General features: G+C 38.0%; 2 protein-coding genes and 1 long non-coding RNA gene across 9 annotated transcripts; all 3 read left to right on the top strand.

Annotated features, from left to right (window-relative positions):
- Positions 1-19043: 19043 nt before the first annotated feature.
- On the top strand, positions 19044-22749 carry LOC126782699 (uncharacterized). Of its 6 annotated transcripts, none has more exons than XR_007670796.1 (6): positions 19044-19257; positions 19434-19496; positions 19621-19683; positions 20175-20219; positions 20633-20671; positions 22080-22749. It is a non-coding gene; the product is annotated as an uncharacterized LOC126782699 (long non-coding RNA). The 6 variants fall into 6 exon arrangements; XR_007670797.1 differs by having other exon boundaries at positions 20627-20671; XR_007670789.1 differs by having other exon boundaries at positions 19579-19683.
- A 186-nt stretch (positions 22750-22935) lies between these two features.
- On the top strand, positions 22936-23310 carry LOC126803451 (probable fructokinase-4). The gene has a single exon (XM_050531261.1). The coding sequence runs from the start codon at positions 22936-22938 to the stop codon at positions 23308-23310; it is 375 nt and encodes a 124-aa protein (XP_050387218.1).
- A 9239-nt stretch (positions 23311-32549) lies between these two features.
- On the top strand, positions 32550-37943 carry LOC126784545 (sucrose synthase 7-like). 2 transcript variants are annotated; one of them, XM_050510042.1, is made up of 14 exons: positions 32550-32871; positions 32975-33129; positions 33215-33407; positions 33515-33633; positions 33719-33935; positions 34035-34130; positions 34204-34377; positions 34492-34608; positions 34690-34856; positions 34946-35170; positions 35272-35838; positions 35941-36079; positions 36206-36285; positions 37894-37943. In XM_050510042.1, the coding sequence occupies exons 1-14, from the start codon at positions 32635-32637 to the stop codon at positions 37925-37927; spliced, it is 2520 nt and encodes an 839-aa protein (XP_050365999.1). In that variant the 5' UTR covers positions 32550-32634; the 3' UTR covers positions 37928-37943. The 2 variants fall into 2 exon arrangements, with proteins under 2 accessions (XP_050365999.1, XP_050366072.1); XM_050510115.1 differs by lacking the exon at positions 37894-37943 and adding an exon at positions 36411-36504.
- The last annotated feature ends 31437 nt before the right edge of the window (positions 37944-69380 follow it).

Genomic DNA, 69380 nt, shown 5'->3' with positions numbered 1-69380 from the left:
GAGGTCCAACTCTATCTTTTCGACTAAGTGAACCTTCTGGAACAATAACAAAGCCATCCTCATCAATCTCCTATTCTGGTTTCTTGAAATAATTCACATAAAGCTGATCCTCATCTTTTAACATCCTAGCAAAGGCTTTCTTGAACTTGATGACTGCCTCCAACATAAGATAAGTAGAATTCCATCTTGTTGGGACATCTAAACAAACTAGACCAGTATTCCCAAGCTTTTCAGCTACCACAGCTTTGCGAAAACTTTCAAGTCGATTAGGGGAAGACCTAACATACTTGACAGCATTCCTAATGGCTAAAACACTTTTCTGCAGCTTCTTCAAGCCATGTCCTACAACCAAATTGCATATATGTGCTGTGCATCTCACATGCATGTACTTACATCCTAAAACAGACTTGTAAGCATTAGAATCATTCATCTTTGCTTTCAACCACTCTATAGCTGACTTATTGGCAGCAACATTGTCCATAGTAATTGCTAAAACTTTCTCAATCTCCCACTGCAGTAAACACGACTCTATAAGCCGGCCGATGGTTGCCCCTTGGTGATTTTGGATAACACAGAAGTTTAAAATCCTCTTGTGCATTTTCCAATCTTGATCAATAAAGTGAGCAGTAAGTACCATATAGTTGATATTTTGCACACTAGTCCAAGTTTCAGTAGTGAGCCTGACCGTATAACCCTTCAAAGTTTTCTTCAACTCTTTTTTACCAACAGCATACAACTTGTGGAAACGTGTAACCAACTTCTTACGCGAGGGTAAAGGACTATACAGAGGACACACTGTAGCACAAAACCTCCTAAACCCTATCTTCTCAACAAAGCTAAAAGGCAACTCATCTATGACAATCATTTCAATTGTAGCAACAACATAGTCATCATCATTATAACCTACTGCACTTATGTTGTTTGAACTAGACTTATCACCACTTAGAACTTTCTGATTCTTATTAAGTCTTGTTGGGAAATACTTACAGAACTGGTTAATATGCCTAATCATCCCCGAAGTCCCACTATTATTCTCCACATTAAAATCTCCAATTTTCCCTCTAGGACAATGGATACAATGGGCTCGACGTTGCTCGATGCTTATTGGGTTCCCCTCCGCATCCTTACTCTTTATAATTTTCCTGTATTCTTTGAAGTGTTCCCAAACAAAGCTACTACGTTTAATCAAAATATTGACTACATTAGAATCACCTAGAGATTGCTGGGTCGAAGGAGTTTGTTGGGTTGAAGAAGTTTGCTGGCTCGAAGGAGTTTGCTGGATTGAATGAGCTTCTTGCACTTCCTCGTTTGCTGGTTCAATTTGAAGGGGCTCAGAGGGCTGACGAGATGATGTCACTGAGAATGTGATGTCGTTGAATCTCCAAGGCCTGAAACTTCTTCATTCCGCCGAGGAACAACATTTTTCCCTCTAGCCATCGATTGGAAGAGGATGGAGAGAGAGAGATTAGAGAGAGGGATCAGATGCAGGGAAAGAAATATTAGACTCATTAGAGAGAATGAGAGATCAGCTTGAGGGGAAAGGGAAATATGAGAGATTGAGAAAGTGTTTTTGTGTTTGAGAGAGAAATTGGGAACAAGGTCTTGTGGCCACTTCATTCTAGTACACTAAGGTATGAGAGACTGAGAGAGTGTTTTTTAACAGCTGAGATAAAGTTATCAACAATTCAACGGCTGAGATGAAGTCAAATTGTATATATAATATAATAATTTTAATTTTATATTTAATACGGGACGGGACGGGACGTAACGAGCCTTATTTGTCTGATCCCGATCCCATCCCGTTATTTTAAAACGGGATCGGGACGGGACGGGATATGCATTTTTCAAACATGAATCATGTCTCGTCCCGGTAAATTTAGGAACGGGATCGGGACGGGATCGGAATTTCGGGACCAAATGTCCAGTCCTAGATTTTTTTCCTTTTCTATCTAAAGTTGTATTAGGAAGGGATTTGGGCTTAATACCTATTTGTGCTAGGGTTTAGAGGATCATAGCCGGCTGGTATATATAGGATGTATACATGCAGTAGGTTTTCAAAACTCTAGGAAACACAGACAAGAAACAAAGAGGAGAAAAAAGGTGAAACCAAAGAGAAGAAAGAAGGTGAAACCAAAGAGAAGAAAATTCACAAAAATGGAGCTTAGTGCTAGGAGATCTGTGTGACTCCATTGAAGACCTTAGTGGCAACATCAACGTTCTTAGTGCGGTTGATCATTCGTGTGACTACAACGATCTTAGTGAGGTTGTATCGACACTTGAAGCAACGATCTCAGTGAGGTTGTTTCATACTTGATTGTGACTATCAAGTAAGAAGTATTTTTTTTTTACTTTTGAGAATAACATTATTATTGATTAAGGTGTAATCATTGTAATATCGTTTATTCAAAAGAAAAGTAAAATTCTTCTATATATTCTGTTGCTATTACTCGTTATTGTTATATCTTGTATTTTCAATATGGTATCAGAGTGGGTCCCTCTCCAGTCGTGCCTCCAATCTGTTGTGGGCTCGAGTTGGGTGTCACTTTGTCATGGGCCCAAGATGGGTACCATTATCATGCCATCGGGGAGTTTCTGATTGGATGGTCACCAAGTGTCGTTGGTTACTGGACCTTGGTTTATTTTGTCCCAGTATGTGGGATGTTAATCTGTCACGTGCAGACCTAAAAATTAGGTTGCACGTGAGGGGGCGTATTGGAGAGCAGAGATCCCACATCTAAGAAGTGACAAAGAAAATAAAGCTTATAAGTGGGTGGATAATACCCAATTGTACCGAGGCCTTTTGTAATTAAAACCCAACACTTGTGAGGTGGTTAACTTGGGACAATATCGGTACAGTTGGTCCATGGGCCACGCTTGTCGCTGTTTAATTTGGTACCAGAGCAGGTCACTAGATGTACTTAGTGAGATCTATGGGATTAAAGATGGAACGTCGAGGATTGAATCAACCACCCATGCTCTACAGTATGGATTTCGCTCAATGGAAGCTTCAAATGAGATTATATATGGTATTGATTTTCATGCATGGAGAAGCATTGAACATGGATGGAAACCTCCAATGAAAGATGTTGATTCAAAAGCTACTGAGGGGACATCCACTGGTGAATCAAAAGACGAATATGAGTGGACTGAAAAAGAGATTACGGCTAGTGAAGGAAATCACAAGGCTCTTAATGCTCTATATGCATCAATGAGCAGAAAAGAAAAGAGTTCAGAATTGCGTTACAGCCAAACATGTTTGGGATAAATTATGTGTTTTAAATGAAGGTAATGATACTGTAAAAGAACAAAGGTTACAACAATATTACTCTAAGATTGATGCTTTAAATTGAGAGATGATGAAACTATTAATGATTTTTATAGTCATTTTACTGATCTCTCTAGTTTGTGTGAAAGCCTTGGAAGACCTTTACAAGAATCTAATATTGTAAGAAAAATATTACGGTCTCTTCCAAAGTTATACTGGATGAAAAAAACAACGATTCAGGAGCAATATAATCTCAACACTTTTTTCGGTGGACTTGTTGATTGGAAATCTGAAGGCTTAAGAGATGGAGCTTGAAGAGGATGAAAGACCGAAAGGTAAGAATTCTAAAAATATTGTTGTAAGTGTTAAAAACAATCCTAAATCAAGCTCTGAGGAAGCTGAAAATAATGAACTGTTGATTTTAGAATTTGAGAAATTTTTGAATCAGAGAAAGTCAAATTCAAATGAACAAAATAATCAAAATTCTAGGAGGAATTTTAATGGAAATAATAGGCGTTTTGAGAAACGTAATGATAATTACTCACAAAGGAAGTATGAGTATGGAAGTAGTAGTAATAGTAATAAGAAGTGTTATACTTGTTGTGGCATTGGCCACGTTGCTACTAACTGTGGCAATAAAAATTTTGATTGAGGTAATAAGGCTTACAAGTCCTCTTGGAGTGATGATGATGATAGTTCCCCAAAAAGGGACAAAACGTTTGCTCTTGTGTCTTCTTTCTCTTTAGATTATGCAGGTACAAAAACTGAGGATGAAGAGGATCAAGAAGAAGATGGAGAAAACAGCTATGAGGATAATGAAATGTTTGAATTTCAAGCAAAAATTATCAAGGCTGCTGAGAAAATTTCAAATAAGAATGTTCTATTAAAGCAACAAGTGGAGAAGCTGGAAGGTGAAAAATTAGAATAGGAAGTGGAGAAATTGAACTTGAGAAAGAAAAGTGACAATGGTGATCATGTGCTTGAAAGAAAACGACTTCTAGCAAAGATTCAAATGCTCCAGGATGAGGTAATAAAAAAACACAATCAAATTGATTTATTAAACTCTAAACTTGGCAAGTTGCAGTTTTGGTTGATGGAACAGATAACAAGGTTGGAAAATTTCAAAATAGTTTGAAATCGTTATCTGACATTTTAAGTTCAGGGAAGAGCTACAATGATAGAACCAGACTTGGATATACTAGTAAGTCTAGCTCAAATAGAAATTCTAATTTCTCTACTAACTTTGTTCGTGAACAAACAGGTTCAAAGACAAGTGAAATATATGTTGGAGAACATGAAAAAACTGAGAATATTCAGACTCATTTCAATTCAAAAGTGATCAACTCGAATGACAAATATAAGTAAGATATTAAAAATATTCGAAGTAAGTTGGAACAACATGGTCAGTTTTTACTTGATATTTCTCACTTTATCGGTTTATCTAAATCTTATAAAGAAACTAAGCAGGATTTGAAAAAGACTCAGAGATATCAATGTAAGAAAGTTTGGAGGAAAATGGAAGACCAGAGTCACATAGAAGCTTATTGTAATCTGTGTTGTATTGATATAGATTATGAATATGATGATAAAGAAACTAGAACTGCAATTGACTCTATAAATGTAATTGTTGATCATTATGTGGATTCGTCTGAATTATCTGATGATGGGTTACCAAGAATTAATAATACAAATGTGCAGCCATAGGGAGAATCAAGAGAAGTTGATAAAAGTTTACAACCTGCAACAAAATTTCGTACAGTTTTTAAACAGGTTCAAAAAGATCATTCAACTAGAGATGTCATTGGAGAAGGCATTCGGACCAGAGGAAGGACAATGGAAATTGCGTTACACAAAGGAGAAAACGCAGAAAGCTCCGACACTGAAAATGTGAAAATTAACAAAGCTCTAGTAAGTTTTACTAAAGAGAAAGTTAAAGGAACTAACGCTGAAATTGCAGGTTATTCTGATGCAGATTGGATAGGTAATCTGCAAGATCAGAACAGTACTAGTGGTGGTTGTTTCTTCGTTGGTAAGAATTTAGTTGCATGGCATAGTTAGAAACAAATTTACACTCATTGTCTACAGCAGAAGCTGAATATGTTGCTGCATGTAGTTGTTGTACACAAATGTTTTGGATGAAAAATATGCTTAAGGATTACGGTATTCCGCAAGGAAAGCTTGTTATATTATGTGATAATACAAGTACTATTAGTATTTCCAAGAATCTTGTTCAACATACTAGAACTAACCATATTGATATATGTTATCATTTCATTAGTGAACTTGTTAATAAGAATATTCTATCATTAGAATTTGTTTCTACAAATTATCAATGGGCAGACTTGTTTACCAAACCACTGGATACAGAACGCTTTCTGGCCTTACGTAATGCCATTGGCATATGCTCTCAATATTGACAAATAATAGCTTTGGTGGGTGCATATGTCAAGTTAACCTTCCTTTGTCCTCGATCTTATCTTACTATGGATGAGTTAGTGTACTTTACATGTTTGTTCTTTAGTGTTTTTGACATTGTTCCTTTGGATCACACCTCATGTGTTCTCTAACGTCATTCATGGTTATTAGCCTTTATGTGTAGTTCTCACATACACATACTTCATAGTGGTGGACAAATCTGAGTTGAGTCACCTAATCAGAAGCCGGTGTAGTTGAATACATGTTATAGATATTGACTGCATGCAAGAAAAAAGAAGAAGAGGAATTTGTGCATGCAGTCATATACCAGGCTAGTTCTACATCTCCATGAGTTTACTAACTACTCGACTCCTAGAGGAATGGACTAGTTTGGTCTCCCTGGAGGATATGATACTCTTAGGCCAGGCTAGCTCTCTTCTCCAAGGATTGACTAACTACTCGATACCTGTTGGAATAGGCTGGCTTGGTCTCCATGGTGGTAGAAAAAATTGTCTTAGCAATGTACTGAGCATATATTATCATTATAAGAAAAACAAATATATAATACAAATTATGGTGTTACAAGGTGTTTTTCTGGAGAGATAGGGGGAGTGTCGTTTAATGTGGCTTGTGCATTTAATCACTCCTCTATTTCATTCCCATTATGAAGTATATTCAAATGCACATCACATCTTACTATTGGCTAATGATCATGCATATTACTTGAGGATGCTTATTTGTGTGGTTGATAAAGTGTATTGTCTTGCTCAACAAGAATGTTCAGGTCATTGTATTAACTCTTGCTATGATTGTATGATATGCTTGGACTTGTTTGTGTTACTGTGTCATTGTGGTCTCTGTCCTGTCCCTACAAGTAGTGTTGAGAGCTAAGTGCATGTAAGGTCCTAAAATGGTTTCTATCCTTAGAGTGGTCTGCTTGTTTCTTATTTATAGATTATAAATTCCCTCATGCCTTGAATAATATCTATGTTTGGTGGTTCAAACTAACGTACTCTAATTCTATTTTTAATTACATGCAATCTTCTTTAAAATTAAACCGTATGTGTGTGACTAGTATTGCAAGTTTTCTCAAGGTTCTTATTTATTAGTAGTCGTGTACTAATATATATATGTGATTTGCATGCAGTGGCTATTTGTAAAAATGCTCTAGAGTTTGGTTTCCATGATAATTGATTATATGGAAGTATATAGAGTATTTTACTTCTTACCTGTGTGGTTTTCTTGCCGTGTGCTTGATTTTTATGATGTGCATTCTTTTATGGAATGATATCTCTTATATGTCATAGTTATTGTGAGATAGTAATATGTATGCATCTGACTTCTTGCACATGTTTGTAAGTTTGGACCAAAAGCTATTCCCGAAGCGGCTGTCATTTTGAATGCCAGAGTTTTATTCGAATCATGAATTCTTTCTTCATCATGCATATTGAGGCTTTACACTTTGATCTCTATGATACTAATGTCTTGCAAGATTAGATTTTCATATTTCTCGTTTTTTATTGGTTCTCTTCACTTTGGCAGAAAAATTTATATGGATGATTATAACATCTGTTTTCTTTCTTGCTCTCTTTTGTTCTCCTCATAGTGTATTAAGTGTACAGTCTTTTATCATGAGTGGAGCAAGGAGCACTCATCATGAGATAGAAGATGATGATGTTCAGATTACTTTCTCCTCCTTTGGCTTCATCAACTTAGGGGGAGAATCAAGTCCCTACGACATTAGTGTTTATGTTTGAAGTTTGTTTATCGAAAAAAATGTGTGCTTACATTGTTCATGGTGGTCTTGTAGGTACTTGATGGTGAAAGTTGCATGGAAGGCCAAAGGGGGAGATTGAAGATACATATATTGGCCTCCATATAGTTGATGAAGATCAAAGGTGTGGATGACAAGTCATGAAGATTTGATATGCAAAAGGAGAATTGAAGTTATTTCCTAATTGGACTAGGAAAATATTATGGTTTGTTTTTCCTACCAAAGAAGTCTCCACCGATTTGATTATGGATAGATTGATATATATTTGGGTATATAAAATTTTTTATAGAAAAGGGATTTATTTTAAAAGGTGTATTCCATATTTATATGGATTTTTTTCCTTTTCTATCTAAAGTTGTATTAGGAAGAGATTTGGGCTTAATACCTATTAGTTTCACCTTCTTTCTCCTCTTTGTTTCTTGTCCGTGTCTCCTAGGAGATCTGTGTGACACCATTGAAGACCTTAGTGGAAACATCAACGTTCTTAGTGAGGTTGATCATTCGTGTGACTACAACGATCTTAGTGAGGTTGTATCGACACTTGAAACAATGATCTTAGTGAGGTTGTTTCATACTTGATTGTGACTATCAAAGAAGTATTTTTTTTTCACTTTTGAGAATAACATTATTATTGATTAAGATGTAATCATTGTAATATTGTTTATTCAAAAGAAAAGTAAAATTCTTTTACATATTCCGCTGCTATTACTCATTATTGTTCTATCTTGTATTTTCAGCTTATTCAAAAAACAGATTTTGATGTTGGTTGATTCTCAGCTGTGGACTTTTTAAGTTGGTTAAATTTGGGCTTTGGATTTAAGTGTATATATAAGTAAAAGAAGAACACTACACCAACCTCCGTGTCGAGCTATTCTGCAATGATGAAGGCGCAACTCGTCCTCTATCCTCCGGCCATGCTTTGGCGGCAGATTGGTGGCGTTAAGTTAATCTCGCCATCCCCATTCTCTCTCTGATATTATTTCTTGACAAAAAGCCTTGTAGATAGAAAATTGAAGGAAAAGCTCTGGGGTTCAGCAAAGGTTCAATGTCTTCTGGTGAGCTCCTTGCGGCTTTGACCATCAACGACGTCGAATATGTTATTGGAATTGATCTTCTTTTCAAGTTCCACATTTGTCTATAATCAAATTCCAGTTGGTTAGATTTGAAGAGTTGGAATTTAAAGGTTATGTTCTTACGGGTTAGCAGTATTACTTGATGCTCAAGGGTGGAACTACACGGAGAGCAAGTAGGGCTATAGCCAGGGGCAGATCCAGTGTGTGGCTTGCATGGGCTGGAGCCCTTGCAAGTTTTTCATAAATAGGTAGTTACCCGAGCAAGTAAACACAATGTAGTGATTGGTTGAGTAAGATTTAGTGCACCTACTTTTTTCACCACTTCCCCAGTTCGAATCCCAGTGAAGGGATTTGTCTATCTATTTAGTTTTATGTTTTTTCAAGTCTTTTTCTCCTTATTTTTCATTTTTAGTTATTCTGTTACCTACTTATTCTTCTTTTTTCTCCATTTTTTTCTCATTCTTTTATATTTTCTAACGTTATTCATTAGTTTTTCTCAAAAATTTCAAAGGGTTTTGCTCTCTCTCATTTTGTTATTCCATTATTTCTTTTAGTATACTATTTAGAATTACATTCTAAATCTTAGGGAACAAAATTACCCGCAAAAAAAAAATTCGAGCAAACCCTACCACATTTTACATCCTAGATCTGACTATAACCCAAAAGAAAAACACCCACAAATATTACCTAGTATATGTGTTCAATTTTTTGATGTTGGAGTTGGTTGAGATGGCTAACTACCACCTTTAATTTTAGCATCACCAAGTGATTTGGTTTCGATTCCCACCCTGCGCGCATTCTGCTTTTTCCCCTATTTTTTTCATTGCAGTTTTTTTCTTCTTTCTCTTCCTTCCAAGTTTTTTCCCTTTCAAAAAATAAAAATAGAGAACTTTACAACTTTGTCTACTATTTTCATCTCTAAACTCTATATTTATTTCTATTTTCTCCCCTTTTTTCTCATTATCTTTCATTAGTTACAACATATTATTTTCTTTAGATATTTAGTTTTCTATATAAAAAAAAGTTAACTAAACCAGCCCTATCCATTTTTCAATTCTAGTTCTGCCACTGTTGATGATTGGGGGCTTTGATTAGCTATTTTGCTATAGATAGAAGCTACATGTGATACTCTATTCTTAATTATGCCTTAATTTCAGAATCAGAAGACGTGGGTGTTTGGTCAATTAGTTTGGCTTCGTAGAACAAATTGGAGGCAGAATTTTCGGTTTTTCTGTATATCTGATATCAAGAAAGGGGAAGTTGGATAATTGAAGGTTGGGTTCGGGGATTATAAAAGCAGCATAATGAGTCCAAAGTCATTCATGTATAATTTTATATATTGTTGCTTTTAATGGTTAAGTGGGAGGAATTGTGAGATTGTGGATTAAACTAATATCTAGAGGTGCCCATGTTGCAAGTTTGGGTGTTAAGAGGTGGCGTTGGATGATAGAATGATCATGCAGTTTGGAGGAACCTTAATATGCTAGCTTCTTAAGGAGGAATAAATTAATGTATTGAGCTATGATGAAGATTAATTAAAATATGGACAATGGAATGAGTACATATGACAACGTGATTTGGAAATTATCAGAGAAAGCATGAAGAATTAGAATGAGGAGACTTGGGTGCCCTTAGCAATTACGAGGACTCGGTTGAATTGATCTGAGGTAGTTCGTGGACTTCTCAAACAAGTACACGATGCATGAATCAAGTGACTATCTACAATTTTTCAGAAGTAGAAGAATAAAGACGTCAGAATGCATGTAGCCGAGTTACTATTCTATCTAATGTTGGAGCTAATTGCCCGGCTTCCAGGCTCTCTCGGAAAACCTCTAGCATTTAAATTTTATAATACCTAAGATTTATAATTTCGATTACTAACACTTTTTAATCTCGATTACCAACATATTAGAACTAATTAATCAACTTTTATCTTAAATATTTCAATACATTGATATTGAACTACACGTCGCCACGAGCTCGGAAATGTTATTACCACTTTAACATAGAACACGTTAGGTGGTCTTCTCATAATGTTTCTCACCACGTGTCGCTAATGGTTAGAATTCGAAGACTCACAAATGCGCATGTAGTTGAGGTCATCCTCATACTCGATTGCTGCTGGAATATGTGAAAGTAATCTCACATTGTTCGGTTAGGATAATGACATCTCACACTGTTCTTTTTATTATTGCAACATCTCTATATGCCAAATATCTCATTGCTTCCCATGGGGATGCACTTTGTTCTTCTTTGCTAAGATATAACATCACGAGTTCACTATTCTCGAACCCATTATGACATCTACTGCAAGCTTGTGATTTCTTCTCGTGCTCAACTTTTAGCATGTGCAGCTTTCCAGATGATGGTAATCAGATGATGCTCAAACCTCGTAGAATTTCGTGCTAATGCCCGGAAATTAGCATGTTTGCATAAATTGTTTTCCCAAAGTCATACCTTAAATGGGTGAAGATCTTTGTCAATATTAAAATTGACTTTGATGCAGGATGAAATAATTGTGTATTATTGAATGATATAGGGGCCTGTATATAGGCATTTACAAAACCACAATCCCGTAGGATTCGGAATCCTAATATATTACGGAGATGCTAATCTATCTCTTAATAGGAAACCTATTAGGCTAAGACACACACAAGGGAATAATAGTAATTCTCCCGGAACACTCCCCCTTGTGTCGCATGCCTAGGTTGCATGGCGCACAACGTTGCCTCGGTAAAAACCTTGTCAAGCAAAATAAAAACCTCTTGGGTAAAACAAAAGCTTGATCGAAGGGAAAAAGAGCACAACGCACCAACTACTTAAATATCTTAACATGTGATGTAGACTCCCCCTGAAATCTACCAAACTCTAGAGTTCCGATAAACGATGCATGCCAATGTTGTTCACATGTTTCACAAAAGTAGATTTAGGCAAAGACTTGGTGAACAAATCCGCAACATTGGATTCTGAACTCACTTGATTGATCTGAACATTCAAGAACTTCTGTTGTTGAACGTTGTAGAAGAACTTAGGCGAAATATGCTTGGTGTTGTCTCCCTTGATGAAACCTAACTTTGTCTGCTCTATGCAAGCAGCATTATCTTCATAAATGCACGTAGGTTGATCTGTTGTAGAGACTAATCCACAAGAATCACGAATATGGCGAACAAGTGATCGTAGCCAAACACATTCTTTAACTGCTTCATGGAGAGCGATGATCTCCGCGTGATTCGAAGAAGTAGCAACAAGAGTTTGCTTCGTGGATCTCCAAGATATCGCCGTATTCCCAATGGTAAACACATAACCGGTTTCAGAACGAGCCTTGTGAGGGTCAGAGAGGTATCCTGCGTCGGGATAACCAACTAACAAGTTGTTTGGAGTCTTTGCATCGGGGGAAGGAGCTGCACGGGACCGGTTGCTGCTCTCGGCACCGTGCACGGTCTCCACGCCATGGCGGCCGACGACGTTGCTGCGGCGTACGGCAGTGGTGTGGGGAGATACCGTGGCGGTGTTCTCTCTGCAATAGGGGTAGAACAATCCCATGTCAAGGGAACCTTTCAAGTACCGAAACAAATGCTTGATTCCATTCCAATGACGTAGCGTAGGCGCGGAGCTAAATCTAGCTAATAAGTTCACTGCGAAAGATATGTCCGGTCTAGTACATTGAGCAAGATACAATAGTGCCCCAATTGCACTAAGGTATGGAACTTCAGGACCAAGAACTTCTTCATCATCCGCTTTACGACGGAATGGATCCTTCTTGATATCTAGACTTCGGACTACCATGGGAGTCGACAATGGACTGCATAGATCCATATTGAAACGTCGAAGCATCTTCTGCGTGTAATTTGACTGATGCACTAAGATGTCGTCGGCCCTATGCACAAGCTCAAGGCCGAGACATAATTTCGTCCTCCCTAGGTCTTTCATCTCAAATTTCGACTTCAAATAAGACACGGTCTCTTCAATCTCATCAAGAGTACCGATTATGTTCATGTAATCAACGTAGACCGCAACAATGACGAATCCGGAATTTGTCTTTCGTATGAACACGCATGGGCATACTTCATCATTCTTATATCCCCTTCTCACCAAGTATTGATGCAACCGATTGTACCACATTCTTTCGGATTGCTTTAACCTGTACAATGAACGATGTAATCTGACTACATGAGCACTCCATGGTCTGGAGGCACTTGATGGAGGTAAAGGTAGTCCCTCTGAAGATTTCATGTATATCTCTGTGTCAAGATCCCCATAGAGATAAGCTGTGACCACATCCATAAGCTGCATGTTTAGTCTTTCGGACACTACCAGACTAATAAGGTAGCGGAAGGTAATGATGTCCATAACAGGAGAATAAGTCTCTTCATAGTCAATGCTAGGTCGTTGTGAGAATCATTGCGCCACGAGTCTTGCCTTATAATGCACGATCTCGTTCATCTCATTACGCTTATGAACGAAGACCCATTTATGTCCAACTGGTTTGACATCTCTTGGAGTCAATTCAACCTTTCCGAAGACTTTTCTCTTCGCTAATGAGTCAAGTTCTGCCTGGATTTCTTCCTTCCACTTCGGCCAATCTGCTCTGCGTTCGCATTCAGCTACAGAGCGAGGTTCAACGCCGTCTTCAGATATGATCTCATGTGCGACAGAATAAGCGAAAACGTCATCAATGCATGTAGTGGCTCGGTTTTTGACCGACTGCTTACTTGTGTAGTTCACTGAGATTTCGTTGTTCTCTGGCATCAAACAAGGTTCCATAGCGTCCCACGGTAACACTTGAGTTGATTCATGGACATAGCTGTAATCAGAGACAACTTCATATGATGGTGATTTATCGTTGATGACGCGTTGTGCCTTAGTCGTTCGCTTCTTTCTAGGTTTTAAATCCCTAGAGTTTATCGGTCTCCCCCTTTTCCTTTGAGGAGCCGAGGTCGAAGCTGCTCCATGCCGGGCCATCTCGGCATCGTCGCCACAAGGGGCGCCGGCAACACCACGGCGTACGTTGGGTCGCCGCCGGCCTCCGTCCCATTGTCAGGGGCGCTGCCAACGTTGCTAGGTCCAGGAGCTTGTCTTCCACGCCCGTATTTCGGGACATCCAACCGTGCCGGTACATTTACATTGGGTATGTTCGATCTCGTCACTTTAGCAATATCTACAAAGCCGTCAGGCATCGAATCCGCGACTTTCTGGAGATCGATAATGCGTTGCACTTCTAACTCGCTTTGAGCAGTGCGGAGATCATAATGAGACATAGTGGGGACATACCACGTTAATTCCTGACGTTCATTTGGAATGATTACATTCCCATCTTCCCCTAACGACGAGAATCATGTCTCATCAAAGTGACAATCTGCAAATCTTGTAGTAAAGAGATCTCCGGTGGTTGGTTCTAAGTAGCAGACAATCGTTGGGGAATTATAGCCAACATAGATACCTAATCGTCTCTCAGGACCCATCTTAGTACCCATAACCATTGCCCGAGCAACAAGCTGAATACGCTTGATGGTAGCCTCTGCTAGACCGTTCTATGAATGAATATGAGGAATAAGATGTTCAACTTCGATCTCAATAGACATGCAGTAATCATCAAAAGTTTTGGAGGTGAATTCTCCAGCATTATCCAAACGAATGGATTTGATAGGATAGTCGGTGTGCTGAGCCCGAAGTTTGATGATCTCAGCTAATAACTTAGCAAATACAGCATTCCTTGTGGATAGCAAAGCGACATGTGACCAACGCATCGATGCATCAACCAATACCATAAAATATCGAAAAGGTCTGCATTCTGGTTAAATAGGTCCGCAAATGTCACCTTGGATACGTTGTAAGAATGAAATGTTCTCGGTCGAAGCCTTAGCAAAAGAAGGACTTCCTTGAAATTTAGCAAGAGAACAAGCTTTGCAAAATGAGTGATGGGCATCAGAAATTGCCATGGAGGTATTTGAAAGCACAGGAGGCATCACAAGCTCCTGTGAAGGAGGGGATGTCGCCACCGACGGCATGAAAGCCGTGGAGCCTCCGAGAGAGGCAGGCTCGGCCACACCGTGAGGTGATCCTCCAATCGCTTCCGGGACTTGAAAAATGGATGACCATGTGAATTCTTAAGGATTCTAATCATCATATCACGTCCAGGGTGCCCGAGACGGGCATGCCAAAGCATATAAGAGTCTGAATCACAAAAGTTGCGTTCAACCGCATATGATTCAAAGATTCGAATGGAAGTAAGATACAAGCCATTCCCGAGACTCTTCATCTTCTCTAAGATGCGGCGGTGGCCTGCTTTCTCAGAGGTAACACAAAGATATTCCTCTCCATTCTCAACATAAGTATCGAGGTGAAAACCATTGGTACGTATGTCCTTGAAACTTAGCAAGATGCGGGGAGACTTCGGCGCATAAAGAGCGTCTACGACATTGAGAGTTATACCATTAGGCAACATGAAAGAAGTAGTGCCTCTTCCTTGAATGATGGATTTGGAGCCAATCATTATAGTCATCGAAGAAGTCGAAAATATTAGATCCGTGAACAACTGCCTGTGCCGTAGGACAGTGTGGGTGGTTCCGCAATCAGCTAGACATTCGATTTCGCCGCGGGACATCTACAAAATGACAATTAAGAGAGTCAGCGACACGGGAACAATTCTATACAATACGCCGTAGGATATTGTAAGAAAGGAAATCAGAACAAAGTGCGATCCCGTCGAATGTATCACATGGCAATAATACTACATTCTTCAACTAAAGAGTTGGAAATCATGGTATTGACACAGTGAAATACCAAACAGTAAACTAGGGTGGTAGAAATCATCCAAAAATGCTGTGGAAACACACACAAAGAGTGTCGGTGAGTGCATATAACAGACTTTGAGAAAACCAGAAAAACGAACTAGAAAACCATGTCAAAAGAACTCAAAACCGGGTGAAATTTGGACGAGGAAAACGTGGCAACAGGGACTGTTGAAATATGCCAGAAAATGACGAGAAACGACAAAAAAGCGTTGGAAAAACTCGCCGGAAAACCGGCGGCACCGATTGCCCGAAAACTGGTCGGCAGTGGCCGAAACTGGCCGGTATGGAGGCCGAAACTTCAGGTTCGACAGGGGACGCCAGCAGGAACCGGGTGGCGGTGCTGGAAATGCCAGAAAATGGCTGGAAGGCGGCGTATATGCCGGAAAAACGTTACGGAAACGCCGGAACAGTAACCACGTACGGCCAAGGGCAAAACGACGTTGTTTTTGACGCTCTGAGGTCCGTGTTCTAAATTTTAAGATCCAAATTCACAATGTAGTGCTATTGGGGTCCCATGGAATCCAAAAACGTCCAATTTAAAAATCACGTGAGTTGTACACGTTGATCATCATGCTAAGTGAAAGGTAAATAAAATTCTCAAAGAGATCGTCTTGTAAACAAAAAAATGAGAAATTTTATTGAATGCCAATCTTTAATACATCATACATGAACTTCTAATTCCAAAATCAAAAGACTATTACAAAGTCAATGAAAATAACAATGGCGGTCGGCCATAACAATACTTGAAATCATAAAGCTAAAGAATCTAAAACGATTAATCAAAGTCGGGAGTATCCATGGTAGCGACCGGAGGCCTAGCCTTAGAAGCAAGGGGCTCAGGTTTCATGGAGATATGGTGAGTCTCGATCTCATGGTCCTTATCCACATGATTCGATTCGGGTTGTAGAAACTTCTTGTAGGCGGAGTAAGCCTTGATCATCTCTTTTCTAGCGCGACAATTGCGATTAAAGTGCTTAAAGGAGCCACATTTGAAGCATGAAGACTTTCCATTATCGGAAGTGGAGGCATGAGGAGGCGCACGGCCTCCTTGAAGTTTGGGACGGGGACGCCCTTCCCTGGAGGGTGCGGCGCCGCCACTATCACGGGTCCAAGTATTGGACCGAGGCCGAGACCGGCCTTGTTGCCTCCCACCACGAGAGTTGTTGTTTTGGTGCTGGTATGGAGCGTTCCTTGATTGATTCTTTTGCTTATGAGCTTTCCTATAGTTAGACTGTGGCATAGAAATCTTTTTAGTACCAACATGTCTATTGTTGTTGTTGTTGAGGAGGATCTCAGAATATCTCTCCTTTTTAGCCAAGAGCGTCATTAAGTCGGTGAAAGACCTGATCTTCCCTTCCTCTACATGAGTGTGGTACGTATGAGCTTGAACCTCATAGTTGATTGGAAACGTGTCCAATGTCTTATTGAGAAGATCTAGGTCGGTCTTGATGACACCAACGGTGCCAAGATCGAATTGCAAGCATAGCATATCTTGATTGAAATCATCCACTCTCTTATAGTCCAATAGACGGATGTTATCCCATCTAACGGTCAATTCAGGAAGAAGCTTATCATGAACGTTGTTGTACCGCAAGCGTAGTTTGTCCCATAATTCTTTAAGATCTTTTACGTTCAAGTATTGCCTCTTGAGCGTTGCATGGATGTGACGTCTCATGAAGATGAGAGTTTGAGTCTTAGCCATGGGTGGGAAATTAGCAGGAGGGTCGACAAACATGCCTTCGATTCCTCGGTTCTCGAAAGCGAGCTCCATGTCGGAAACCCAGCGGTGGTATTCCTTTCCTTCTAGATCAAGAAGACCAAATTCCGGTCGAGATGGCGATTACATCTACAAAAACGAATACGAAATCGATTAGATTCAAGTATAATAGGAATTAGAAGGGGTGACGTATATGGTCACAAGAAAAATCGATGCAAACGGCGATACTCATGATCGCACCCAAAACAGCGGTGCACTCAGGCGACCACAAGAAAATCGATTAACTTCCCTTTCAAAACAATCGTGACTCTCCCAGGACCGTCACACAGAAAACATCGACCAAGAGGGAAAACTCATCCCTCTATAGTCTCATCGGCGTTATAAGAAAGGCCGAGATTAAGACAAGAAGAAGGCTAATAACGCCCGATATAATATATCTATACGTTCAAAAGCAGGAGCGTTTATGAAAAATTTACCTTTGAAGGTTTGTAGTATACGGGAGTAGCTTCTCTTGAGCGAAGTCCTTGCTTGTGAATTTCGCATTTCTTGTGTGAATATGCGGGAGGAGCAATTTTAAATGCTTTGATGCGGGGACTTGCGGGGCAAAAAGATGTTTTTGCGGAGCGAATGCGGAGGAGACCCTGCGGGGCTGGCTGCAGGTGCTACGTGCAGGGGTGCAAGGAGGGCTGGGTGGGGGGCTGGGCCGCGTGCAGGGTTGCGGGCAGAGCTGCGTGCGTGCAGGGGCTGTGATGCGGGGGTTGCAGGGGTCGCGTGTAGGGCTTGCAGGGCTGCGGGGGTAGCAGCGGGGGGGGGGGGGGGGGGGGGAGGCTGCAGCGGTGGCGAACAGGGGGTGCGCCGGCGGAGGAGAAGAAGAAAAAAAATTCTAGGGCTTTAAAAGTTCAGGGTTTTAGGGCATAGTGCGTGATAATGTGATGCATGATGAAATAATTGTGTATTATTGAATGATATAGGGGCCTATATATAGATATTTACAAAACCACAATCCCGTTGGATTCAGAGTCCTAATCTATTACGGAGATGCTAATCTATCTCCTAACAGGAAACCTATTAGGCTAAGACACACACAAGAGTAGAATAGTAATTCTCCCGGAACAGACTTATAATTATTTTAACGTTCAAAGATTTTTAGATCACATATGCTCACATCTATATAAGTCTTTTCTATGGTATGAAAAATTAAAAGAGTACACCATGATAGAAAAAGATAACACGTGATGGCATTAGTGGAACTTTGATAAATTCTCGACAAAGCATTCGACACTCAAGCCCTTGATCAAAATTAATTCAAATGAATGAGCTTGGTGAGCTGAACATATAATTAATCTCAACAAAGTTCCACAATTTCAAGTAATCAAGTCCTTAATGAAGAGGAAAGAATAAAAAGGACTTGGTATCAAAGTATAAACACTAGCTCTCAATGATTTCAAATTAGAATAAGGTCACAACCATGAATTAAAGGTTGTTTCAATAGCGACAATCAAATGCTAAAATAAGAAGGAGGTCGCTTAATTTTATTTTTCAAGAATGCAATCCTACGAATGTTCATGTAGCAATTAGTCGTTGAGATATTAGAAATGTGGATTGACATTTTCTAAATAATCTGTCACTTAAATATATGCAAGATTCTTTCAATGTCTAAGTCTAAGTAATTAAAGAAATTGAATTATTTATACCTTAAGGAAACAAACCATTAGACAGTCAAGTCTCCACTCTCCACTAGTTGTTTGTTGATGCAATAAGGAAAATGTCTTCAGAATATTTTTCTAAAGATTATAAATTTCAAGAGTTTTTACTTGTTTTAAAAATGATTTCTGAAAATAGATTTTTTGTTATAAGTATTTGTTTTTAGGGCTTAAAGGATCAGCCCAACCTTTTCCTCTTTAAAACCCATGACTCGGGCCCATGACCCTTTATCTTCTTGACGACGTGGTAGGTACACCGAGGCCCTGAAGTGAGTTTGGAATGCAGCGGACGATATACTCGCAGACCTTCGTGAAATCATCTCTGAGTTGAACTACCGCCCCCTAATTCGGGTCAAGTGGGCCCACAAGAAGAAGAGATCTGCGCTCTCTGTACGACCCAAGTCGTCGAAGTCGACTGTGGTTCGGTCTGGTTTGCCACCGTTTTCCGGGAATCCCGGGTCGGCGAATAAGGTTGTCAGGCTTGAGAGGTCCAAAGTGGTGACCGGTTGTAAGAGGGTAGGTCTTACTCGTCTTGTTTTCTCTTTCAAACCCTCTACTTCTGTTTCGGTTGTGTAGCAGCGTCTCTCTGCTATTTTTTTTTCTTTTTTTTGGGTTTTGATTTTGGTAATTGGGTTATGTGTATATGTTTTATGCCGTGTGCTATAAATTCCATTCATTCTTTGACAATGTAGAGAGGAGAAGAATGGCTGAAGGTCATTGATGGGTTAGTGAAGGGCGGAAAATTGCTACAAATAGTGAGTCTTTTTTGTCATTTTAGAGAAATTTTTATATATTTGTGCCAATTTTGCTTTACCGATTATCCTTTTATTTTTATAGTGAAGATGACACGACAATTTCTCTCTGAACCAACTAAAACAGGAGATACAGAACACGAAGGATTGTATTGGTTTTAATGTGGTATTGCAATCAAGGAAGCTTGAGGTAATATACTGTTATGAACTTGCTATTTTGTCCAGATTATTTAGCATTTCGTTGGAATGGTTGAAGTTGAACTCTGTTTCAATTTTTGGTTCCCTTCTGTTGACATTTAACTAATTTGGTTTCCTATGCCAATCAATATTCTTCTTATACAATTTCTGCCAAGTGAGTTCATTTCATACTCTTGTCATCATCAATTAAACTTGACTTCTTCCATATATCTTCTGAAAAAAGGAAAAATAATAATAATTGAACTCCTGCTGATGAACTAGCTAGCCAAACTTAGGCATACCGTTATAAAATACATGGTAATTCAAGGAAGCAAGAGGTAATTCACGGCTATGAACTACATGGCAACAGTCCTAGAAGAACAAAACTAGATAAAAGCAGAGCAGTTTTTGATTAGATAATTACCAGCTCTATTCATTTGTGTTATATCATTTTAAAACAGTATTTCAGAAGTCATATAAGTTTTTAATTTCCTATACATGTAGGTGCAACTCCATTCCTTACAGCAGTTGAACTTCATATACAATGCGGTAAGTCAAAATTCCTGTCCAGTTTGTAGACAAATAACAATATTGAGTCCCTAGTATAATGTCAAGCCACCAGAATTTTATGGTTTTATTGCCTGCATATATGCATACCAATCTTTATCTGTCATAAAAGAAAGTGCTGAATAATAAATCTAAATTAGTTAAGAGTTTGGGAAAAGATTTTTTTCACTTTATCTTGCGTTATTTGTCTTCTTCTAATTGCTTAGCCACAATGTAGACGAAAACAAAGAGATGTGACATGATCAGAAAACATGACAAAATTCATGATGCAGAAAGCAGCATTTGTTGTTCAATCTTCAACATTAGGAGCTTTATAAAAGAATAGGTGTATTTCATTTTCAATTAGTCTTTCTGAAGTCATATAGGTTTAAAATTTCCTATACATGTAGCTGCAGCTTTATTTCTTACAGCAGGAGAACTTCATATACAATGCGGTAAGTCGAGATTCCTGTACACAAATGACAATATGAATTTCTTAGTATAATGCCAAGACACCATACATATATGCTTTTATAGTTTTATTACCTGCATGTATGCTTACCAGTCTTATTTCTTTTATCAAAACAATTTGCTTAACCATAACTCCAATTTTAGTTAGAGTTCGGAAGAGAATTGTTTTATTTTGTCTAATGCTCTTCAAGTCATCATCCAATGTTTTATTATATATGGGAGTTTTATGGTGAGGATATAAAAAATAACTATTAATTTACATGTGATATAAGAAAATTTTCTTACTATAATCATTCAACATTCATTGCACACTATCTGACCAGTTTGTGCATAAACATAAGTGAAGCCGCAGTGAACCTTTGTTCCTGCAATTTCTATGTTCAGGTGTTCTGTTTCCTAATGAGGTTCCATTCTAGAGGTCTGTGGTTCTCTATAACTTTTGGACATATGTTAGAGGGAACATCTCCAGCTACATATTTACTAGATTTTTGTGTTGGTGGTTTTTTTATGAACAATAAGTGTTTCCTAAAACTATCTAAGGCTATCAATTTCCAAGGAAAGTGTGCTATTGTGCTAATATAAATCTGAGAAGCATTCTGTTCAGTATAATAACATATCCTTATTCTTACAATTTTTTTATTGAAAAAGCAAATTATATTAATAATATAATAAAATTATCTTCTATTTTTATTTTAAGGGCTAACATCTGTATAGTCCCTATACTATGGCGTTCTCATCTGTTTAGTCCCTGCCATTTCAAATTAATCTCAAAGATCCTTAAAGTTACAATTGTTAATCCGAAAGGTCTATTCCGTTAATATCTCCGTTAGTATGATGATGTGGCAGTTATGAGCTCTCCAACTGACCAAAAAACCCTTGTTCAATATAAGCTCAGTCTAGCAGTAGTATAAACTATGATGATAATCAATCAAATACTGCAAGCCCTTCACCGATAACACTGCAATCGCCACTGCAATCGCCACCTCCAGTAACGAACATGGGTGTTTTAGTCAGTTGGAGAGTTTATAGCTACCACATCATCACACTAACAGAGATGTTGATGGAATTGACTCTTTGGATTAACAATTGTAACTTTAAGGATCTTTCAGATTAATTTGAAATGGCAGGGACTAAACAGATGACAACGCCATAATATAGAGACTAAACAGATGTTATTAACTACATACTTCTAGTCAAAAAGTCATCTTTTTAAAAATTGTAGCATATCCTCTCATCTTCCAAATTAGAAATGTAATATTTCAACAGAAAAACTATTATTTGCTGGTAAGATATGAGACCATTTGGTGATGCTCAATACTAGCGGAGTTTCCTAATACGTTCAGTTTTTGATGCACACGTTATGCTACTTCTGAATTTCTGCCTAAATTGAAGTACTCGTGGGTGCTCTCCTTTAAAGCTACAAAGTCACCGAGCTGCCAGATTCCGTGGGAAATTAGAGACATCTTTGATACCTTGATCATTCTCACACACTAATACTGAGCTTGCCTGAGTCAAGATGCATGATTTACAACTTACCGACGTTAATGTTAGGTTATTGTTCAAATTTGAAGACGATTCCTTCAAACATGAGCAGTTTATCTAATTTACATCATCTCCAGAATGTAAGCATGCCTTCGATGGAAAAACGCCTCCCCAAGTAGATCAGTTGACTCATCTGCAAACTATGCTCAACTTTGTGGTGGGAAAAATGTAGTGCAGCGGCGATTGGATAGATAGGTTCATTTCATCTCTGTGGAACCATGAGACTCAGAAGATTGGAAATTGAAATAGATGTTGAGGATGCAAAGAAGGCCCAATAATTATTAAGGAAGGGTTGGATACCTTGGAATTGGAATGGAGTGGCACAAGTGAGAAGGAGTTAGAGGTGCTCTGCAGCCTAGAACCTCGTAAATAACTTACAGAGCTCTGTTATATGAGCTACAATTGTTTAGAATTCTGAAAATGTATTGGACGTCCTTCATTCTCTGACATGACGTTTGGCGAATTGTGAAAATTGTTGATTCTTAATTTTCTTGGCTAATTATCTTGTTTGAAACAGGTTTATTATAAGAGACTTGTCTAGTGTTGAAAGAGTGGGTGCTGAATGTTGTAGGGAGGGTAGATTGCCCTTTCCTGTATTAGAAATCCTTGTGCTCCAGGATATGACGGTATGGAAGAAGTGGCTTCTTTGCTTAGGAAATGAAGAAATGTATGTTTTCCCTTTCCTGCAGACGCTCAAGATCCAGAGATGCCGGAAATTGAAGGGTTGGCTAGCGAAGAACATTCATCTTTTCTCACAGGAAATCCAAACATTGATGATGAATCTGCCATGAGTCTGTGGCACTTGAACTTAAAGCTCCTCCTAGTTACTCTTGGCGAAAAGGGCAGCAGATACTACATGAAGAATTTCCGGGGATCTGTGGAAGCTTTTCATGTAACTGCTGTAGATACTACTGGGCCTGGTGATTCATTTGTGGGTGCTTTGCTTGCAAAGATTGTTGATGACCAATCTGTTCTTGATGATGAGCCAAGGTTGAGGGAAGTACTCAAATTCGCAAATGCATGCGGAGCAATAACAACTACTAAGAAGGGAGCTATTCCTGCACTCCCTAATGAGTCTTAAGTCCTCGCCCTAATCAACGGAGCATAGATTCACATTAGTTCATCCATTGATCGATCTTTCTAGTTTTTTTTTTATTTTTATATTTAGGATTTTGTTCATCCATCTTTCTAGGATTTCTAGTGTATGCCTGTTTGCATTTCGGTTGGATAGTGTTTTCCAACCTCGATCGAGCATTACTGGATAAAATGTCTGCATGAGTTGGTCATCGATTTTGTTGTCACGGGATGGTGCACAGAAGTGGGTTAAGTTTGAGTTGCTCGAGCATATGGATGGCATTCCAGTGGTCAGACTGGAACTAGATGGGTTAGTCAGAGGATTAACATTGTCGATTACTGGTTGTGAAGAGGTGTCATGTTTTTCTCAGTCTCCTCTTACTCTGTTCGGCATCTTTGATCACTTCAGCAGCTTCATAATTGGATGCTTTAATCTAATTTGTTTTCCAGAGTTTGGTCTGCCGCCTTCTCCTATATACTTGAACATTCAGTCATGTATCTGACATCCTCATCAAGCAAAGAAGGTCGACTACCCAGAACGCTCGGAAAATTTTGGCCAACTGACTGAACAATTGGAGTTAATAATCAAATCTCATTCACATGTTAATGATTGATAAATGTGGAAGTATCGTTACCTTCGCAAGAGGAGGGTTCCTGTCCAACCTGACATACCTCCGTATCTTGGAAGCCCTCCTTTGGCATGGACAACTTTAAAGTTTCCTGACCTTTCCTCCATAGCACAGGATGCATTATAGACAGCAACTCAATTGATCAATTCAAGATTGCACTCGATTTTGTGCCCGCAATACGCATGTCCAAAATGACATCAGCTCCAATCAGAGTACTATAAAGAAACAATTATGCAATCACATTGGCAACTGAACTTCATCAAATGAAGACAACTGTAGAATCACTGAAAGCTCAATTCTGAAACTAAATGTCTGGAACCAGAATAACTTCGACAATTGAATTGATACTACTCAGTTAGGGATGGCAATGAGCATGACAGAGTAAGGGGATCGAAATACCATATTCATACCCAATTTCAATTACGTCCTCATACCCGTCCCAATTCCCGTTAGAAAGTAATGGGTATTCCTCGTTTCCATACCCGCTGGGGATCCGTTTCTCATACCCGTCCCAATACCCGTTAATAATATTTTGTTATATTATATAAAAATTCATATGAAGTATAGAAAAACGTAAAAATCTAAAATGAAAATTAAATATTATGATGAAATTGATTAATTTTTACATTAATCCAACTTAAACCAATACAAGTTCAAAATAAAATAATAACTATAAATTTTTTTTATTTACATAAATATTAATTAATTAATTAATATTGAAATATATATAATATACATTTTATTCTTATTGGGTGGGGATGAGGATCAAAATACCATCTCCGTCCATTACCCGATTCCATATTTTGAATATAGGGGATCTCTATACCCATTCCCCTTTTTACCCATTACACAGCCCCATTAGGGTCGAATACCCGTAAATACCTTACCTGATGGGTAATATTGCCATCCCTTTACTTAGTAGGCAACTACAACTCGGGCAATTGAATCAACCCTTTCTGTATGGCAACAATTAACTCAAGCAACTGAGTGAATGATTTTGTTTGGCAACAATTAACTCCAGCAACTGAATCAATGGATTCATTTGGCAACAATTAACTCCAACAACTGAGTCAATGATTTTATTTGGCAATGATTAAATCAGGCAATTGAGTCAATGATTTCACTTGGCAACAATTAACTCCAGCAACTGAGTCAATGATTTCGTTTGACAACAATAAGCTCCGGCAACTGAGACAATGATTTTATTTGGCAATGATTAAATCCGGCAATTGAGTTAATGATTTCACTTGGCAACAATTAATTCCGGCACCTGAGGTAGAAAAGTGAGCAGCCAAGTGAGCACCATAATTAGACAGGGATGTTCATGCATAAAACTGGGTCTCCCAATTCATCACACCTAGAAAATTTAAGAGTAACAAAATCAAAGGGTCTAATCATCACAAATAAATTATAAAGGGCAAATCTGAAACCCACAGTCTAATCAAGCAATTACCTACCCGCACAAACATCAGTAGGTTCAAGGATAGGATGCAACTGGCAAAAATCTATAAGTGATGCAGGGATGTAATCTGGTATAACAGTATTCGACCAAGCAAATCACAGATTCCAATGCACAAACTATAGATCCGTAATTGTATTTTTATTTGTTGCCAATTAGAATTTCCATATACGAATACAACAACAATAAAGGCAACTAAAACCACCATTTTTGTAACTGGAAACACTGCAATTAGCTCCCAAGCTGAATCAACACAAACATTACATTCAACACTGCAACACTAGTTGCAGACTATTGAACCTAGGAATTGGATAGGGACCACCCTGCTGAAGACATAATTGTTATTCAATACAGCTTCCTGATTTTTTAACTCGGGTGCTTCAAACCAAGCCTTTTCATAATGCTCGGGCCTCGGTGCTCCAATTTACAGTAATTGAACATCATCATTGAAGACAATTGTAAAATCACATAATCCTCAACTCTGAAACTAATTGACTGGCAACAATAATAACTTGAAAAACTGAGTCGATACTACTTAGCAGGCAACAATAACTCAGGCAACTGATCAATGATTTCGTTTTGGCAATAGTTAACTCGGGCAACTGAGTCAACCATTTCATTTTAGCAACAATTAGCTCCGGCAACTGCTTTTGTTTGGCAACAATTAACTCTGGCATATGATTCCGTTTTGCAACAATTAACTCCAGCAACTGATTTTATTTGGCAACAATTAACACCAGCAACTGATTTCGTTTGGCAACAGTTAACTCCAGTAACTGATTTCGTTTGGCAATGATTAACTGTAGCAACTGAATTCGTTTAGCAACAATTAACTCCAGCAACTGACTTTGTTTGGCAACAATGGCAACAATTAATTCCGGCAACTGAGGTAGGAAAGTGAGCAACCAAGTTCACTAACAGATATAACTGTATATAAACTACCTTGCACTAATTTCAATGAAATGTCGTTGAGATATTCATCTGTTCCCACATCACTTGTGCCAAAGGATCAGCATATCAGCTAATAAGCTCCTTGTTGACACCTCAAGCTGGGAAACATCACTTTGAGTGACCAAAATTATGCTAACGCAATCCGACAAGGCAACAATCTCATGAAAATAATCCGACAAGACAATAAATTGAACTTTGTTGACACCTCAAGCTAGGCAAAAATCACTTGAGTGACAATAATTATGATTAACACAATCCGACCAGGCAACAACATCATTAACACAATCCGACAAGGCAACAATCTTTAGTAACACGAACCGATAAGGCAACCATTTGAACAGTCAATGACTTGTTCGGATGAACCCTCAAGTTGTGCAATTATCATTTGAGAATTGAGAACAACATGTAAATCTTTCCGACAGGGACCAATTGAGACTAGTCTTTCCAAAGCTCAACGAATTCAATTCCGGGGGGGGGGGGGGGGACGACATGAAACACAATCAAAAATGGTTCCTCAACCCCAACAAATGAGGGAGAGCACCAATAATTGAAATTTTGATTTTCATGCATAAAATAAAACTGGGTCTCTTTTTTTTGCATCATACCTAGTAAAATTAATCATCACAAAAATGATAATATTAAAGGGCAAATCTAAAACCCCACACAAGGAATCCATATGAAATTGAATTAACCGAAAACAGAATTAAAACCCTAGATCGAAATGAACCGAGTAAATTGAAACCAATGTTTTTAAAAACTCGCCTCAAGGCTCGCCTGAGGCTTAAAAAGCTTAAAACAACATACATAACGCCTCTGTTTTTCGGTCTGGACACCGAAGCTCGCCTTTTACGCCTTATGTTACGTTTTTTTACACATTTTACGCATTTGACTAGGCCTTAGAAAATAATCTTTTTAAGTATCTTTTTATATTTATTTATATAATGTGTTTAATTTGATGAAAAGTGTCTAAAACATTTGGATTATGATTTTTTATATCTAAATGCAATAAATTAGTAAATTCTTATGTATATTTGTTCTTTTTGTATGTGTATAATTATATATTTACACATTTAATTACTAATTTTTCAAAACATAAGGCTTACGCCTTATGCGCCTCAAGTTCTAAGACTCAAGGCTAAACGTCTTGGGATACGCCTTCTCTTTTTAAAACATTGATTGAAACAGAATCAAAAGTAATAGAGAAATAGAAAGAAACAAAAGAACGACTAACCTCGCGGTGGAAAAGCGACTCTCTCTCTCAAATTCAAAATTCAAATTTGAGAGAGAGGAACCCAAGCACGATCTAAACCCAGACGTCTTATTTATATTAGAAAATCTTATGCAAGGACATCTTTCACCACTCTCTCTCATTCAAGAACACACCAATATTTTTACTCAAATAAGGCCAATTTTATATCAACATATTTGTGTGGTGTACCTAAACTACCCTTGCTAGCATTTTCATCATAAATCTGTCTCTCTCTCTCACACACACTCTCTCTCTCTCTCTCTATTCGGAAAATACTTCTTCTTCTTCTTCTCTCTCTCTCATTGATTGATGACCAGCCTGAGGACAACGACACAGCAAGGTCACAATCTAGTGTCACTATCTTTATCATTCCAAGCCTGACGCTGCAAATCTTTAGGTTCTACAAATCAATTCCATCTGCAGTACTTGCTCATCTGAATCGTCAAGGCGCGTGGCCTCGTCCTCAAGCTTGACGTCATATACTGATACGACCCCAATCTTTTATTTTCATTAAATAGTATTATCGTCCAAATTTAGGTACGTTCGTAACCGAAATCCGATTTTAGTATTTTGGGGTTCGGATATTCTCGTAAAAGTGTGTTGTCGTAGAAACGCCCCTTTAGGAAAGTTACTATTCACGGTGGAGATTTTTTATATAGGGGGGTAAGTTTCTATTTTTGGGAAGGAAGAAGAAAAAAAAAAAAAAAGGAGAGCAGCGTTTCCCCGAGCCGAGCCCGACTCGTCGCCTTCAAGCCGTCCGACCACTCCAGGCCGCCGCACGGGTACCGTTCGAAAGCTTGGAGGAAACCCTTTCGTTCTGGGTTGGTGACCGGCCCTGTCTCATCGCCGTGAGGGAGCGGTGCCGCCTAGAAGGTCTGCCTGCCGATTGCATCTGCTCGACGGAACTCCCTCCTCCGGCCACCATAGGCCGGGATACTTGGTGCGTATAGAAGGTCTCGTTCCATGCTACAATCTCACCGAAAGAATTAAACCAATTCGAAGGGTAAGTGATCGAATCGACGATTTCAAATTCTAGGGTTTGGAAATTGGGATTTTTCGAAAATGGTGAAATTGGACATTTTAGAGTTGAAATTGGTTGATGTTGTGAACTAGAAAGTTGTTAGGAATGTTATTTGGATTGTGCCGGTAAAATTTGGTGGCCATTGGTGGTGGTCGGAATATGTCCGGCCGGCCGCCACTTCGGGGTCATAGTAGACAATATGTCTTGCCAAATAGGTCTACTCGGGGTCAGCTAACAAAAAAATATTAACATACCCTTCAGGCTAAAGTAAAGTATCTTGTGGCAAATTTTATATCTACCAAAAGATTGTCTAAGTCATATGAGTCATTTGTGAATCAAATATCTACTGTATCAGTACCTAACAAAGTGCACGATGCATTGGGAGATCCAAAATGGAGGAAAGCAATGGAGGAAGAGATGGAAGCATTACAAAAGAGCGATACTTGGGAACTTGTATCTCCACCACATGGCAAGAAGGTTGTGGGATGTCGTTGGGTGTTTACAGTGAAGCATAATCCAGATGGGTCAGTGAGCCGGTATAAAGCACGCCTAGTAGCAAAGGGGTTTATCCAGACATTCCAGACATATGACATAGACTATGATGAGACATTTACACTTGTTGCCAAGATAAACACTATTCGGGTATTGCTCTCTTTTGCTGCTAACTTAAATTGGCCACTTAGACAGTTTGATGTTAAAAATGCATTCCTTCATGGAGAACTAACAAAGGAAGTGTACATGGATCTTCCGCCTAGATATGTGGCTGCTTCTCCAAGTAACTTTGTATGCAGATTGAGAAAGTCTTTGTGTGGTCTTAAACAATCACCTTGTGCTTGGTTTGGAAGATTCTCATAGTTCAAAGAGAAAAATTGGCTACAGACAGAGTAATTCAAACCACACGTTATTTCTCAAACATCAACAAGGGAATGTAACAGCCTTAATTATATATGTTGATGATATGATAGTTACTGAGAATGATACTGTTGAGGTGGATAGATTACAGAAACAGCTAGCCACCGAGTTTGAGATGAAGGATCTAGGTACACTCAAGTACTTCTTGGGCATTGAGGTAGCCCGTGGAAGTGATGGTATCTATCTGTGTCAGAGGAAGTACATCCTTGATCTACTAATAGAGACAGGTATGTTGGATTGCACTCCTATTGATACTCCTATTGAGCAGAACCATCGATTAACGGAGTATCCAGATCAAGTGCCTACTGAAAAACCTCGTTATCAGAGGTTAGTCGGACGCCTAATTTATTTATCACATACTAGACCAGATGTTGCATATGCAGCAAGTGTAGTGAGTCAGTTCATGCATAATCGCAGTGTAGACCACATGGATGTTGTTGTAAGGATTTTGAAGTACTTGAAGTCAGCTCCAAGGGGAGGAGTAATGTTCTCTAATCACAATAATATCCTTGAGGTTTATGGCTTCACAGATGCAGACTGGGCTGGAAATATTACAGATCGGAGATCCACATCAGGGTACTTTACCTTTGTTGGGGGTAATCTTGTTACATGGAAAAGTAAGAAATAAAAAGTGGTAGCTCAATCCAGTGCTGAAGCATAATACAGAGGTATGGCTCAGGGAATGTGCGAATTGTTATGGCTTAGAAATTTGCTACAAGACTTAGGTATTAAGCCTAAATGTGCTATGAAGCTGTACTGTGACAACAAGGCAGCTATTGATATATCACAAAATCCTGTGGAACATGATCGTACAAAACATGTGGAGGTTGATCGTCACTTTATAAAGGAGAAGCTAGACACAAAGATCATTAGTTTTCATTTTGTTCATACAGAAGAGCAACTGACCGATATGCTCACAAAAAGAGTGTATAAGAAAGCATTTTATGACTCACTTAGCAAGTTGGGCATGGTTGATGTGTATGCGCCAACTTGAGGGGGAGTGTCAGTGTGATTTACGGAAGAAATCACGGACGTGATTTGTGGGAATGATTTAGGTTATATATATAGAATTGATATGTGTAATTAGAATGCAATTAATATAAGTATATACCATTTGATTTTTTGAAGTTGTTGTGATGATTTGCTGTTTAAATGGTTGTGTAAATGTTACCATCTGTGCTGATATATGAGCATTGGTTGTTACAGTTGTGGAGGTACAGCACGTTGTAGAAGAGACATGCCATGATAATGTATGGGCATGGAATTTGATATAACTTGAGATTCATTGCTAGAAAACAAATGCTGGCAGTTTCTGCTAAATTTTTAGATTGTTCAATGTCTGTTTTGTTTTGCTGTTTTCGGCCATAACCAATGGCTGTCAAATTATGCATATTTACTTGATTTATTGTTTCTGAATATGTTTTGAGATTTATTGTTAGTTAATTATTTGTTGGATTAAAATTTCCACACGAGTTTTCCAAATGCATATAATTTCGTCATTTTCGTGGCTTATGTGTTTGTGCTGCCATCAAAGTTTATGTTTCTTAGTTTTTCTTCTAGCTAGCAATGAACTTTGGCTGTTTCGTTGGATTCACTAAGAATTATTTGTGTATTGTGTGTGTATGTGAAATTTGAGTTCTCTGGGTTTTGAAGTTCAGTTTTTATTTTTTATATTTTTATATTGGGTTCAGTTTTTCTCTACGAAGAAGTTTAGAAAGTGAAATATCAGATAGAGTGGTATAAGTGGTCAAGGAATTGCAGTTCATTTGCATTTTGCATAGTTATAAATCATCTAATTAGAGAGGTTATAGTATTCATCTTGAAAACACCATCTCTGCTCAGAATCTTTTGTAGTCTTGATCATTTTGCTCACAACAGATCACCTTGAAAATTGTACAACCATCTGTCTCACCAGCAGCTAGGCGCGGGCAGGAGTTCTAGTCCAATCTATTTACCACTTATAGTGAGCATTATGGAAAACTGAGTGTCTTTGGCAGTGCATTAATTCTGGCATTTCTGCTTAAAATGAAACATGGTTGAAGGTGTCTTCTAGATTAGCTACCTCCCCTCTGTTGTGTGTAATGGTTTTACCAAAAGGCAGGTGGATCTGAAGGCTTTCATGGTACGAATCTCTTTACTGAAATTTTGCATACCGGCTCCAAGTCCGGCCCGGCAGCATGAGTTTGATCACTTCGTCTTTGATATAAATCACAAGCTTTAGACTTCACGTACAGTAATGTAACTATTAGAGGCATAGTCCCATTATTGAGGTCCCAATGACCATGTTTGAGATTTGACAGATTCTAAACCTTTTTCGTTTGCAAGTTTGAGCATACTTAGGTACTGATAAAACTCATAAAAGGTGCTCCTTATGTATTGACAAAACGAAAAAGAATGAGATCTTATGTTATATACCTAGCTGATATTTCGACGTAATATGAAGAATTTGAGGAGAATTTGGCTGTAAGTATCAAGTTTGGTGACCCAGAGCATATACATTCATTTGGAAAAAGGTCACACTCTAAGAATATAGCCAACGTGGGAAAGTACCAATGAGGTAGTCGGTTGTTTCATAAGATCTATCAAATAAAGATTCATTAATTGTTAAAAAAATTAGATAAAAAAGATGGAGAAAAGGAGGAAATAAGAATCAAGGACATGATTAGCTTCCTTGAAAATACAATCTTTCTATATTCTTTGAGTTGCCAACCAATGCAAGAAAGAAGCAAGGAAAGAATGATACCCAGTAGTTACGTGAGCTAGAGAGAAACACATGAGCTTCTTCTAGAGCCAGAAGAGATAGATTCTTTTCTTTTCGTTTTTCTCTTTATATTGTTTTTGGATCCCTTTTCAACTCTGTCAATTCTTTCTTTCTCACCTTGATGAATATAGCTTCTTTCCAAACATCATCTCAGCTGCCCAAAAAGTTATATTGTCTTCATAAGCTTGACGAAACCAAAAGCAAAGCTTCAACAATTAACAGCTCGGCCAAGTAGTCTATAAATGCATTAGCATCTCCACATGATCAGCAAACCAAAAACAAGCTGCTTCATCTTCTAACAAGACTTTTTGGGCAAAAAAAAAAAAACTAGACTTTGAAGCTCATCAAAATGGCTTCTACAGAAGCAGCCGTTAAGCGATCCGACTCCGTAGCTGAAAGCATGCCGGACGCACTAAGGCAGAGCCGGTACCATATGAAGAGGTGTTTTGCTAAATTCATTGCAAAGGGAAAAAGGATGATGAAACTTCAGCATTTGATGAATGAAATAGAGTTGGTCATAGATGACAAGATTGAAAGGAGCCAAGTTATGGCAGGAGTACTTGGTTATATATTGTATTCAACTCAGGTGTTTTATCTGATCTAGCTTCTTTCATCTCTTCGGTACGCATGCCCTTACAAATTGTAGGTTTTTTAAACATTGTGATGGTTTGTTTTCCTAACGTCAACAGGAAGCTGTTGTTAGTCCTCCACATGTTTTGTTTTCAATAAGACCGAACCCTGGATATTGGGAATATGTTAAAGTCAGCTCTGAGGATCTCTCAGTTGAGGCCATCACTGTGAGGGACTTCTTGAAATGCAAAGAAACACTATATGATGAGAAATGGTAAGCACATATATATAACTGTTTCCGCTACCCACCTCACCTTGAAAATTATCTATCAATGTACTAAATAACACTTATTTTTCAGGGCCAATGATGAAAATGCATTGGAGGTGGATTTTAGAGCAATTGACTTCTCTACTCCCCACTTAACTCTGTCGTCCTCGATTGGAAATGGACTCGACTATGTTTCCAAGTTCATGACATCGGCGCTGGCTGGGAGAGTGGAGAATTCACAGCCCCTTGTGGACTACTTACTATCACTGAATCATCAAGGAGAAGTATGGGACTGGCACAAACACAGTACTTTCTGTTAATTTAATACGAGATAAGAAGTTTTATATGCTACTAATGTCTGAAATGTAATTCTGTGGATTTGAATCAATAGCAACTTATGATAAATGACACCCTCAACACTGCTGCAAAGCTTCAGATGGCGTTGATTGTCTCAGAAGTATACCTCTCAGCGCTTCCGAAGGACACTCCCTTTCAGAATTTTGATAATAGGTGACTGACTCTACTTCACATTTATCTGTTTTACCATTAATCCTGCAACTTGATATATATATTGAACCAAAAATCTCATTTACAGGTTTAGGGAGTGGGGCTTTGAGAAGGGTTGGGGAGACACAGCAGAGAGAACCAAGGAAACAATGCGAACACTGTCTGAAGTACTACAAGCTCCAGACCCGGTTAACATGGAGAGCCTTTTGAGCAGGCTTCCTACCATATTCAATGTTGTAATTTTCTCTCCTCATGGATACTTTGGCCAAGCTGATGTTCTAGGTTTACCAGACACCGGTGGACAGGTAAAAAAACCAAGACACTTTATCTGATAAGTTCATTGCATTAACATTCATAATATTATGCTGAAAGTCGCTCTTCCATTCTACAATTGAAAACTGCAGGTTGTTTATATTCTTGATCAAGTTAAAGCTCTGGAAGAAGAATTGCTCCTTAGAATTAAGCAACAAGGGCTTGTTGTGAAGCCTCAAATTCTTGTGGTGAGTTTCACCCATCATGAAGGTGGTTCAATTTAGTGAGTACACTATCTAACTACATTCTTGACTTGGATAGGTAACAAGACTCATTCCTGAAGCCAGGGGAACCAAGTGCAATCAGGAGTTGGAACCAATTAATGGCACCAAGTACTCAAACATACTTAGGGTGCCATTTAGGACAGAAAACGGGATCTTACGTCGTTGGGTTTCTCGTTTTGACATCTACCCCTATCTTGAGCTGTTTGTGCAGGCATGCTTCCGTTTCAATATTTCATCCCATTCTATTGAAGTGCTCACTAATTGGTTTTTAATTTTCTGATGTGCTTTTAGTTTCTAATTGTTTCATTTTCTTTCAAATTTCCAGGATGCTACAGCCAAAGTCCTCGACCTCATGGATGGGAAGCCAGATCTTATTATTGGAAATTACACTGATGGGAATTTGGTGGCCTCTCTCATGGCTAACAAACTTGGAATAACTCAGGTCACAATTCATCAGATTATACATACAATACTTTTCTCCCACTTCACGTTTACTAATATCAAATTAATCCATTAAATACAGGCAACAATTGCACATGCTTTGGAGAAAACCAAGTATGAAGACTCTGACATCAAGTGGAAGGAATTAGACCCCAAGTATCACTTCTCATGCCAATTTCTTGCAGACACAATTTCGATGAATGCAACAGATTTTGTCATTGCAAGCACGTTTCAAGAAATTGCAGGAAGGTTAGCAACCGTTACCAATGTACTATCATACAAAAAATTCAGTTGTGAATGAAATAGATTATAATGTACTTCAACTTTAATGTTTGCAGCAAAGACAGACCGGGACAATATGAAAGCCATACCGCATTTACTCTTCCAGGGCTTTGTAGAGTTGTTTCAGGCATCAATGTATTCGATCCCAAATTTAACATCGCCGCACCTGGGGCAGACCAGTCTGTCTATTTCCCTTACACTGAGAAACAAAAAAGGGTCTCATCTTTTCATCCTACCATTGAAGAACTATTGTATAGCAAGGAGGATAACAATGAACATATGTAAGTGCTAGTTTCAAAATAGTGAATATTTCTTCTGAACTTGTAATTATGTTATCAACTTATTATAGCATTTAACATATTCTGAACTCTTTCTGAAACAGGGGATTCCTAGCAGACAAGAAGAAACCTATCATCTTCTCAATGGCAAGGCTTGACACTGTTAAGAACATTACTGGCTTAGTTGAATGGTATGGTAAAAACAAGAGGCTCAGAAGTCTGGTTAACCTTGTGGTAGTTGGAGGCTTTTTTGATCCTTCAAAATCAAAAGATAGAGAGGAAATAGCAGAAATTACAAAAATGCATTCACTCATAGAGAAGTACCAGCTCCGAGGTCAGATCAGATGGATAGCAGCACAGACTGATAGGAACCGGAACGGAGAACTCTACCGTTGTATTGCAGATACCAAGGGAGCCTTTGTCCAACCTGCTCTATATGAAGCTTTTGGTCTTACTGTCATTGAGGCAATGAACTGTGGATTACCTACTTTCGCAACCAACCAAGGAGGGCCAGCTGAAATCATTGTTGATGGGGTATCTGGTTTCCATATTGATCCCAACAATGGTGATGATACAAGTATCAAAATTGCAGATTTCTTTGAGAAATGCAAAACTGATGCTACATACTGGGAACAGTATTCCAAAGCCGGTTTGCAGCGCATTAATGAATGGTAAACTTTGTTTGGTTCAGTTCATTCCTGTTGTCTGTTTAATATCAAGCAACACATAACTTCTCCTAAGAAATTTAAATTTTTATTGATCTAATTTTGTAGCTACACATGGAAGATATATGCAAACAAGGTGTTGAACATGGGGTGCACTTATACTTTCTGGAGGCAGATGAACAAAGAGCAGAAACAGGCAAAGCAAAGATACATCCAGATGTTCTTTAATCTCCAATATAGAAATTTGGTATGGTGTTTATGCTTAACTGATCATACAATCTCACGTGTGTGTGTGTGTGTCTATATATTTATCCTTTTAATATATGTTGGCAAGATATATAAGAGCATTCTGTTTTCATTGGCATTACTGCAGGTGAAGAATGTGCCTATCCCCAGTGATGAGGCTGAACAACCAGCACCAAAGCCAGTCCCCAAATCACAGATGACTCTAAGGCATGTTATGCTAAATGACATGAAGTGAACTCTTATAGAAAGACATATATATATACCAACACACACACACACACACACACACAATGTGTATGAATTACTGAGAATTGATGCCATTGATTATACAGGAAAGTATGACCATTTTGCATCTGCTAATTTAGAAACAATTAGAGAAAACCCCAATGTAGGAGACCTATTTTAAGATAAACCCACACCTTTGATTTACACCAAATTCGTATTTTAAACATTTCATATATACTATATGTTTGTAATTAATATTTTTACTAAGTCTAATTTGCCCTTTAACATTTTTTTAGCATCTTTTTATTTGAATTTGAAATTTTTAACTAAACATAAATATTATTAACTCTATTTCAATCAATTTCATCCATTAATTTATCTTAATTTGGTGACTTGAGCATATATATAGTCATTACAAAACTATTTTATTGAAAACAAAAGTTTGTAGTTCTCGATCTCATTAGTAGGTATATTTCTTCCAATAGTGTTAAATTGAGAGAATTTGATATGAAGATTGAGAGATATGCTTTGAAGAAATGATGAGACTGACTATGTATAATGTATTTTCCGCCATTTCTCCGAGTGATAGTTGAGGAAATGTTTTGAATAATACAAGACATGTCATGAATTCCACAAACATGTTTACACTTTGTGTTTCTTATCATAAGGTACATATCTTGTTATTAGATTACTTTGTCTAATAGTTAGGTATACATCATCATCTTTAAACAAATTTCTAAGATAATATACTAATAAATCACACAAATCTCTAAACTAATATACATTTTGACAAGATATTGAGAAAACCCCAAAGGATTAAAGTTACCTTTTGAATAGATAACTTACATATACTGTAGAAATATATAACTTACCTATATAGTAAAAATAGATAACTTACCAATTTAATATAGTAAAATATCACATACTTATAACAACTTATTTTCAAAAAAAAGTTACATAATAGTACGACTAATTAAATAACTTACTGATATGGCAGTACTGATTAAATAATATACCTATATGGCATAATCATATATAGTAGGTTTAATTAAATAATATACATATATGATAGAATTAAATAACTTATCTATATAGTAGGTTTAATTACTATACTTATATGATAGAATAACTTACCTATATACTAGGTTTAATTAAATAATATACCTATATGATATAAATATTTTTAAACACAAAAGAAATGTATAAAAGAAACAACTCATTTAATTTTGGTTTCCAAATCTAGATTGTATGACTTTGGCCCAATTGATTGTTATATTAAGGCTACAAATTATAAATTTATGATTAAAATAAATATTAATGTAATAAGCTTAGATTATGGAATATAGTAAATTAATTATTAGTAAATTAGGTAGGTTACAAATTTGATTTTAGTGGCAATTTTTGTAATATTGAGAGAATACATATTTTAATATTAATCATACATAGCAACTTTTGGGTGTAAATTGAAATGAAAAAAATGATGAGTTTAATCGAAAATCTCAACTTGAAATTGGGTCTGTAATGAATTGCCCCGCTAATTTAACTTCGCTGTACTAACATGTAAACTAACTGGAAATAATTGATGTGCAGCACGAGACGCTCACAGTCCGGAGTGCAAAGGTAAAGAGTGTGTACGAAGTACGAACCCCACAATTACCTAGCTCAAACTTTTTTTAACTAAGCTGCATTAAAACTCCTAACAAATTTACCACATTTTCAGGTTGTTTGGAGCCTAAATGAAGGTCACACAAGGGAACTACCTTGGTTGGGATTTGCTATTTGAGCCGCCCAAATTGCATTTATAAAGAAGAATTACTGTTTGTAATCATTGATTGATGGTGTAATAAAGAAGTTCCGAACTTAAATCAAGCCTCAGGTTTTCAACTTAATATAGATCCTAGTCTTGTAGGAATATATCTTGTGGTCAATGATTGATATTTACGATATTTACCCTCATGCTACATGTCTGAGAAAAGTCACTTCGGCTCACTCAAGTCCGATATATCCTCCAATCATTTTTTTTAAATTACTGATATATCTTAAAAGATAAATATATTATTGTCTACCGTATTTATGATATTTCTCCAATAATGTAAAATATTTTTGATATTTTTGATATTATTGATATATCTTTGATTTTTTATAGAAATATTTGTAAAAATCCTCCCTTAAAAAATTTATGTTGGGGATATCTAAGAGATAAGTAATTAAATAAGTAATCACCTCGAGTAATACTGAAAAGAAAAATAGTCTCCTAATCGGCTTATGTTTCTTAAAAGACATTCAGATGAGGAGTGAGAGTCTTAAGAGTCAAGCCGTATTAGTAACAAATATTCTCTTTGAGGGATTTCAAAATAAGGAGTAGTTCCATGATTTCCTCAAATGATATCTAGATGAAGAGTGAGGTTTCGAGTAATATCGATGACTAGCTATTGTTCTTCTGGAGGGATATCGAAAGAGGAATAGACCCCTAGTCTCCTCAAAGGATATCTACATAAGGAGTGAAGGTCTCGAGAAATATTAGTGACGAGTATTCTCCTCAAACACTATTGGGGAAAGTAAGTAGACATAAATCACACAATAGTTATTAGTTAATACATGATAGAAGAACTGTTAATGTTATAGCTATACTCAGTGACGAGTCACAAGTGTTCTTTTTAATCAATAAGCAACTTGTTCTAAAATACTTTACTAGGTGATGTAAGTGGACAAGGTGATAGCATTGTTATTGGCTATGAAGCACGAACACGTCATTTGGGTCGGGTTTCAATTTCGGATCGTCGGTTTCCTCTGCATCACATTCCACTTCCCCTTTCGGATCTTCTGCCCCTGCTTTCTCCTTCGCCTCCTCCCCTTCATTCGGAGCTTCATCATCATCAACAACAACCGCCGCCGCCGCCCCTTCCTTTGGGTTCAACCCCTCCCCCACCGCTTCCGCCTCATCCTCTTCTTTGTTAGGCTTGTCGTTGTTCGGTGCATTCTCGTTGTCGCAGGCTTCGGGTTCTACCGCAAACTTATTCGGGTCATCCTTATTCTTGGCAACCGCGTCCGCCTCCACTAGCTCTCCTCTCTTCGCCTCTGCTCCTGCTTTTTCGCCGTCACCGTTGTTTGAGACTACTCCTCAGTTCCGCTCAACCTCTTCATCGGATGCGTCACCGTTGTTTGGGACCACTACTCTGTTCGGCTCAACCTCATCATCGGCGGCGGAGCCCTATACCACCACTTAGAACTTGTTTGGAAGCTCTGGTCCGTCATCTGCGCTAGCCCCAACTACTCCCTCATTTCTGAGCTTTTCAACCTCTGCTTCGTCTTCAGCCCCAACCACTCCCGCCTTCCTTAGCTTCTTGTGCTCTTCCTCCGCCGCCGTATCAACCGCTCCCACTCCGGCATTCCCATCGTTTTCGAGCTCTTCTTCGTCAGCAGCCTCAACCACTTCGCTTTTTGCTATTTAGCCATGTTCAACCTCAAATGTAAATGGAAGCACTACAGTATCTACGACAACATCAAAATTACCTTCAAAGATCACCGGGAAGACGGTTGAAGAGGTACTTCATGTTTCTTTTTATTTTTCATAGCATTATTTTAATTGCTGCTTTATGATTGAATAAGTCAATATCTCCAAATTTAGCTCAAACATGAATGAGTATTTTTAGACAATTTATCATTGAGGTTTTTTATGTGAAATTACTGAGTGTAATGTTAGAAAAATAAGAGAACCTACTATATTAAAATAAACATGTAATCCCCCAGCGTGGTGATATGCATATGAATTTATAGTACCATCTAAAACTCTGAGAATCAATTGCTTCGTTCATGTAATAGTACGTGCCCTCTTTTTGGTATTCATAAGGTTGGCGTACCCAATTTGGTAAAAATAAATAACGAAAAGTTATTTAGTTCATGAGACAAAAGGATTGGAAGGAGATCGATGATGTTTGACAAAAAAATTGTCTCGGTCGAAATTAGGGCCGAGGGACTTAGAAAAAATCGTCCTTCTGGTTTGTAGGTGTGCCAACTTGCGGCCAAACGGCTAAGCGAGGTTTTGATATGAGTTGCGTTAGATATGACTTCTTCCAAGTGATTGTTAGCCGAGGAAGGAACATTCTCGGCCATTGGGTTCTGATGCTTGTTTTGCTAGGACTTCGGCCAAATTAATCTTTGTAGACGTTTACTTGCTGATTGAACTTGAATGTACGGGTGATATGCGAATGATCGATCGGGTGAAGGTACACAAACCATTACTAATATGAAGTTGAAGCGGATTCGGTTGTCAAACCGTTGTGATCTGATATGGGTGTGAATGACAAACCACATTAATCCAATCCGGACCAGTCGAAAGAGATCAATGGATTGATGGTTTGAACTAAATTAACAAAATACTCCTAAGTGCAAAAACGAAAGTGCATGAAAGTAAATAGCAAGAATGAAACGACTAATAGTACTAAAACGAAAGTGAAATTACCTATGAAGTAAAGAGAGATAAGTTGTTTGTAAGTTGTATATTGATTTATTGCGTGGTGCTCGACCCTTTACAATGATTTAAAAAGTGTTATTTATACATATCAAACCATAGCTACACAAGTCCAAGAATGTCAAACCAACTTCCTTTTAGGTTCATTCGAACATGAATACCCTGACTCGGCTGATTTTCGAAACGGTTGGAACCTTTAATCAAATTGATAGCCTTCCTTACGAGGACTTCTTTCCATTGATCGCATATCACCTGTGTAGATTTTAAATATATTCCCAAGTACATCGGCCATAGTTGCATTCGTTTCTATCCAAATTTAGCTGAAGCAAGATAAATGTACCTATGGCTGAGTGAAGAGTGTAGACTCGGCCAAATCCTGAATTCCAACTGCGGCCATGATAGACAACATACACGTAACAAGAACGTTTGTTAACTCGGCCAGGATCCAAATTTGTTTTTGGAGTGTGGCCAATTCTAGCCTGGTCTCAATCAAAATCGAACTTAAGTAGGGACGGGCATCAAGAGCTGAAATCACGATCTCGTCCCGAAATTTATAGGGACTAGATGAGATCAAAGTTTAAAAACGTCCGTCCCGACTCGTTTCATTACAGTGAGATGAGATGTGGGACAAAAAAATTCTTTCCCACTTAGTCTCGTCCCGCAATTAAATAACTTCTAATCTTAACCGTTGAATATCTCATCATCATCGTTGATTTCCTAACAATTGGGAAAGGTTGCAACTCGTAATCAGGGTAATGTAATCGATGTTTAAGGTTGAATGAGAAGTTTAAGTGATGTTTAGAGTTGAAAACTGTCATTGTTTATTTATTTTTTGAATGAAAATTGTTTATATTTTTGTGTAGTCGATGTTAGATTTTGATAATTAGTGACTGTGTGTGTGTAATGATTAGGCTCAATCCAAAACTTTAGAACAATCATATGTTTGATGTTTATTAACTTTGTTTTGTGACTACTTAAGTTTCAATGGACTATTTTAGGAGTTTGTTATGGATTGTAGTCAATGTTGTTAATTCATAATTGAATACTTGAATGATAATTGTCTGTGAGAATTATAAAATTAGGTATTTTAAAGTTATTGGGACGGTGGGATTAATCTCGTCCTGTCTCGATCCCAATCGAGATTGTTCCTGAGTGGGATGCATCCTAAAAGACCCTGTCACATCCCAATCCCGTCTCGATTTAAAAGAGTGGGATGAGACGCAAGACGAGTCTCGTCCCGTCCCATCCCTTCCCGTGCCCACCCCTAATACTTAAGTAACACATTCTTGGCCAAGGCCAAAGGCACACACACACTGAAGCGACAATTTCGGCTATAGCCAAATCTTTTAGCAATATTGAGTTTTAGCTAATTTTTTTTATTGAGTGTGGCTAAATGATAGAAACCGGTTGCAGCCATGACATTCACCCAAAAACCATCATCATGTGCATGCTTGACATCTATATATGACCATACAAATATATATGTGTGCAATATCTATACTCTTATAACTCAAACCCACTTTGTCAACTAAATAGCTTGTAAAGTTACACATATATCCTTTCACCATATGTTAATTTAAAATTCTGCTTAATAATTAAGGGATAGAAAGGTAAGTCGTAAAATTAGAACATTAAAAAACTAGAAAAATTATCTCATATTCTATAGAAAAGTTACAAGCCACTACGTGAGAGGTTATTTACACCCGTAGGGTGTGTTCATGACTAGCCACTATTCAGAAATAACTTTTGGGTTGCTCACTTGGAAATGACAATTTGTTGGCCATACCATGGTCTGGAAGCTTTCCTCTTCCAATGTTGTATATGACTGTTCAAGTTGCTTCTAAATATTGCACATTATCACCTATTTCAAATTTTGAAGTGTGAATGCTCGATCTTGGTTTCTGTGCCAAATGAATTATATCAAAATTCTAATTCAATTCACCTATGATGTCGTTTTGTAAGTTTTCTGAGTTTTATTTGGTGCTCATTAGTTTTTAAGCTCAAATGGCTAATGATGCTTTAAAACTAGAGATTGAGGTAGGAGACATTAGGGCATTAGAGCTAAGTATGAGTGTTTTTAATCCATTTGACCGTGGCTACCAAAGCAGCATAATTTGTCATTTGTGAGAGGACAACGTACGGAACGTGTGCGTTGGGGCCGTAGCATGCCCCCGGCAATTCAAGATGCAATAAAAGAGTTCCCTTGTCGATACCTCTTGTGCAACAGGTGACGCAAATTGAGTGGCCTAGGGGGCCACGTACCGGCTTCTAAAAGATGGATGAAGCCAAGTAATGAGTGGACAAAGTGGTTTGCCAATAATGGAACACTTTTTTGGCGATGTTTGGAAATAAAAAGGGATTCATGATAGTATCAAGATGACTCAGCATAAGATTTACATGGATTGGCCTCTCCTCGCTAATGGCCTCTATTTGTGGTCTTCAGCTACAAATACTCTCAACATGCCATTTGGGTCCATGACTCCTACACTCTTAGATAAGGCTGTGATCTTTGGGTTTCGGCCAAATGGTATGCCGGTTTGTGCTACGTCAAACCTACCAACTTCCACAATGTGTTAAAGCCTCCAGCCAAAGGTTCTAAGCAAGCCAGATGCGAAGCGGAGGTCAAAGCAAAGAAAATTCGTAACTATGGCACCTTTTACTCTAAATTTGTGGTGGATGAGGATGTGGACGTTGTGAACATGCAAAGTCCCAAAACCAATGAGCATGTTGCCTTCCTTCCTTCTATATTGGCTTTGTAAGTTTGTGTTTTGCACCCAAGTCCGGAAAGTGTACTTTGGAGTTCGCCAATATAACAAAGTCATTAGCCCATGGTGATGCCTTAGCTCTTGGTGAATTTTTCATCTGATGTTTCTACCGTGTTTTGCGTAATATTGTGGTTAATGACATGAACTTGGACCATGGACGGCCGATATGGATTTTTCAAGTGTGGCTCCAAACGTATTTTTAGAGACTCCGGCCGACGTGTCCTTCGTTTGATCCTTGTATGACACTTGGCCGTCAGATTATTTGTTCTGGTATTCTTACACACTCAGCCGCAGATTGTCTTTCATTCTTCCTTTCGAAAAAAGACATGTATGTTGAGGAGTTTAGCATATGCCATACCCGAGTTTATCCTCCGCTCCATATTGATATATCCAAGCAATGGGGTCGGGAAATTGATTATGAAGTGCAGAGAGCTGGGGAAGTATCTTGATCCCAAGAGACTTGCATTACGGTCTCAAGGGTCAAGTACCTCGATATGGTGTTGAAGTGTATCTTCCAAACTTTGTTGCGCGGCAATTTAGATTTGTGCAATGCCCAGCCTTGTTCCAAACATCATAGAATTGCTTCTCATCATGGTGGAGCAAGGTTACTCACCCTGAGAAATGTTTGGCTATTCAGAATCATTACTGGGCACAGGTTGATCGCATTGTGAGTCTTGGCTTAACACCACGACACCCTGTTCATATAGATACCCTTGCCTTTCGGGATTGGTGGCTGCAATTCAGCAAGTTCAGCCCTAGAGTGCACTTGGATAAGTTAATTTTTACAAAAAGATACAATAAGTTGATTATCGGTCGATTATATCGGTCAACCCGATAAATCAAGTCAAATGGGGGTTTGACCCGATATTTCGGTTTTTTTTTAAACAGCATCATTTTGAAAAAACTAAATTTAAAGAAAATGAAATTGTCGTCGATAACTTTCGATGATGAGGGAGTTTATGATGAATGATCACCTCAATCTTTCCTTTAGGCATCTTATTTTATTAGTTAGTACTATTCATGTTTTTTCATTGTCAAAACAATCAAATGTTTTTCTTTTCACAAGTTTATTTGGTACAATTTAAAGTAGAAGTGTTGGTTTCTCAAGTTTATATGGTATATTTTGAAATATATGTTTATAAATATATTAAATTTAATTAAAAATTAGCAATTTCAATATATCCGATATATGTCGATATTTTTTTTTACTCGCAACCGATACGAGTTCTATGTTTGAACTTGATCTCGATGTAAGCCTCCATCCTCCCCATTACACAATATTTGTTTTAAGATTGTAAAATAATGCATAATTCTTTCCTTGCATGACTTAGGTGAAGCCCTAATTTCCGACACCTCGGCAATTGACATACAAGTTTCAAGATCGAGAATTTCCAAAGAGGTCGATGATGCTCTCGGCCATGGGCCAACTCTTATCCACCAAATCAATTGCCAGGTTGAGGTTTTTTTTTTTTTAGCCATTGGTGTATCCATCTTTTATAACTTGGATGAAATTTTTTAGCCTCTTATATGTGTGGGAAGGAGAATCTCAAAGTACAAACCAGGAGAGAGTTTCACCCAATCTTCTTGAACTGCACTGCCCTACATTTGGATCGACTTCCTCTCCTCCAACAAAGACATTGGCTGCAATTGTTGTTGAATGCTCCTTGGCCACACAAAATGTACGTATTTTCTACCGTGCCTTTCATGGATACATTTTTTATGGTGTCATGCCTTTTTATATGCAATGTAACATTCTTACAACTTTCTATATCATGAACAAACGATGAACGACGAACTTGATATATTCCAATTACAAGCAATGTTCTAAAAATCCCCGCCTAGGACCGCCTAGGCGGCGCCTAGGCACCCGAAGACCCTTGGCCGTCTCAATTTTGGGCCGATTAATCCCCGATTAATTCTCTGGGCACTGGTTTTTAGCTGTCCGCCCGATTAACGCCTAGCGTTTTTTAGAACATTGATTACAAGACACCCTTGGTGAGACCGAGATGCATATCGATGAAAAGCTTGACTCGATCGAGACCAGAGAGGCACTCGAAACTGTGAGAAAGTTTCTGGATGGTGAACCAGGAGTAGCAACCACTGACTACTTTCTTCACCTTAAGGGTGCAGTTGAGTTACTTATTTCAGCCAAATACTTCTCTGAGGTGTAGCCACTGTGAACTTGAGCCTTCCTTCTTGCCTTGAACCATGCCAAGAGATTGAGGTTGGTGAGAAAATTGTCCTTGAGTGTGACTATGTCCGTGATTCGTTGGGGCTTGACCAACTCAAGGTTTGACAACCTCACTAGCTGAGAAGAAACGCAAAATAGCAGAATTGAAGGGGCAGTTGGCCGAAGCTGAAAAAGAAGTTAAAAAACTATCGGCCACAATCCAAGAGAAAGATCCATAGGGTAGCCTCGACAAGTACAAGTCAACCATATCATCAGCCAACTCTTATAAGAAAAAAAGGATGTCTTGAAGCTAAAGGTGGACAAGAGCTTGCATGATTTAGAGGAAGTTAAAACAACCCTTCGTTCCTTGCTTTTACCTTGAAGAATGCCTAGTTCTATTATGTAGGAACTCTTAATTTGGCTTGCTTTAGTATATGGCTTCATAGACAAAATCTATGATTGTAATATTTGTTAGCTCGAGCCAAACTTGTATGTACCAAATCAAAATCAACTTTATTCATTACTTGTTTTTTTCAAACCTATGAGCGGTAGTGACTTGCTGTGTCTTTGCTCTGATTTGGCCGACACCTAAATTCAATTTGACCGAAGCCAAAGCGTGTGATGCTATCTTTGGCCACGGCTGAAGCTTTTGTATTTAGCTGCATCTTAAATTGACTCGGCCAATGTCATGAAAGAATAAAGTCGGCCAACCTATAGTCGTCTCAATTGTAAAAGTGAAACAAAATCAAACATAGAATAACTTTTTTACTGAAGAAACAATGTACAAAGAACTAAGTTGGCCGAGTTCACAAAACTAACACTTGGCCGAATACCCAACACAATGCGGTCGAGTTCCGTAAGTCAGTACTCGGCCAATAACATGGCTTACCATCAACAACCCTTCATTCCCTCATCTCCCAAGTGGTAGAGTAATATTTCTTGAGGAATTGCCCATTGATGGGCACTGCATGCAGTTCTCCATCTCGATCCCAAGTTGATGCGCTTATGTTCCCAATATCTGATCGATTATAAACTGACCTTCCCATCTAGGCGATCATTTTCCAAAACGTTTATCTTTAGTTCCAATGGGCAACACGGCCTTCCAAACCAAGTCTTCTTCAGCAAATGATTTCGAAATGACTCATATATTATGGGCGCAGGCTATGACTTTTATCTGTGCCTCCATTCAGTTATAGGTGTCCATGCGCTCTTAGTCGAGCTCTTCAAGCTCTTGAATAATGGCTTGGGTGTAGTCCTCTGTCGACATGTCATTCTGGGCTGCAAATTGAAGAGACTTTAGTTTACCCTCCACAAGTAGCATGGCATCGTGTCCATATAAGGCGTTGTTCCCATGGTTGTACGTTTAGATGTGCGGAAAGCCCAAAGAGTTTCCGACAGCAAATTGTGCCAATCCCTAGGATTATCTTGAACCATCTTCTTGACTATGCTTATGATTCCTTTGTTGCTTGCTTCGACTTGGCCATTTGCTTGATGTTGGTTGAATCACTTAAGTATGATTATGTGTATTTATGAGTGAAACTACCTACTCCCAAGTATAGGAGGTCAAGTTTTAGTAAGGGAAAGTGTAGAGTATCGTACCCAAGGGATTGGGGGAAACTCAACTCTAACTAGATTTTCGCAAGAAAAACTAGAAAAACATGCATTCTAACTTTTTACAAGTTCACAACCTTAGCCCTTTGGAAGCTAAGAATCATGGAGATGGTATTAACAAGTGGTAGTGAATCGACTTGGTTGATTTTAGAATTAAGCTAAGTAAACTAATTCTTGCACTAAAAAAACAAAGAAAGGTAAATGTAGAGATAGAATCAAAAGAGGAGTAGAGACTTAGGCATTGCACCTAGCCTTACTCATGCACAAATGTAACTCAAGATTAATGCATAACATGTTTGACAAACTTCCCCCTAGTGCTTTGGTGAAGCTACCAAGAAACCAACTAATCATGTAATTTAACAAAGTCTTTTGGAGCCAAATTAAATCACAAAACCTTAGTCCCAATTATATTACCTTATAATACAAGTGGGCTATGTACCACAAGCATAACACTCCCTTAGAATAATTACACTCATGGAACAAGCATTAAGTTCATGGTAAGAAATTCAAGCAACTTAGTATTTCCCGTAAGAAACACTAAGCCACCACCTAAAGGCTACACATGCTCACGGATTTAAGAAGTTGTCAAGTTCAAGTTCCGATTCATTAATTACCTAAACATGTTTCTAGGTGACAAAACTAGTAACACATTTAGTAAGCATTTTAAGTGTAGAAGCCCATAGATTCAACATGCATCAACATCAATTAAAAGTAAAATGAATTCATTAGCACATGAGTTTGGCTAGGGCTAGCCTAGCCTCAAATCCAACTACTCACAACCCATTAAATACAACACCCTTGAAAATGAAATACATCAAAAGAGAAGTAGAGTAAAGAGAGAAGAGATTACCAAGGGTTTGGTACAAATGATACCAAACCGTACCTCTAAAGGTTTACTACCCACAAAGATGTAATAAGAAAGAAAATGCTTCTAAGTATGGTATTAATGGGTTCTAACAAAAGAAGAACTCCATGAACACCATACTTTATCCACACAATCTAGGAACAAAGAACAAGGGTTGAGAAAGAGTATGAGTAGAGGATAAAGAGAGTGAAGTGACCCAAATCTATGAAACAAGTTTGTGATTGATCAAGGGTGTAAAGGATCTTTAGTTTTTGGTGAAAACTCAAGACACTTTACACTTTTCTTTGCACAACTTGATATCTATGACTTAGACCTAAGAAAACTATGTTAAAACTATGGAAAATATGAAGTTTTGATGGAGTTTTAGTGTGGTGAAGGAGAATGCACGAATTTGTGAAGAATGAGGGTATTTAAAGGCCTTAAGGTCACAAATGAATGGTGGAGATGTAAGGGGATGAATGGTTAGATATGGTGGACAAATGTAGAAGCACAAATTGTGGATCTTGTTCTTGAAATGGTCCCCTTCATTTGTCTTCTTCTATTTTAAATTTAAATCCCCAATTCATGGAGCACAAATTGAGGATCTTGTTCTTGAAATTGTCTCCTTCATTTGTCTTCTTCTATTTTGAATTTAAATTGTAAATTAAAATTTACAATTCATAATTCACCAATATGCTTCATAGACTTATTGACTTTAACCACCACCATTTCCGGCAACCACCTTCTCATCGCCGGAGTTTAACCGGCATTTTCCGGCATTGACTTTTCTTTTCTTATGAAATCTCCACATTTGCTCTTTTTGGCTTGAAACGTTCACCCGAATCCATAATGTGCGCTAAATCCACTCTTCTTGACGTGTTTCCGATCATTTGCACATTTTCCTAGCATGAGTAGGAAACGTAAAAATAAATAAATAAATATACAAAAATATAAAGCAAAAGAATAAGAATAAGGCAAACATTACTAGGTTAATATTAACCTAACAAACTACCTCACACTTAGACTTTGTTTGTCCTCAAGCAAATCAAAACTAAACACAACCAAACTAAATGGGTCACTTGCTTCCATCTTGAATTCAACCAATTCCTTTAAAGAACCATGATATCAATTGAGCATGATTAGAAACTAAATTTTCGAAATGCAAGGCTAATAAATGGATTTGGAATGTCATGCTCAAGAAAGTATATATATGCGTATGCCATGTGTGTCATCTTAAAGTCATCCATATATGATTAACTTGAACTACATTTGTCTAACCATCAAACTCACATGGATACACTCATTTTCACTCAAGTGTTTTTGGTTAGTGTTTACACTCAAAAGCAATTCAATGGACACGCTTTCCATAGGCTTGTTCTTCAATCTTTTCTCCACATGATCATTACATGAGTTCTCTCGGATCACAAGGTCTTTTATTTTGGTTGTATAGGGCTTAAGGTGGAAGCTTAAGAAATAAAATGAAATATATCACAAATTCTAAGCCTCATAGTAAGCAATTCTCTTGTTAAGATCCCATAATACACTTTCACAACTCTATGTGCTTTGTAACTTCTTGATTCCACAAACTCAAGTACAACTAGACTACAAAATTATTCTCCTCACTTTTTTTTGATTTTTTTTTACTAGCACTAATTTTTGGTGACCCTAGTTCATATTTGATTTTGATTGATTCTTTTGATATTGTGAACATGTCTAGAGTCACCATTTTTCTTTTTCTTGGCTACACACAAGACTAATCTACCCCACGTCACACTTATTCTTTTGAAATATCTCAAACTCATTTACAAGCACCAAACTAACAATAGGACTCACATTTCTTACCACTTGGCTTAGAGAGGATAGAAAAAAAAATGTTTAAGTTTAAGAATGGTAGACATTTATGGTGGTAAAGAAATGAAAAGGCTAAGACAAAACTACATAGGCTCAAATTGGCTTACTAATGGATATTTTTTAAAGGATAAAAGCTATTTGGCCTTGGTGGATACCTAATGCCTTGGTCTTCCCCAATAACAACTCATGCCTTGATAAAAGTCTCGAAAGATTTAAAGCAAGTTCTAGATTGCAAGCACAATGAATTGATCACACAATGAAACAACTAGTGCATTAGAAACTTTTATGCACTCTCATCGGCTCAAAATCTCACATAGGCATAGATCGTTTCAACAAATATAGTCCTTATCTTTCACACATGAATGCATTTAAAATGACATAGGCAATATGACTCTAAACATATGTGAGCACAAAATGCCAAATCCTCCTATTAACAAAGCATTGATTTTTAACCGCTAAACATGCTCAAAATCAATCTATCCAAATATGATGATTGTTTTGTTATTGGCACCAAGCAAGTAAACCACAAACAAACTTGTTTTTGCATTTTTCAAAATATCTCAATTTTTATGGATTTTTTTTATAAAGTAAACATAAAAAAATTATAAGGAATGAAATTACTTAGCCTTACACCTCACACTTAATTTACACATTGTCCTCAATGTGCCGTGAACAATAGTGAAATAAATATAAGGTATAAACTATGTATATTATTTACCACATGCTAGTCAATACAAACTAACCAACACAATTGCCTAGCAAGCACCTCACACTTAAACTTTGGATAATCCTTTCAATAAAAGCTAAATCTTTTGTGTTTCATTCATTGGTCAAGTATGAAATGACTATCCAAACTCTCATTGCCATAATTTATTAACATGGAAACACAAACACAACTAATCATGCTTAGAAAAATGAGAGTGAAGGATAAGAAAACGCAAACTCTTTGAAGATCTCATATAGCTCCATAGTGCCAATTGTGGATGGTGAAAACCCACAAAGCTCGTGGTCCTTACAATCCCTTAGCTCCATCTTATTATGCTAACCCTTGGAGTCCGCCAAGACGGGTTTAAGTTTAAGGACATTAACAAGGTCCATAATGCTTGCTCAAATGGTGAGAGAGTCCTCGAAGTACTTCACCTCCGCATAAGTATCTTTTGGTGCACCCTCTAGGTAAAGCTTTACTCGATGACCATTAACCTTAAAGGTAGATCCATCTCTTAAGTTCTTCAATGTGACCGCCCCATGACTAAATACTTCAACAAGCTCAAATGGCCCAATCCACCTTGATCTTAGCTTGCCGGGAAACAACTTTAATTTGGAGTTGAAAAGAAGTACAAGTTTCCCAACCTCCAAGTGCTTGGTTTTGATCCTTTGGTCGTGGAATGCCTTAGTTTTCTCTTTATAAATCTTTGCATTCTCATAGGCATCCATCCGAAGCTCCTCTAGCTCACAAAGCTCTAACTTCCGCTCCTCACCACACTTTTCTATGTCAAAATTGAGGGTCTTCAATGCCCAATAAGCCTTATGCTCCAACTCAACCGGTAAATGACAAGCCTTTCCATAAACAAGGCGATATGGAGATATTCCGATAGGTGTTTTGAATGCGGTACGGTAAGCTCATAGAGCATCATCAAGCTTCATTACCCAATCTTTTCTAGTTGTAGACACCACCTTTTCAAGGATGCTCTTTATCTCCCGGTTAGATATTTCAACTTGGCCATTTGTTTGGGGGTGGTATGGTGTCGAGACCTTGTGCTTAACCCCATACTTCTTCAATAAAACCGCAAATGGCTTGTTCATAAAATGGGAGCCTCCATCACTAATTATTGCTCTAGGTGTGCCAAATCTTGTGAAGATGTGCTCTTTAAGGAACTTGAGCACGACCTTGTGGTCATTTGCCTTGGTGGCCACGGCCTCAACCCATTTGCTTACATAATCAACTCCCACAAGGATATAGAGATAGCCATATGAACTTGGGAAGGGTCCCATAAAGTCTATGCCCCATACATCAAATATCTCCACTTCAAGCATATAGTTCAAACGCATTTGGTCTCTTGAGGAAATATTGCCTACCCTTTGACAACGATCACAAGAGCTCACATAAGAATGTGCATCTTTAAATAATGACGGCCACCAAAACCCAGAATTAAGTACTTTTTGGGCCGTTTTCTTTCCTCCATGGTGACCGCCACAAGCTTGATCATGGCAAAAAGATAAGACACTTTGTATTTCTTCCTCCGGAATGCATCTCCTCACCAATTGATCATTGCATTGCTTGAATAAGTATGGATCATCCCAAAAGTAGTGTCTTGCTTCTTTAATGAGTCTCCTTCTTGAATAGAAATCAAATGTCTTAGGAAAGCATTTCCCCCCACTTGCCAAGAAGTTAACCAAATGTGCAAACCATGGTAGCTTCTTCTCAACAATGGAAAACAACCTCTCATCCGAAAATGATTCATTCAAAGGCACCCCATTATCTTCATTTTGATGAGTAAGTCGAGAGAGATGATCCGCTTCCAAGTTAACCTTGCCGGGCTTGTCGACAATTTCAATGTCAAACTCTTGAAGAAGTAAAATCCACCTCAAAAGTCTTGGCTTGGCATCACTCTTAGACAATAAATACTTGAGTGCGGAATGATCCGTGTGGATAATGACTTTAGACCCCAAGAGATAGCTTCGGAACTTTTCTAAGGCAAATACCACCGCCAATAACTCTTTCTCGGTGGTAGTATAGTTTACTTGGGCATCATTCAAGGTCTTGCTTGCATAGTAGATGACATGCAAGAGTTTCTCCTTGCGTTGGCCCAACACTGCTCCCAAGGCGTAATCACTTGCATCACATATAATTTCAAATGAGAGAGTCCAATCCGGTGAGCAAATAATAGGAGCATTGGTAAGCAACTCCTTTATCCTCTCAAATGCCTTCAAACATGCTTCATCAAATATAAATTGAGTCTCCTTGGCCAATAGATCACAAAGAGGCTTCACTATCTTGGAGAAATCTTTTATAACCCTTCGGTAAAAACCGGCATGCCCAAGAAAGCTTCTTACACCTTTTACATTCACGGGAGGGGGCAACTTCTCAATGATTTCAATCTTTGCTTTATCTACTTCAATCCCATTCGATGATATTTTGTGGCCAAGAACAATCCATTCTTGCACCATGAGGTGACATTTCTCCCAATTAAGCACTAGATTCGTCTCTTCACACCTCTTAAGGACAAGGGAGAGATGATCAAGACATTTTTCAAATGAGTTCCCATACACAGAAAAGTCATCCATGAAGACTTCTACAAACTCAAGCAACTCGGCAAGAATGGCCATGACACACCGTTGGAAGGTGGCGGGTGCATTACATAATCCGAAAGGCATTCTTCGGTAAGCAAAAGTTCCATATGGACATGTGAAAGTTGTCTTCTCTTGATCTTCGGGGGCAATTGGGACTTGATTATATCCACTATAGCCATCAAGGAAACAATAGAATGCTTGTCCCGCAAGCCTTTCCAACATTTGATCAATGAAAGGGAGTGGAAAGTGATCCTTCCTTGTTGCAGCATTCAACTTGCGGTAGTCGACACAAACCCTCCATGTGTTTGCAATTCTTTGTGGAACCATCTCACCCTTGTCATTCTTCACCACCGTCATTCCTCCTTTCTTAGGCACCACTTGTATTGGAGACACCCATTTGGAATCGGAGATAGAATAGATGATTCCATTATCAAGGAGCTTAATAATCTCATTCTTCACCACCTCTAACATGTTGGGGTTCAATCTTCTTTGAGCTTCCCTTCTTGGTTTTGCTTCATCCTCCATGTAAATATGGTGCATGCAAAGAGTGGGACTCAACCCCTTTATGTCACTAATCTTCCATCCAAAAGCACCCTTATGCCTCCGAAGAACATCAAGAAGTAAAGTCTCTTGCTCATGTGACAAGCTTGAAGAGATAATGAGGGGCAAGGTGCGGGAATCATCAATATAAACATACTTCAAATGTGCGGGAAGAGGCTTCAATTCAATAGGGGCCGAACTCAAAACCGAAGGATTACCATTCATTGAGAGATAATTGATAGTGGCATGTACCTCACAAGTCTCATATCTTGAATAGTAACCATCCTCTTTTGTGGGCAAAGGCAAAGCAAGATAAGTGTCAAGGTGATTCCCGGCTTCCAAAGTTTCATCCTCACAAAAATCCAACCCAAAGTGTGCTAGTGCCGACTCAAATGCATCATTTGTTGAAGTCTCATGAAAAGTGTGCTCCACTAAGTCATCAATCTTGTCTTCCACTTCAATAGAGTAAACTTTTTGCAACCTCATGGGCTTCTTTAATTCATCAAAGATCTTGAACCCAATTGTGGTGTCATACACGGTCATGGTGAGCAAACCCAATTTCACATCAATCTTTGTCCCCGCTGTGGCCATAAAAGCTCTACCAAAGATAATAGGGAGATCATCTTGATAAACATCCTCCATGTCAAGAATAACGAAATCGGCCGGTATGACCAACTCGTCAACTTGCACTAACACATCTTCCACAACTCCTCTTGGATACCTCACACTTCTATCGGCTAGTTGGAGAGAAATTTGTATAGGCTTGATGTCGCTCAACCCAAGATCTTTGTAGACACCATATGGCATCAAATTTATGCTAGCCCCCAAATCCATGAGTGCCTTCTCAAATGGTCTCTCACCAATATTGCAAGGAATAGTAAAAGAACCCGGATCTTTAAGCTTGGGCGGTAACCTCCTTTGAAGCACGGCACTAATTCTCTCATTCAAACACACCTTGTCATCATTCTTCAATGTACTCTTATACCGCTTGTGAGTGCACAAGTCCTTGAGAAATTTAGCATAAGTAGGAATAGTCTTGATTGCATCAAGAAGAGGAATATTGACCTCTACCTTCTTGAACACATCAAAACACTCCATGGACTTCTTCTCTTTCTTACTTAAAGCCTTCTCTTGGTATACCGCTTGTGGAAAGGGAAGTGGCGCTTCTTCTTGCATTTCTTCCACACTAGACTTAGATCCACTTGCTCCCATATTGTCACTCTTGGTGTTGGGCTTGCCTTGGCTCTTCAAATACTCCTCACTATACCCCAAGATCACTCCATCATGTCGCAAAGTATCCTCCATGCCCTTGTTCTTCTTTTGAAACCCGGGAGGCACTCTTGACACTTTAGGATTCAACAAAGGTTCCGTTGGTGCATCCACCTCCTTATCGTCATCATTAGGAGCAACCTTATTGTCATATACCTTCCCCCTTCTCAAAGTTCTTATGGCCTTGGCTTGGTTGATTCGTGGATTCTTCTCGGTCATGGAAGGCAATTCTCCTTGCTTCCTTTCTCTCATCTCATTAGCCAATTGCCCCATTTGCGCTTTAAACTTATGCAATCCTTGAGTAGTGGAGGCCACATCATTTCGAACACTTTGAATAAGCTCATTTTGATTTGCCAAAACCTTGGCAAGCATCTCTTCAAGGCTTGATTTAGGAGCATCCACTTGAGGAGGATGTGGCACTTGAGGAGGATGTGGCACTTGAGTATTAGGATCTTGAAAAGGAGGTCTTGCTTGATAAGGTGGCTTAGGATAAGTATTGCCACCATAACCTCCATTAGTCGCACCTTTGTTTCCTGGAAAGCTTTGGCTCCCACTAGCACCTCCATAGTTGCCACTCCCTTGATTGTTGCAATTCATGCCTTGGTTCCCACCCCATGAGAAATTAGGGTGGTTTCTCCATCCGAGATTGTAAGTGTTGGAATAAGGGTCATTCTTCGGTCTTGAATATGCCATTTGCTTACATTCTTCAATGATCTCGGGAAAACAATATCCATGAGGGCAAGATAGAGTGTCATGATTCACTCCTTCACAAATTAAACACACTTGTGGCCCTTGAACCTCATTAACCTTCTCACGGCCTCCTTGCTTTCCTTGCTTCAAAAGCATATCGAACTTCTTATTAAGACTTTCTTCTAACCTTTTAAACTCTTGATGCACATCCAAGCTTGATGCCTTGACTTCATATATGCCACCGGTTTTCGGTTGAGTTGCTTCCCTTAGAGATAAATGTGAAGAAGAAGGCTTGCGAACTTGCGGGTTATTATCCCACAATTGAGACCGCTCCGCAAGCTTCTCTAATACCCGATGAGCTTTATCTGCCACTAAGTCCATGAAATCACCATTGCTTGCATTATCAACCTTCCTTTGAGTCTCCGATGTCAAGCCTTGATAAAATTGACTCATAAGCATATCTTGAGATTGGCCATGATTAGGGCAACCAAGCTCAAGATCCTTGAATCTCTCCCACGTCTCATGAAAGAGCTCATCTTGCTCCTCCTTAAAGGTCATCAACTCGGTTCTTCTTGCATTAGCCTTTTGAGGAGGGAAGTACTTCATAATAAACTTCTTTTGCATATCTTCCCATGAACCAATACTATTGGATGGGAGCTTGTTCAACCACATCTTCGCCTTTTCCTTCAAGGAGCAAGGAAATAACCGGAGCTTGAGCGCTTCTTCCGTCATGCCATTGAGTTTGATATTTGCGCATGCATCCTCAAACTCACTTAAGTGGTGATAAGGATCATTGTTAGGTAACCCATAGAATGTTGGCAAGGTTTGAAGAAAACTAGGCTTGATCTCAAAAGATGATGCACATGGAGGAAGCATTATGCATCTTGAGTGTGTGGAAATTGTAGGCAAGGCACAATCTCGAATAGGCCTTTGTTCTCTCAACTCATCCCTTGGTTCACCATCCGCCATGACTATCTTGTATATTCTTGGACCAAGATTAGGATTCAATTTCCGTGCCTCTTTGTCAAGATTGAACAACCTCTCAAAGGTGGCTAGGTCATTAACCACTAATTCCGGACTTTCCACATTCTCACTTGAATCACTTGAATCTTCCCCAAACAAACTAGTAGATGCAGAAGCCTTGAACTTTTGTCCAATCCCAATGGGAGTCTCTTGATCGGTGGACTCTAGAATCGTTTGTAAACATTTTTCACTCTTAGGAGATAAGGACATGAACACCTAAGGAACAAATTAAAGATCAAATAAGTAAATAGCAATAAAACAACATGCAAAATATATACAAGAAATTAAAATTGCAACAATAATTATTTAGATTTTTTTTTTTTTTTAAGAATTTACCAAGGTACTTGTAAACAATTTCTAGAAAATTAGAAACCAATCAAAACTTGTAGTGAGAAAAACAAAAAGGATAAGGATTTTCCAAGTTGGCGTAATTCCAACTCAAGTGTAACGAAATTGGCGTAATTCCAATCCAAGTTTGGCGTAGTTCCAAACAAAGTGCGTTTTGGCGTAGTTCCAAAGTAGTTTGGCGTAGTTCCAAACAATGCACTAATTAGCTTAACATTCTTCTTTTTGGTAACTCTTTTCGAATTATGACCAGGTAAGCGTAGACGCGGCTTTGGTAGGTGAGACCACTTAGTACACGGCACATCGCCCGGGATAAAATCCCTATCCACTTACCTAGACATCATAATCCTACTAAGGTGCGCCTATTTGGAAGAGCGATAAACAAATACGTTACAAAAAAAAAATCCAAATCCGATTCACTTAGTAAAATAGAAGAGGAATTCCATCCTTGGGTGTTGTTTACCACTCAACTTTTCGATGAAGAGTGATTAAACTCGACGGTACAAGGATGAAGCCCCTAATCCAATTTACTTTGAAATTACAAGTTCCAATCAGCCTCTTATTCTAAAGAAAGTGAGTACCTTATATTTAAATTTACAAATTTTAACCAACTAGAATGTGAGCTTGCACAAGTAATAAGTAAATAATAATTAGGCAAGATTACTTTTCCATTTTAAACATGCATGCAATTTATTTTCTTCTTACCACAACTACCATTCCACTTATCAAAAGTACTTGTGTCAACTTCAAAAGTAAGGTAGATATTTACAAAAATTAAACATAAAAAAAAAGTAAACTAGAAAAAAAAATGGGTTCTCTAGTCCCTTAGAAACCTAATAGGAATTAAGTTTTACCTCAATCCCCGGCAACGGCGCCAAAAACTTGTTGGTTGAATCACTTAAGTATGATTATGTGTATTTATGAGTGAAACTACCTACTCCCAAGTATAGGAGGTCAAGTTTTAGTAAGGGAAAGTGTAGAGTATCGTACCCAAGGGATTGGGGGAAACTCAACTCTAACTAGATTTTCGCAAGAAAAACTAGAAAAACATGCATTCTAACTTTTTACAAGTTCACAACCTTAGCCCTTTGGAAGCTAAGAATCATGGAGATGGTATTAACAAGTGGTAGTGAATCGACTTGGTTGATTTTAGAATTAAGCTAAGTAAACTAATTCTTGCACTAAAAAAACAAAGAAAGGTAAATGTAGAGATAGAATCAAAAGAGGAGTAGAGACTTAGGCATTGCACCTAGCCTTACTCATGCACAAATGTAACTCAAGATTAATGCATAACATGTTTGACAAACTTCCCCCTAGTGCTTTGGTGAAGCTACCAAGAAACCAACTAATCATGTAATTTAACAAAGTCTTTTGGAGCCAAATTAAATCACAAAACCTTAGTCCCAATTATATTACCTTATAATACAAGTGGGCTATGTACCACAAGCATAACACTCCCTTAGAATAATTACACTCATGGAACAAGCATTAAGTTCATGGTAAGAAATTCAAGCAACTTAGTATTTCCCGTAAGAAACACTAAGCCACCACCTAAAGGCTACACATGCTCACGGATTCAAGAAGTTGTCAAGTTCAAGTTCCGATTCATTAATTACCTAAACATGTTTCTAGGTGACAAAACTAGTAACACATTTAGTAAGCATTTTAAGTGTAGAAGCCCATAGATTCAACATGCATCAACATCAATTAAAAGTAAAATGAATTCATTAGCACATGAGTTTGGCTAGGGCTAGCCTAGCCTCAAATCCAACTACTCACAACCCATTAAATACAACACCCTTGAAAATGAAATACATCAAAAGAGAAGTAGAGTAAAGAGAGAAGAGATTACCAAGGGTTTGGTACAAATGATACCAAACCGTACCTCTAAAGGTTTACTACCCACAAAGATGTAATAAGAAAGAAAATGCTTCTAAGTATGGTATTAATGGGTTCTAACAAAAGAAGAACTCCATGAACACCATACTTTATCCACACAATCTAGGAACAAAGAACAAGGGTTGAGAAAGAGTATGAGTAGAGGATAAAGAGAGTGAAGTGACCCAAATCTATGAAACAAGTTTGTGATTGATCAAGGGTGTAAAGGATCTTTAGTTTTTGGTGAAAACTCAAGACACTTTACACTTTTCTTTGCACAACTTGATATCTATGACTTAGGCCTAAGAAAACTATGTTAAAACTATGGAAAATATGAAGTTTTGATGGAGTTTTAGTGTGGTGAAGGAGAATGCACGAATTTGTGAAGAATGAGGGTATTTAAAGGTCTTAAGATCACAAATGAATGGTGGAGATGTAAGGGGATGAATGGTTAGATATGGTGGATAAATGTAGAAGCACAAATTGTGGATCTTGTTCTTGAAATGGTCCCCTTCATTTGTCTTCTTCTATTTTAAATTTAAATCCCCAATTCATGGAGCACAAATTGAGGATCTTGTTCTTGAAATTGTCTCCTTCATTTGTCTTCTTCTATTTTGAATTTAAATTGTAAATTAAAATTTACAATTCATAATTCACCAATATGCTTCATAGACTTATTGACTTTAACCACCACCATTTCCGGCAACCACCTTCTCATCGCCGGAGTTTAACCGGCATTTTCCGGCATTGACTTTTCTTTTCTTATGAAATCTCCACATTTGCTCTTTTTGGCTTGAAACTTTCACCCGAATCCATAATGTGCGCTAAATCCACTCTTCTTGACGTGTTTCCGATCATTTGCACATTTTCCTAGTATGAGTAGGAAACGTAAAAAGAAATAAATAAATATACAAAAATATAAAGCAAAAGAATAAGAATAAGGCAAACATTACTAGGTTAATATTAACCTAACACTTGAGCGTAGTATGGAGTTGAATGAGTTAATTTGATACCTAAACTATCCATAAGCTCATGCATTGTTTCGGCTATGAAAACTAAACCTCTATTGGTCGTAATAGTCTCAAGAATCCCAAACCTATAAATGATGTTTTCCTCCACGAACTTGATCACCGTTTAGCTTAAAATTGTAACGTACGACTTAGCTTTAACCCATTTCATAAAATAGTCTGCGGCGACTGAAATCCACACATGTTGTTTTGAAAATGGGAGTCTTATGCTTCCTATGATACCCATGGCCCAACCCCGAAATGGCCAAGGCTTGACAATTGGGTGGAGAATGTTGGCCAAAACTCTTTGGACAAGTGAATGAATTTAACACTTCTTGCAACCCTTGGCAACTTAATGCAATCCTTCAAAATTGTCGGCCAGTAAAAATCGTGCCTTCGGATCAACCATCTAATTTGGACTTCAGCCTGATATGCACCATATATTCCTTTATGGACGTCTCTCATGACTTCCAAAGTCTCTTGCCCCTTTATATAAAGAAGTAGTAGATCATTTGAACTTTTGCGGTATACTGTTTCTTTGTATACAAGGACATGCCCAGCCAAATAGTGAGTTTTCTTGTTGTGGTTTCCTTCAGGGCTTCTATGAAAATTTATGATAGGAACTCTCCAATGAGTTGATTCAACATTAACCACTAAATATCTTCAGAGACTCCCCTCTCTCACCCAGCGCTGCGTGGGTATACCTTGCGATTTTGATAACTCGAGAATTTTCACCTTTTGGGATCTGTATTCCCGATGCAAGTTGGGCCATTTCATTGGCCTCCTGGTTTTATTCTCTTGGGAAGTGGATAAAGGATATACGATCAAAGGAGTCAACTACTTGATCAGCTAAAGCATGATACGACAAGAGTCTAAGATTCATGCACTTAAGTTCCTTTTCATTTAGTTGATGACCAATTTAGAGTCTCCATCCCATCTCTTGGATGATCTCTAAGCCGACAATATGGGACAAGGGACTCCAATTACCCAGTGAACGGAAATGGAAAGCTTGTGACTTGTAGAGTACGCGAGGAAAGCATTGAATCCAGGTAGGGGTTTAGTATTTATCTCGATTAGAGCTTTCCAAATTTTATTTATAAATGGAGCATGTCGTGGTTTGGTTGTTTTATTTACGAACGTATTAACCAAACCGTAAGAGATGTGATGGCGTAAGAGCGAGGGGTGGCACTGACTTCATTGGGTTCAATCCCATAAACCTCCGGAGGATTAGTTACACAGGTCGTGCGAGTTTTCGATCGTAATGACGGACTTGAAACGTGTACGTAGCTTGATAGTGGACACTCTTACTACGCTTACATGTTTTACAGTATATCTGAGTAAAGGTCGTGTAGTTGATCTATAGGATCAGCTATCAGTAAATATTGGATTTTGGGCCCGTGTATTGAGAATCTGGCACTGATTCTCAAGTCAAGTGATTTTATTTAAGTTTGTCATTCATTCTTTCTTTAAATTTGTTTTACACTGGCATGTCAAACAAATATTTTCAAAGTTAAATGAGACATGGACCATGCATCAATGTGTCTGTAACTACCTGTGCCCTGGTACGAGATAGTGGAGGATAAGGTAGGGTGTGTGATTCAAGTTGGTTAAACCGTATCTCGATTTTCATTGTAAATTATATTCACTTTTTAGTAGTCTTCAGAACTTAGTTAAAGCTACTTCTTGAGCTTTGTTGGTATTCCTTCTTTCAGTTCATTATTTCGGAATATCAGTTATATCAATTTCTAGACGGACAAATGTATTTTGAGAATAATGATTTTCACTTCAAAATTATTTTAAGCTTTTGATGTGTTACTTGAAAATTTTCTTATAGAAAATGTCTTGCATCACTTGAAAATGTAAATCAGGTTTTCGGTTTATGTTTTATTGACATGCGACACTGTGACGTGCTTCAATTAGTGAGGTGCAGTTTGGGGCGTTATAGAAAGTGGTATCAGAGCAATACTTATGAGTTTTTGATTTTAAATGATTTAAAAGGTTCGGATACCATAAAAGTTTCTCTGGCTCATAAATATTTTGGAAACTTTTTTTTTTCAAAATGGAATTTTGTAAAGCGATTTGGAAAAATGCTTCGCTTGTTTTCAGAAGTATTTTCCAAGAGAATTATTGGTAGTTTAGCCCATCGTGCAAATAATTTAACCTTAAATTGTTTTGACTTTGAGGTTTGAGAATAAAGTTTTAGAAGAACTTTATAGTTTTCTAGTTCGTCTAGAGTCTTGAATTCAATGTTGTAATCATTGATAGTTCGTTTGACTCTAGAGTTATTCTTTGAGTTAAGTTTGCTCTTGGTTGATATCCTTACCTCGTATCTTGTTCACTTACCAAGATTGGAAAATTGTTGTGCTTTGCTTGTCTTGTGATAAGCATTGTTCTTGAACTGTTGAGTGTTCATTGATTCATTGTTTGGATTCATTTGTTCTATGTTCTTCACTATTGTGATACCTAGTGAATCTGGATTATTGACTCGTGTTGTTATTCATTGTTGGACTTGGTATTGAAATCATTTCTTGGAAATTCATCAAATCTGGTTTATTAAATTCTCTCATAAACTCGGTCTTACATTTGGTACATCATTGATCTTTTAAGTTCAACAAGTATTTGTTAATTGTTTATTATTGATATTGAATAATCACCGACACCCAATGCTCCTCCATAGTGATGAAAATAAGTAAGGTATGTGAATGACAAACTTTGAGTTATATAGAGGCTATGGACCTGGAAATTATTCATATCGTATATTATTGATATTGACTCCTTGCTGATATTTTGGAGTGGAAATGCTTCATGAAGGATACTTTAGTCCGAGGTATGTTCATAGTTACATATTGTTATGCATTTCAAACTGAAATAGGAGACGAGGATGATGACCAGTGGAGTGGGAAAGAGACTAGGATGGTGTGGATAATGTTGAAAATTCCATAGAATTGGGTGATTGAACACCGCCCACTTCGAACTCTGAATTCTACATCCTAGTGCTCGTTAGATTGGCATGCAAGGTGTAGAAGACACTAGCATGTGGCCGATGGTAGGGAATCTGTCATCCCCCGCAAAGTCATCCATTGCAGCTTCCTTTTAGTGTTGTTATATAAAAAATAATTACTCAATAGAGCAACGGTACTTTTTAATTTTAAGTCAAAATTTTAACAACGCCAGATGAAATATTGCTCACTTAAAATTAAGGTTATTCAACTTTCAAAACTAGTACATAATTAGTACATGAACTTATGAATTTAACACATTTTTGGTACACATCGTGAAAGATTCTGTTAGCTGTTAAACCTCCCGTCATCTTTACAAGGGTAACTCTGTCTCTTTAAGGATGATCAAAGGACTTAACTCGGCTTCCCCCAATCTCTCTCTCTCTCTCTCTCTCTCTCTCTCTCTCTCTCTCTCTCTCTCTCTCTCTCTCTCTCTCACACACATTTTCTAGCAATAACTAAAGATGATGAGGTCTGAAATTCAACGCTCTTGTCATGCTCTACGTGACTGGTATAATTGATTTGTTTTGATTTCTCTCGAGATCTGAAATAATTTGATGATTTGGGTATCATGGATCATGATCGAGGTTACCATTTATACTAATTTCCTTTTGTTTGTTCTATGAAGGATGTTGTCACTGTTAGTGATGATCAAGGTAAAACACCAACTCTTCTTATCAATTTTTACATGATTATAAGATAGAAATTGATAGTTTGATACTAATGTTGAAATTTGAAAAAGTAAATATCTAGGTCGTATGAGCACAACGAGATTATTGATATTAGTTGTGTTGAGCATGCCACAATTAAGTTTCAATCTCAATTGGCGACTACTGATCTTTAATTGTCTTCACTCCATAAGATTTCATCTTGGACATTTTAGGTTATAATTGTATAGTTGAACATGGTTCCAAGTTCAGTTTGAGTTCCTGGTGAGTGGTGACTTCGATCTTGCAGAGATGAAGAGCAAGCTTGATGCAAGAAGCAACTTTTGTATCCTAAGCCATCTTGGGAGCGAAGGAAGCAAATGAGAAGAACATAGTGTATGATTAAGATTTCAACCTGAACAGTTGAACTCTTGCTAGTGGATGGGGTGGCCAACGGAGGTGTTGAGAAGAGTATGATAGGCAAAATACAAATTTACCCCTCATTTAACTGAGAATTACATGACTTTAACGGTGGAATTAACTAAATGTATGAAAAATATATTGTTTTGAATAATTTATGTACTTATGTGGTAGTTTTAAAAGTTAAATAACCTTAATTCTCAGTAAACAATACTTCATGTACTGTTGTTAAAATTTTGCCTATTCTTAATTTTTTTTGTTCTACATGGTTGGTCTCACTGTGCAGATTTTAAGTTCAAGTCCTTGCAAAGCCGTATTGATTTTCCTATTGGTCTATTTATAAATTGGAAGTGCAATGGAGCTCTTAATTGTAGTGTTGTGGTTTTGATATCACTGCCTATAAGGTTAGTAAATGCGTAGCTTAAATCATTCAAAATAAATCAAAGCAACAAAATATGAAGATATGAAATTCAGAGGTACGAGTTTAAAGCCTTGCAATACCATTTATTTTGCTGATTCAATCTATCATTTTGTGTTTTGGTTTTTAGATAACTTAGTTGACAAACAGCATATGAAGAAAATTATGGATTTTGTGTCTTAATTAGATTGATCATCTTTGGCTTTGAGTTTGTGCCTGTTTCCTTTTCCGTAGTTTCTTAGCTCCAATAAGTTTATATATATTGATATCTTGAACCAAGACATACGCTTGCCACTTTTGGGCCTGATGACTCTTTTATAGATTATAATAATTGTTATTATAAGCTTTTTGTAAAGGACTACCTTACTTCTATAACTACATTGCTAATATTTATCTCTGCATCTTTAGGTGAAGCTAACATTATCTTACTTACCAATTTCGAAGAAAGGAACAAATGCATAGCATATAGAGAGAGCCCAGTTCTGGTAATTGTTTACTTGCCGATAATAAGTGCACTGATTGTAGGACATATGAATGATATGATGTCAATCCACATATCTAATATGCCTTTGGTTATTGTCAGTCTTTTCCTTTGCTGTTTTTTTCTTCGTCGTTCTTTCCTCATGCCTGCAAGTTTCCAGCATTAAGGGCGATAAGGAGAGAAGTTGATTATGGTTTGTTGGTTAAGGGGCGGGCTGTTACAATTCTGAAAAGAACCAAAGTTTAGCAGATGGAGAGAGCTCGATCATAGTAATTGTTTATTAACAGATAATAGGTGTACTGATGTGTTAGTGCATTATTTCGATATATGTAATACCCTTGGGTTAGTGTCAGTTTTTTTGTTCTATGCGTTCTCTCTTTGTTGTTGTTTCCTCAATTTTAAAAGTTTACATTATTAAGCCAATAAGTAGAGAAGTTGATTCTCGGCAGGGTTAAGGGAGTGGGGTTTTATGTTTCTCTTTGTTGTTTTGATTTGCTATTTGATTGGATGTGAATTTGGGTTCTAGAATACTTTAAAAAAAATACATATCCAAATGATTGGAAAATGCATGAAACACCCGTATAAACATGGAAACCTACTTAACTTGGAATTCATTTGTGTTAAGGGCCCAAAAGCCCACGAAAATTCATAATTCTGGTGGAAGGGTGTGTCTCCGAAGAAAGCTAGTATGGCTAGAGTAGCTGTGAGGAAGGTTGTTGTAGCTGCGTTGTCTCCTAAGAAGAGTTCAGGGCGTACTCTCGATTGTCCGTCTGCCTTGACCCATCACGACCATGAATGTTATAGTTTGGAACTGCCAGGGGATTGGGAACCCTTGGACAGTTAAAGGGCTTATTGCTCTAAATCTTCCCAAGCTTATCTTTCTGAGTGAAACAAAGTGTCTTGTTAGTGAGTTGGAAGGTGTGAAGCGTTAGATTGGGCGGAAGAATTGTTTTACAGTGCCGTGTAAGATTGATTCGAAGAGGAAAGGGAAACGTAAAAGTAGAGTAGGTGGTTTAGGGCTTTTCTGGACTGATGTTGATTCAAAGAGGAAAGGGAAACGTAAAAATAGAGTAAAAATTTGTTCTTTTTCTAGTATGTCTCTCCCTCATTTATATCCTAGTCTTCATGTATCCTTGCACTTCATGTGTCCTTGCATGGTGCTTACGTGTCTTTGCATGCATGCAATACATTAAGAGGGATGATCAGTAGTTCTTTGTCATGCACACCTGTAACAAGAGCTGAGCTCCTCCAATTTATGGTCCCAATAGCCAAGGTGACTAGTCTCTTTTTAATGTGGTCATTCATGACTTCAAGGCCTCTTCCCTTTCCAATGGTGTGCTTCAACTTTTATGAATGAGGTTCTTTTAGTTTTTACATGGCTGCTGATTTATTTTCTTTTTATAAAACTAACTTTTACTGGCACTGCACGCAGCGGAGCTGGATAGATTTTGCTGAAATTAATGGTGATGTTTCGTATACATAGAGGTCAATTATGGCAGGTAGAGAGGTCCTTGGTCAAGGCTTGAGGTACTAAGTGAGTGATGGTAGGTAGGGCTCGTCAACAGGCCGGGCCTTAATAAATTTAAATATGTGGCGGGCCGGGCCGGTATTTTCAAAAATACGAAGATCCAAGCCCGCCCACCTAATGCGGGCTTTTGCGGGCCGGACCGAATCGGGCCTTGCGGGCTTTTACGGGCCGGGCCTTACGGGCTTGTAGTAGAAAAACAATATAATACTCTAACTTAAGGGTTTGAAACAATAAAAGAATTATTATAAAACATTCTAAAATAAAAGTCACAAATAAATTCTAGTTTCAAAATATTGTCGATCGACACCAATAGATGTGATCGATATATATATTTAGGGACCGTGTAAAAATTTCATCCAATTCGGACCTCGTTTAACCGTCGGAATTTTCGGTCAACAAAAAAAAGAGGCGTTTTCACATAATAAAATCTCATTGACCGGGGCTTTGCCAAATGGTTTTCACATTGCAACAATGCACGATCGGTAAAAAAATTAGGTGATTTCAAATATGTAAACAAATTTCCACATTCGCATCTTGGTAATTGGTCCCCCCTTAGGGCATATTAGTGTTGTTTTTGGTTTACCGGAAATTCCGACGGTTAAACCAGGTCCGAATTGGATGAACTTTTAAAATGATCATTAAATATATATATATATTGATCACATCGGATGGTGTCAATCGATTCCGAGAAGTTTCCTTTATATAATCGCTTCATAATGTGATAGTTTTATTATAAACCTAATATAAAGGTTATAATACATTAGTGGACACTTCCGCGATCGACAACTCCAATTCAAAATATGGTCGATCGACACTAGTAGATGTGATCAGTATATATATTTAGGGAACCCGTAAAAATTTCCTCCGTTTTGGTCATGGTTTGACCGTTCGTACCAACGGTCAACTAAAAAAAAGCGTTTTGACATATTTAAACCTCATTGACCGGGGCTTTGCCAAATAGATTTCTTCAGTTCGACCGCGCACGATAGGTAAAAAAATTAGGTGATTTCAAATATGTAAACAAATTTCCACATTCACATCTTGGTAATTGGTCCCCCCTTAGGGCATATTAGTGTTGTTTTTGGTTTACCGGAAATTCCAACGGTTAAACGAGGTTTGAATTGGATGAAATTTAAAATGATCATTAAATATATATATTGATCACATCGGATGGTGTCGATCGATTCCGAGAAGTTTCCTTCATATAGTCGCTTCATAATGTGATAGTTTTATTATAAACCTAATATAAGGTTATAATACATTAGTGGACACTTCGGCGATCGACAACTCAAATTCAAAATATGGTCGATCGACACCAGTAGATGTGATCGGTATATATATTTAGGGAACCCGTAAAAATTTCGTCCGTTTTGGACATGGTTTGACTGTTCGTACCAACGGTCAACTAAAAAAGAGGCGTTTTGACATATTTAAACCTCATTGACCGGGGCTTTGCCAAATAGATTTCTTCAGTTCGACCGCGCACGATAAAACAAATAGGTGATTTCAAATATGTAAACAAATTTCCAAATTCACATCTTGGTAATTGGTCCCCCCTTAGGGCATATTAGTGTTGTTTTTGGTTTACCGGAAATTCCAACGGTTAAACGAGGTTTGAATTGGATGAAATTTAAAAATGATCATTCAATATATATATTGATCACATCGGATGGTGTCCATCGATTCCGAGAAGTTTCCTTCATATAGTCGCTTCATAATGTGATAATTTTATTATAAACCTAATATAAAGGTTATAATACATTAGTGGACACTTCGGCGATCGACAACTCAAATTCAAAATATGGTCGATCGACACCAGTAGATGTGATCGGTATATTTATTTAGGGAACCCGTAAAAATTTCATCCGTTTTGGACATGGTTTGACCGTTCGTACCAACGGTCAACTAAAAAAGAGGCGTTTTGACATATTTAAACCTCATTGACCGGGAGTTTGCCAAATAGATTTCTTCAGTTCAACCGCACACGATAGGTAACAAAAAATATGTGATTTCATATATGCAAACGGCTTTCATCATTCGCATATTTGTAATAGGTCATCCCTTAGGGCATAATAGTGGTGTTTTCGATTTACCAAAAATTCCGACGGTCAAACGAAGTCCAAATTGGATGAAATTTTTACAGGGTCACTAAATATATATACCAATCACATCGGCTGGTGTCGATCGATCCCGACAAGTTTCTTTCATATAGTCTCTTCATAATGCGTTAGTTTTAATATAAACCTAATATAAAAGGTTATGATACATTAGTAGACGTTTCGGCGATCAATAACTGTAGTTCGAAATATAATCGATCGACACCAGTAAATGTGATGAGTATATATATTTAGGAAACCCGTAAAAATTTCGTCCGTTTTGGATATTGTTTGACCGTCCGTACCTACGGTCAACAAAGAACAATGCGTTTTGACATATTAAAATCCTCATTGACCGGGGCTTTGCCAAATTGGTTTCCTTGGTGCGACCACACACAATCGGTGACAAAAATTAGGTGATTTCACATATGCAAACGAATTTTGGTGTTCGCATTTTGGTAATGGGTATTCCCTTATGACATATAAGTGTTGTTTTCGGTTTACCGGAAATTTCGACGGTAAAACGAGTTCCGAATCGGATGAAATTTTTACAGGGTCACTAAATATATATACCGATTATATCTACTAGTGTTGATCGATCCCAAGAAGTTTCGTTAATATAGTTGCTTTATAATACAATAGTTTTATTCTAAACCTAATAAAATATGTATGTATAATATTTTATTATTTGGCGGGCTTTTACGTGCCGGGCCTACGGGCCGGGCCGGGTTTC

Source organism: Argentina anserina, chromosome 1 (assembly GCF_933775445.1).
Source record: "Argentina anserina chromosome 1, drPotAnse1.1, whole genome shotgun sequence".
Lineage (NCBI taxonomy): Eukaryota > Viridiplantae > Streptophyta > Magnoliopsida > Rosales > Rosaceae > Argentina > Argentina anserina.
The sequence above is the reverse complement of the archived record's forward strand: the minus strand, read 5'-3'. Positions and strand labels throughout refer to the sequence as shown.

What these genes read in the sequence shown, in the direction of transcription:
- LOC126803451 (XM_050531261.1), top strand. Translation starts at nt 22,936, where the DNA reads ATGCCGGAAATTGAAGGGTTGGCTAGCGAAGAACATTCATCTTTTCTC.
- LOC126784545 (XM_050510042.1), top strand. Translation starts at nt 32,635, where the DNA reads ATGGCTTCTACAGAAGCAGCCGTTAAGCGATCCGACTCCGTAGCTGAA. An exon ending in TGAAGCCTCAAATTCTTGTG is followed by an intron (nt 34,131 to 34,203) that starts GTGAGTTTCACC and finishes TGACTTGGATAG; the next exon opens with GTAACAAGACTCATTCCTGA. An exon ending in AAATCACAGATGACTCTAAG is followed by an intron (nt 36,286 to 37,893) that starts GCATGTTATGCT and finishes ATTGATGTGCAG; the next exon opens with CACGAGACGCTCACAGTCCG.